This window comes from Peromyscus californicus, unplaced genomic scaffold (assembly GCF_007827085.1).
Source record: "Peromyscus californicus insignis strain IS unplaced genomic scaffold, ASM782708v3 Scaffold_21__1_contigs__length_65335640, whole genome shotgun sequence".
NCBI classification, from domain to species: domain Eukaryota; kingdom Metazoa; phylum Chordata; class Mammalia; order Rodentia; family Cricetidae; genus Peromyscus; species Peromyscus californicus.
The window spans coordinates 20,794,381-20,866,469 of record NW_026294514.1 but is presented as its reverse complement, the minus strand read 5'-3'; the positions used below and the strand labels follow the sequence as shown (position 1 = coordinate 20,866,469).

At 38.2% G+C, this 72,089-nt stretch overlaps 1 pseudogene; it reads left to right on the top strand.

Moving 5' to 3' along the window:
• The first annotated feature begins 41,325 nt into the window (after positions 1-41,325).
• On the top strand, positions 41,326-41,788 carry LOC128118018 (60S ribosomal protein L27a-like; annotated as a pseudogene).
• The last annotated feature ends 30,301 nt before the right edge of the window (positions 41,789-72,089 follow it).

Sequence of the window (72,089 nt, the reverse complement as noted above, 5' to 3'; positions counted from 1 at the left end):
AGAGAGACAATTAGGAACTGTTTTTAGCTCCATTTTAGAATCTTTTTTCTCAGTTTTTAGGTGGAAACTCTTGCCACCACGTTGGACGCCATTTGTAGATAGATTTGTCCTGACTGTGGGCCAGGCAGGAAAACTCTAGCTACATTTGAGCTCTCCAACTGGATTAACACTTACATGACTCCATCTTTCACTTGACTTGGCCCTGGAACTACTTGAGGCCACAACAGTCTACTGGAATAACCTTCTCAGACACTACACAAAGTAGGCTGTCTTAAGGAAGGGTGACAGATATCTTACTCTTTCTTCCCATTTTTTTTTCCCGTTGGGAAAATCTGTAATTAATCAGAACTTGCATGACCCTAAATGGGCTCCCTAAGCTCCCTTCCTATCAATCCCCTTTCTACACAACCACATGTCGAAACTCAGACACACAAAGCAAGTGCTTGCTTTCCTATTGTCTCTTCTCAGAGTTCTCAGTTTAAAGCAAACATCATAGCTTCTTTTTTCTCTCCAAAAACACCATTAAAATAACAGCCTCTCCTCTGCCTGTTCTGCCTTTCCCTGTTCAACGCGGCACATCACTTGTCTAGGGCAACAACGTGCATTTACTTTATGAATGTCTTTCATCTCATGGAGTCGTCCATAACTCGGCAGTGTTAACTCCGTCTGCTTTATCCAAAGATAAGACTACTGTTAGTATGTATAATGCTTCTAAATTGTTGATACTCAATAGTTGATAGAATGTTGGGAGGGAGGAAGTGAGGGGTGGATGGAGGGAGGGAGTGGGAAAGGAAAAGCAGGAAGGCAGGCAGGCATAGATGGGGCAGACTGACAAAACTGTCCAATTTTCTTAGCACTGTGAATAAGCTTGTAGCCTTATTGCTCATAAACAATGCCATAAGCCTCATGAAAACCCACCAATAGCAAATGTGCTCACCAAGTTCCAGTGTGAGTTCTATTTGTCAGGCCATTAAAAACTTTCAAAAATGGGAGATTTTTTAAGGATAACAATAAAATTCTACCCATACATTTTGAAACAGCCCTATTATGACTTCAGAATATCCTGAACCTCTTCCTAGGGCACTGAATGTTTGATGCTAAGTGGAACACAGTAAAACTTGACTTTATAGAGTTTTCTAGACTCACAGAGTTGTATCCAACTGGAACAATGCTGGTGATTAGAAATCCATTCATCACACTATATGGGGCACTGACAGGAAAATGCCCTTGATTGTAACAGAGCTTACATTTCCTCCTAGAATGCTGCAGTGTAGAAGTCTCAGGTTTCCACATCAGTAAACATTCTGTCAGGAAGACAGAAATGGAATTCCTCATTCTAGACCCAGTACTTTATGCTCTGAAAGAAAAACTATATTTTAATGGTATAACAGCTTGTGCCCAAAATAAGTCTGAAGAGGAAATGTCGGGATTGGAAGGATGTTCGGTGTTTATACAGGACTTCATTCAATATTAAACCCAACATCTATCTCCCTCTAGAGGACTAATGCAGTATTACAGAAAATGATCTGCAAACTTGGGTCTGTTTCACTATCAATGCAATTTCTAATACCCAAACGACAAAAAGAATACATTCTCTACCCATGATGTAAAATCTATGTTGTAGATTCAGTCAAACAAATAATCCCTAGTATAGAGGGAACTAATATTGAGATCTAACCACTTGGAATTTCATCTGGTTCCCAAGGTTCCCCATTATTCCAGATTTCTATCTGAGGGGTACTAATATCTTTTAGCCTGAAAAATATTTTGAAAGATTTCCATCTTAAAGGATGGTTGGGAGGTAATATTAAGCAAATGATATGTATATATCTGCATAAGTGAGCCACCCCAGTAATATCAGTGAATACTATTTATCATTTAACATCATTTCTAAATTATTTCCTAGAGCCAGAAAGATAATAAAAATAGCTTGAAACAGAGCACCTACATTCGCTATTACATTCTCAGGTCAGCATTAAAATTGTGCTTTCTCTACTGATGTTCTTTGCACCTATGGTGCACAGAGAATCATGGTCTATTCATATGATGCACGGTGAGGACAAATGCTTTGTCAAAGTACTTGTCATAATACAGTTACTCTGTGTCAGAATCTTACCAAAGCATATTTGAAAAGGTCTGCAGTACAGTTTATTATCTTTATTGCAAAAATAATTAAGTTCTACGTCATAATTTTATCTTTGACGCTTTCTCCTCTTGTTCTGGGAGGTCAGCCAGACAGTGTGAAGCTGTGACGTTCTGGTCGTCCCTTTCTCTCATTTTGCTTTGTGGTCATTAGGTAGAACAGTTGAATATATAGCATTCACAAGTGGGCATGGATAATACAGAATTCTGAGAATTCTTCTGATTTCTTTTCTTAAGTCATCTTAGAAGGTTGTTGTTTAGAGTCCTTGAAGAATAGAATAACCTTCTCATATAAGCAAAACAGACTTCAAACAACTTTCTCTTGGTGAAGCATCTTTTCTACATGTATTCTTAGAAAGGCATTTTTCTCATTTGTCATTTGCTCCTTGAAGTAGAGATGCACTCGATACAATGACAAAAATAATTTCAAATTTGAGTTCAATTCGATTTTGTATAACCCCTAAGTATAAGAGCTTTAGTTATCCTGACTTCTCTGCATGTTAACCTCAGAGCATTTTTCTGCCTTATATTAATTCATATACTTCCCTGACAGAAGAATCTGTTATCTTTGAGAACTCTACCCTGAAAATTCACAATGATAGCTTAGCCTGACTTATGTGAATGGGTGCTCATATTTATATGATCTACAGAGATACTACACATATTTTCAAAACATAGCTTAGATACATTTATGCTTTATGCTTATTTATATACCATCCAATAAAAAGTTAAATTACAACCAGTGAATAAACTACAAACTAAAGTTCAGTGCCAAATGGTCAGCCCTGAAGACATACACACAAATAACATTATACAGACTAAGCAGTCTACAATTAGAAATACATATATATGTATATATGTACGTATATGCATGCAATAACAATTATTGAACAGAGAGGCTCTGAATTTGAAGGTGAGTGGGGAAGAGTATATGGGAGCGTCTGGAGAGAGAAAAGGGAAGAGAATGTTGTAATTGTATTATAATCTTGAAAATAAAAGTGTTGCAATGAAAGTTATCAGTATAAATTGTGCAGTAGACATGATTTGACAGTTTGGAAAATGGAGTTCTTGCAAACACCTGTTAAGTACATTGTGTATAGTAGATGGAGAATTAAGGACACTATTAGTGGAACTCAAGTTTTACACACATATGGATTATATATTATATAAAAATATAATATATAAAACAAGATATATAAACATAAATGAAATCTCTCATATACACATACTTTTGCTCTCATGCCCTTACCCTCTTGTCCTCTCTCTCTCTCTCTCTGTATTTCCCTAAATCCTTGCAGTCAAGTGTGTACTGTTACTTCACCCTTTACTATTCAATGGAAATCCCAAAAGTTTTGTTGAAATATTGTTCAAAGTAAAGTTCAGTCAATCATCTACTCCCATTGCTCAATGAAACCCTCCTTGAAAGAAAAATTGTGCACTAGACATAGTTTGGCAGCTTGGAAAATGGAGTTCTTGCAAACACCTATTAGTAATATATGCCATACCTGAACAGCAAAAACTCTCATGTCGCCCAGAGTCTACAGTGAGAGAGATTGATTGCTATCTGGCTGCTTTCAAACTGAGTAACTAAGAATGGAGAGTTTCTTTTTATTCTATTCCCTAGTCAAAATTATCCATCATTCTTCTTTGTTTGATATCATCAAACATTAAGCTATGTTATGCATATTCCCTAGTTCAAGAATCTCATTGAACCCCAAAGAATGTCTGTATGCTGAAATTTTAGCTAGAATTAATTCCAATAGAAACTGATTGTCTAGGGAGTACTTTGACTTAAGGATAATTTGTTGAGATTGCAATTTCCGTTCATCTGCAGGTTTTTCTACTGTGTTAGGTCAACAGGGATTTTGTATCTAATGGAGTCATCACTGGCACTGCTTCAGTTCACAGTTAAACTAGTGATATGTTTAAAAGTTAAACAAACAAAATGAGGCTGGGATACAATTTACAACAAGATCCAAAATGTAAGATATCTATATATATATATATATATATATATATATATATATATATATATATATATATGATATCAATTTAAACTAGTATAAATTACATATTTTATTGAGAAGTATTTCTCAGTACTTTAAATACTAAATCTCTAATAGTGGATACACTGCCTAATTTGTACAGAGCTGAGAGCTGGACACTTGAATAGAATAGGAGCAGACCAAACATAAATGGAACTTATAACAGTTGTGTAACTGCAGAGAACAGAGAAAAATAATAATAAATATTATTAACGCATTTGGTTTTCCAATTAGGAATTTTAAAAGGCAAATGTGTACCTCACACAGTGTAAAAATTGATTCCAGCTACACTAAAAGCTTAAATGTGAAAGACAAATATTCAGGGTAATATTTAGAGAGACAAAATTTATAATGAAAAAGTGAGTTTGCTTACTAAAAGCTAGCATGCAAAGAGTAAAAAAAAAAAAATAAGCTGAAGGAAAATGTCCATGACACAGATAGCCTACAAACATTTGTATCTTTTGAGTAAATAATAAAAAGGCATGTTTCTAAAGTCTGGCAAAACTCGAGTATTTCACAGAAGCTCTAAGAGATAAGACCCAAAAGTTTCTCAGACCCATAACTAAGTAGAGAAATGTAAGCAAAGTGAAACTACAATGTCATGTCATTACACGGAGAAATCAAAATGTTTGACAATGCTGACTATTGAGAACATGATGGATGAGGAAAAAGACTTTGCAAGTGCAACCAGGAAAAATACAAACTGACAACCTCACATAGGCAGTTTGGTATAACCCAGAAAAACTGAGATTACACATATTCCTTGATTCTTTCTTAAATTTGCTAATTTAAGCTGCCATGTGGGTGCTAGAAACCATACCCAGGTTCTCTGTTAGAGCATCAATTGCTCTTAACCATTGAGTCATTTCCTCAACCTTTTATGTAATCTGTTCTTCCTTCTTATTAGAAATTATAATGCCATATCTGAAAGCAAATCTTTTGACTTTTGTATTTTGTTTTTGCTTGGATAAGTTATTTACTTTGTGCATCACATGAATAAAGCTTACCAAATGCCATAAGCTCTGAGAACATTGTTTTTCTTTTTAATATTATTCATTATAATCATACTTAATGATAACATGTTCTAATTCAATTTGTTTTACTCTTATTATAGTTTGCTATTGTCCTAAGTAAATCTAATAAAGAAAAGGGTGTCTGTGTTCATTTAAATCACTAAGGGATGACTTTAGATAAGCCATGTCTTTCAGAAAAGCTTGGTGGAACTACTAAAAATTGAACAATGATATACAGCTGTTATGATGACTTATCTGGAAAACAAGAGGAAAACATCTTACAGATGGGCACAGCAAAAGACAATGTTGACAAAAGATTCACCACATGTTATTTTACTCAAACTTCAAATTGCTACCATAAACTGTAATCCATAATCATTTAGGTTGTGTTAGGCTAGAGTCAGTCAATAGCAAACAGCTTGAAAGGCTACCATGACCAAATAATAGGGCAGTGCATCTTTCCCTTGAAAAATATGATTTAAAAAAGAGAAATGTTGCCAGGTGGTGGTAGCCTATACTTTCAATCCTAGCATTCAGGAGGCCGAGGTAGATGGAGCTCTGTGAGTTTTTGGCCAGCCTGGTCTACAATGCAAGTTCCAGGATAGAGCCAGGGTTACAGAGTGAAACCTTGTCAGAGAGAGGGGGACAGAGGGAGAGACGGAGGGAGGGATGGATGGAGGGAGGGAGGGAGGGTGGGAGGAAGAGAGGGAGGAAGAGACAGAGAGAGAGACAGAGAGAGCAACAGAGAGAGAGAGAGAGAGAGAGAGAGAGAGAGAGAGAGAGTTTCTAACAAAGGAACAGAGAAAGGAGTGATGTGTTTGGAGTAACCACAAATGTCAAAATCCTGAAGAATAGCAAGTCAAACTTGCTGTGATCAACAGATCTGAGCAGGACACAGACACAAAAATCTTGCCATTCTGGGTCCAAAGGATTGCTGACCCAGATGACTTTCCTGCTTAGGCAAGCAAATCCCCAACAGAGCTGCAGAGGCAGCAGGCAATTCTTTTGCAGATAGGATCATTCCAATCTGAAGTTTCTGTGTTGTTTTGCTTTTTTTTTTTTTTTCTTTTTCCTTTAAGATAAGAATGTAGACGTACAGATATGAGCAGAAAAGTGTTAAGGGCCAACAACAGATGGAGTTAGTTCAAAGTAGCAAGGATATTTATACCGGTGTGCTCGCAAGTATGTTTGCAAAGGAGCAGATTTTGAAAACTATTCCTGGGTAGCCTAGACAGAAGATACTTACGGGAATTTGCATTCATTCATTATTTGTTGTGTATTGGAGTGGGTAGATGGGCACATGCCTAAGCACATACGGGAACGGGAGAGGACCACTTGAGGAAGACGCCTCCTCTCCTTCCACCAGGTAGGTTCCAAGGCTCGAACTTGGAATCTGCAGGCCCAGTGATAAGGATCTTGACCTGCTTAGGCCTCTAGATGAAGAGGGGAGACACACATGTGCGGTGTGGGGTGTGTGTGTGTGTGTGTGTACCACACACATTTACACATTCACAGAGTATCAAAAATACTCTCAATGCCTTCTAACATAAAAATCACAAATGCATCAGAAATACTATTTCTTCTAGCACAACTCCCTTATTATGAGAACCTAGAAAGTGTATTACTCTTGTCTAGTCTCTCTGTAATCAAGTATCGATGAATTAATTGAATATTTTACCCAAACACACATGCTTAGCTTTATTTTACTAATGAACAACTCTCTCAATAACCTATGATCATAGATCAATCTAACTTTGGGCACAAGATCAACATTTACAAACTTTTCTGTCCTATTTTTTTCTAGAGATCCACAGCATCTTAGCACATATGTGAGAGAAGAGGGGGATCTTCATGCTTATACGGAAAGCAGTGACTACTTAACTCCTTTAGATCCTGAAGTTTTCAAATGCCTCTCAAGTCTGCCGCTCTATGTTGGCAGTAAGTCACCATGGTGTAAGTAGTCATTGAGAAGTTTATAATAGTAAGAATAAAAACAAGTTCTAAAAATCAAAACTGTTCAAACAAAAACACAACACAATAAGCACCGATGATACAATAACAGCATGACCAATTTAGAAACTAAGGACTCCTAGCCCTATATTAATTTTCTCTTATATCCACTTCGATTTCTCCCAACAAATGAATTGTGGCATCACTCATTTACAAGCAGATATCTGCCCTGTAAGAAATGAAACTTGTGGAGAATTAATTTGATGAAGGAGTACACTTCTATAGATGTTTCCATGTCACCCTGTAGGGATTGCGTCAATTCCTCAGTGAATGTGTATTGTTGACATGGGTATAACCATATCAAAGACTCAATGCCCCAGATTCATGGGATATTGGCAAAGCCTCCAACCCAGGTGGGGCTCAGAGGGGAGGCAAAGCTTTCCCTGGTCCAAGTGCAACTGCCCATAGTGTATTCAGAAAATGCTTTCTCCCTCACGCCCAGGTTGTAAACCTGAAGACTGGTTTCCTACAGAGACTACACCTACCAAGATTAGTGAAACCTACCTCCTTGTTCAACTGTATATAATAACTCCATTTTCTTGTTCATCTATATACAGTAACCTTGCCTCACTATTCAACTGTATATAGTAAATATGCTCACCTTCTGGGGTGTTGCAAATTTTTCATTAGCGAGCACAGTCCATCCAATCTCAGCATTCGTGTGTGTGTGTGTGTGTGTGTGTGTGTGTGTGTGTGTGTGTGTGTGAGCATACACATGTGCGTCTGTTTTCTCTGTTCCCTCATCATTCCAGTTAGGTCAAATCCTGGAGCTCTGCTGGATTTCGTATCATCCACTCTGAACAAGCATTTCAGTTTTATAACATGATTTTCATAATAATTTAAGATGCTTTTCTTTTGAAGACACCATTTCCTGTGCTAATATCTATTGAAAGAGAATATTTTGTTTATATGTGTTAACAATTCTGAATACTATGATACATATCCATGCAAAGTAAAAAAAAATCATTCTTAATTAAAGTGACTTAGATGTGATATTGCCTGAGCAAAATGAATTAGACTAGACATTACAAGATCATTTGCAGATTTATCTATTATGTGTGGCCCAAGCAGATTTCACCTTGAGATAAAGGTGATAGGTAAAAAAGAGCATGTCAGGAACTGTACACAGGAAGACCTCCATGCTCAACACTTTGCCGTTTATAAGGAGTATAAACCAAGGCCCTTATCTGTGTAGCAGATCCCAGAAAGCAAATGAAAGAATACTTAAAAGAGTCTTCATAAAAGAAGAGGACAGAAAGTACTTTGTGAACAAAACACCTCCACTAAGGCTTAGTGTAAAGAGTGACTTCCCCACACACATAGATCATTATAGATTTAGGGAGCACTACACAAATAAGCCACTCTGATACAGCAACCATTTTCCAGGTACTGATGCCAGAATCTACTGCTTTATTTTGTCACTCTGCTATCCCAATATAAAGTCTCTAGCTTGCAGGAACAAGAGAAGAGAGAACATTATAAGATAATCCTGAGACAGATTTCACTTTTCCAATAGCTCTTCACTCAGAACTAAAGACATGAACCTACCAGACTGTATGATGACTTGGAAAGAAAGGAAACAAGATGGAATTTTACACAGTACCATTGCCTTACTCAGTTGTAAGAATATCGTTATTTCTCACGTCTCAGAAGTGAGATAACATAGAGAATATTGAAGGCAGTGAGACAAAACTTCCCCTTCCTTAGATTCAGTTACATTCACGACATTTCACTTGCATTGGGAATAAGTGGCATACCTCAAAGTTAATAAGGAAGCTAAAGAGCTCTCTGACACCTGAAATAGGAAATGATTCTCTCCATAGACTTCAGAGTAGGATAGAAAAGAAAGGATTGGGAACGAGGTACCGTGGGATGTACACCACAACACTGCGCATTGCACAATGTTACTTCTGTGAGTGATCACACACCCAAGAATCTTCTGAGCTTCCTTTGCACAGATAACCTTTTCACCCACTTAGGAAGACAGAGTGACTGCAGGCCAAATATCATATTAGATAGCCATTGTTCCCCCAAATGGGAAATGGAAGATAGATTAACCAACTCCCTCAAGGAGAAGGAAACAAAAATTAAATTGAAGTACAAAGCAAACAGACAGAAAACTAAGCTGGATCATTTCAAACAAGTCAACAAGGTCATGTCTTAAAAATGGTTTATTATTGCCATGGTTATAGCTTGAGGGCTGCCAGAAAGAGAGTCAACTCTTCAAAAATCCAGTCGGAAGGTCAAAGAAGTTAGAAGCCTTTACGTTCTTGTCACATTGAAGGATCATATTCATTATTGACTCCTCAGCAATAAAACTGTAATCCTACATATGCCTGGGTTGATTCTTATAGGTTCTGGATAGCTTTAGCTAATGGCTTATAGATTGAGAGACATCAGGCCTTACTGAAAGAGCCTATTAAATCTAGCAGTAGAAACCAAAGTCGCTGTCCAGGGCCAGCTGAATAGATTTTCCTGAGCACACAGGGGAAGCATATGCTGACAAGATCCTGAAACCTATCCAGGAAGAGGCAAGCCTTAATCCTTTTCTATCGCTGGGTCACTATGAATAAGGTAGCAGTGTTATACCACTGGGGACTTGTGAGATACCTCAGTAGGTAAGAGGATCTGCTGCCAAGACTAATGACCTGAATTTGATCCCCAGGTTCCACGTGGTGGGGAAGAACACATCCTTCAAATTGTCTTCTGACCTGTGTGCAATGACAGGTGTGAGCCTACATATCACATACACACACACACACACACACACACACACACACACACACACACATACATACACACACATTACACCCTTACATGCAAACACACACATATACACACACCACAAATAAAAAATAAATGTAATTTTTTAAAGTTAGTAGTACCAAAGAATCATAGGATACTGTTTCTATTTGGGACTCAAAAAGGTCACCTGCTTTGTTGAGTCAGGGGAACCTTGTATGTGCTTACAAAACAGAGCTGACAGAATTAGCCTAATACTTAATACTTAATGTGTTTCTGTGGTCTCCTCACCACCAGCCATCAGAGGTGTGTGTTTGTGTGTGTGTGTGTGTGTGTGTGTGTGTGTGTGTGTGTGTGTGTGTGTGTGTGTTTGTGCAGGCATGTGTGTGTGGCTTTGCCCTGAATGATTACATTAAAATAAATGCACAATAGTAAGAAAAATGTAAAATTTGTCTATTTGAGCTTCTCCAACATTAACCTTCAGAATATGAAACACTATATAATTATCATTACATCAATGTGAATAATTTTGACTGCCTGTCTTTAAAAAAGAGAACATTGCTTTTTCTCAAAGACACCTTGATAATAGATATCAGAATCTCAGGTCAGTATTCTCTACATTATTCTATAAAAGAGATCCGAAACAAACCGCTCTTATTATAAGTTATGGATGGAAAAGGGTGATCTAAACACAGTGTAGAAAATGCTCCATCTCGTGCGGGTACGACTATAACTATTAAAGGCTCGAGAAAACCATAAAATGCAGTTGAGCCTCCAGGCTTTGACTGCTGCTATTGGATCTCTGTGTCTGAATTGTCTTCACAATAAAAGCTCTCAGTTTGGTTAGCTTTTACCTGTCAAAAGAAGGAAAATCTGTTGAGATCAGATAACTGCAGCCAGGAAAAGGGTCACTATATTGTGTTGGTTTTCATCCCTACAAAATTGTATGGCAAAACAACTTGGAGAAAATATTCCTGCTTTCGCTCACAGTTTCAGAGGTTCTGATCGTGGCTGGCTGGTATGTCATCACTTTGGGCCTCAGGCAAGGACTCTTAAAATTTCCACTTTCTTCTAATAATGACTTAAATATCCAGAACCCTCATGAGCCCATTTCTTCCCACAAACCCACAAGCTGGCAAGGAAGTATTTAAGGTATGAGTCTTTCGAGGGGCATTAACAGACTTATACCATAACATAAATCACTAACATTCCCGAAGGGATGAATATGTTGAGGAAAACCATGTCTTACTAATGTAAAAATAGTCTCTAAGGTGCTTACCATCGAAGTTCCCTTTCCTTCACTTGTGAGACCCTGGTTGTATTTCTTGTCACCGTCCTGGACTGAAAAGAAAAGTGTAAGCCATACCCTTGATACAAAATAAATTCACAGAAAACGTATTTCTTGCAAACTTCTGGATATTTACATAATACATAAAGGCTAAAACAACATGGAGTGTCATTTCAGACAAGTGATAACCCACTGAATTGCCTATTCATCACTTGGATGTCTTAACTATCTTATACTTTTCTTTCAGGATCTGCCAAACACTTGTAATTCTGAGCATTAATGTTGGAAATAACATAAAGATATATAAAATTTTACATTTTTAATGCTGTCTCTATTTCTTCACATTTAATCATTCAGAGCAATATCAAAATGGAAAGAAAATAATACTTTGTTGAAACCTGGGAAACACAGTATCTCCCATTGAAAAACTATTCCACAACACACAGAAGTTTACTTTTAATTCATTCTTGCTCTGTATTGAATAGAAAAGGAAGGTTGGTTTGTCTGAAGTAAAAGAGGTGTCTATCAATAAAGAAATAAATTGTATTAAATCACAAGTGTGTTTATTCTTGCACAAAACATTGGAACAGCAGAAAAATCATTGCTTAAAGAAATTAGTAGTTTGTAGAAACATTCTTAGGTTTGGTATGTAGCTTTGAATGAAACACTGAATAAACGGAGGGCCTGTATCAAGTATCAAGGAAAGGCAGTTGCAATCTTGGTAATTGGTGTGATCTCACTTACTCTGTTGAACAATGCACAGGAGTGGCTGTCCGCTATACTTTGGCACCAAATCAGAAGGTGGTGCTTCTAACAGACACCTCAAGATTTCCATCTCAATATAAAATTATTGCATTGTACAGTCGGTTTCATTCTGTCATAAAAAAGCTATAACCAGTGATATACAAGTTATATCAAAATGTTGAACAGTAGTACTAACAGTAAGTCCTTGAACTTAAAAATCTAGTTGTCATAAGCAGACAAAAGATAAAGTAGGTGAAATATATACAAATATTTTATTTTAAAAACGTTGGTTATTTACAACTTCATCCAAGAATTTAGTGAATATAAATTAACATAGGGTTTTTTTTTTAAGTCAGGCTTACTATTCATTTGCTTTAATTCTATAGTGCTGTGGGATGTCATTCTGTATGCTGTGAATATGTGTTGCTCTGACTGGTTGATAAAATGCTGATTGGCCAGTAGCCAGGCAGGAAACATAGGTGGGGCAAGCAGATGAGGAGAATTCTGGGAAGAGGAAGGGCTTACTCAGGAGTTGCCAGCCAGACACAGAGGAAGCAAGATGACAAGGAAGAACTGAGAAAAGGTACCAAGCCACATGGCTAAACATAGATAAGAATAATGGGTTAATTTAAGAGTAAGAACTAATCAGTAATATGCCTGCACTAATGGCCAAGCAGTCATAATTAATATACGCCTCTGTGTGTTTACTTGGGCGATGCGAGTGGGAAAGATTTGCCCCGACAGTCAGTTGGCCTGGACACAGAAGAACTTCCTACAATACTGTAATTAAGTGAAAACCCTCTGATACAATGAAACTTAAGAGGGAAACACGTGGGTTACAAGAATGTCTTCCTATTTTGGAACTGACAATATGACCTATATTTCTAGATTCTAAATAATTTACATACTCATGATCTTTAAGTTCATTGTACAAGCCTTTCATTTCCTCAAAATTAATCCAAGGCACTTTATTTTACTTTACGGAGGTTATTGTGAATGGAATTATTTTCCCAATTTCTTTGTGCATTTGTCACTTGTGTATAAGAAGGCTGCTGGCTTTTGGGTGTTAATTTTGTGTCCTGATACTTTTCTGAATGTGCTTATGAGTTGTAGGAAATTTCTGATAGAGTCTTTGGGGTCTCTTATGTGTAGAATCCTATCATCTGCATGAGGATATTTTGATTTCTCTGCTTCTTATGTGTATCCCATTTATTTCTTTCATTTAATCCTATTGCGCTAAGACTTCCCATATTATATGGAATAGGAGATAGAAGAGTCGATAGCTTTTTCTTGTTCCTTATGTTAGAAGAATCCTCAGCCCTAAGCAAGACATTTACATCACACATCTTCCTCTCAAAGGTTCGGGAATAACTGTAAAAGAGAAAGTGGGAAGACTGTAACATCCAGAGGCAGTGGATAGATACAAGGAAATGCTGTTTTCTGGACACAACAGGGGCACATATGAATCCACAGTAGTTGAGATAAGATGCGCAACACCTGTGCAAGCTCAAGCTAGACAAGATCCCAGTATGGAGAAGGAAGGTGGGCATGAAGTCCAATCCCTGGCTGAGACGTTCCTGGGAACTGATAACTGCTAGGAAAGTCAGTTTCATTCAAGGATATAGGTCCTGCTATGTTGAACAGCCTCCAGTGAAGGCCACATACCCAAAAGTCTACAGGCAGCACAAATAGGACTTGATGTTGTTTTTGCTGTTGTTGTTTTATCTTTTTAAAGAGGACATAATTGGGTGGATTAGGAAGGGTGGTGGATCTGGGAAGGGTGGAGAAAGTGGGCACATATGATCCATACACCTTGTAGGAAATTCTCAAAAAACTGACCAAAAACGAGGGGAAAGTAAGACAAAAATAATTTTAAATATTAAAAAATTTTCACCTATAAAACATGTTTCTCACATTTAAAGGTATTAAATACACTTAACAAGTTTGTATGTGTGTATAACCATCTCCACAAGCAAGAGAGGAGCCTGCCAACATGTAAGATATGAGACAGAGTGATGACAGTTCCAGTGAAGTGAGAGTGTCGAGGTAGACAATTCCAGCTAAGGAAGCATCATTGTGAGGAGCCAGAGTGAAGGAAGGGGAGTGGTCCTCAGCTAGGGAGACACATTTCAAATTGTTCCCTCAAAATTAAGCATAATGGACTCTCTTGCTACAAGGAAAGTATTTCACTGATAATACATTTAGAAAATTCAATACACTTGTCCCTCTTAGTTAGGATTTATTGGCATATCAAACTTCCAAGAATTCCCGCACTTACAATGTAATATTTTCCTAGTTATATGATCACACTTTTCCTACATCTAATCTCTCATTCATCTTTCAAGAAATGTTCTATGGCCCTCAGCTTGAGAAATCCAGATGGGTAGTCTAGTATTGCTAGGCTATTATAGCCCATTTATTCTTCTATACCATATTTTATATGAGTAATTTTTGGAGAGTTTTACTAATCTGTATAACTTATATACTAGGTTTAAAACTACAGAAATGTATTATAGTCCTCTAGTTATGCAAATGAATGTGCTCTGCAGAAATGATGCTGTAAGATAACAAAGTAGTGAAACCTTGTAGGCAGAATCCCAGAAATCTTGAGTGATGAGCTAAAATAAAGAGAACAGCCCAGAACAATAGCACAAGCCACTTGCAGGAGCTGAAGCAGTTACTGATGACAAATTCTTATAAACCAATTTTCATCAAATGATCCTCCTCAATACAAAATTAGGAATCAGTTCTTTCTTAGAATGTCACAGAACTGCATTAATATTCCTTATAACTTGTGCCTAAGTAGTCACTGCTCCAAGACACGAGGTTCTAAGCCAACCCTATGAGCTACTAAAGATGCCCCTAGATGTAAAGCAGTCTGAGGCCTGTTCTGAGGGAACTTGAAATCTTACTAGATAGAACCTACTTACTTTACTAGACAGGCCATAAGAGGCCCCGTGCATGTTCTTGAGTGGCATGATCTACAAAACTGTACTTAGAAAAATCAGAGGTAAAGAATTAAGGACATGGTCTTTATTATCATATAAAATGAAATAAATCTGAGGGGCTCTTCAAAACTTTATAAAGTGATCAGAGGAAAACAAATTAGAGGAGACAGAAGAGGCAGTTAAAACATATGTTACTATAGCCAGAACCTGGAAACAACCTAGATGCCCTTCAACTGAAGAATGGATAAATAAAATGTGGTACATATACACAATGAAATACTATTCAGCAGAGAAAAACAATGACATCATGAGGTTTGCAGGCAAATGGATGGATCTAGAAAAAATCAACCTGAGTGAGGTAACCCAGACTCAGAAAGACAAACATGGTATGTACTCACTCATAGGAGGATACTAGATGTGGAACAAGGATGACTGGACTGCTACTCACATCACCAGGGAGGCTACCTGGAAAACAGGACCCCAAGAAAGACACGGGGATCACCCAATGATGGAGAAATGGATGAGATCTACATGAACAATCTGGACATGAGTGGGGGTAATGAAGGGCGAGGGTCGAGGGAAAGAGAGCTTAGGGGAGCGGGAGATCCCAGCTGGATCAAGAACAGAGAGGGAGAACAAGGAATAGGAGACCATGGTAAATGAAGACCACATGAGAATAGGAAGAAGCAAAGTGCTAGAGAGGCCCACAGAAATCCACAATAGACTGCTGGCAATGGTTGAGATACAGCCCGAACTGACCTATTCTGATGATGGGATGGCCAAACACCCTAATTGTCATGCTAGAAACCCCATCCAATGACTGAGGGAACTGGATGCAGAGATCCATGGCTAGGCTCTTGGTGGAGCTCCGGGAGTCCAATTAGCGAGAAAGAGGAGGGTTTATATGAGCAAGAATTGTTGAGACCAAGGTTGGATAAAGCACAGGGACAAATAGCCAAATGAATGGAAACACATGAACTATGAACCAATGGATCAGGCCCTCTGAATGGGTGAGATAGTCGATTGGCTTGATCTGTTTGGGAGGCATCCAGGCAGTGGGGCCGGGTCCTGTGCTCATTGCATGAGTTGGCTGTTTGAAACCTGGGGCTTATACAGGGTTGCTTGGGTTGGCCTGGGAGGAGGGGACTGGACCTGCCTGGACTGAGTCTACCATGTTGATCTCAGTCCTCTGGGGAGGCTTTGCCCTGGAGGAAGTGGGAATAGGGGGTAGGCTGGGGGGAAGTGGAGGGGGGCGGGAGGGGGGAGAACAAAGGAATCCGTGGCTGATATGTAGAACTGAATTGTATTGTAAAATAAAATAAAAATTAAAAAAAAACATATGTTACTTTTGAAATCATGAAAGATATATTAGTACTTTGATTTTCTTACCAATAAATAAAGGTTGAATTTCTAAACATGGGAGAACTCAGACTTAGGTCTGTGATTACTTCCAAGAGGACAAAGAGAAATTGAATTTTAGTGTGTTAGATATTCTACCAATAGTTGCCAATTAAATCGGGGGCACTTAAATATAATTATGTAAGGAAAGAATCAGCATTTTCAGGGAAAGCTAACAGATCTATAATAATAACAGGCATTGATTTATTTTAAGCTCTTGCCCCCAAGAATGAGTCGAATATACAGTTTTGTACCTGCCTTGTTCTATTTTATTTTTTATTTTTTGATAACAGAATCAGGGGTTCTTAAATTCTTCAAACAACAACAAAATGCACAATACAACAAGCCATCCAAAGCCCCTGTTTTGAATTAGAATTCAATGTATACTTTTTGCCCAGTTGTAATTTTCTTGTCTATCATTCCCTAGATCCCAAATTAGACTTATTTGGCTCGATGCCAGAGGATGGGTCTCTAAATTACAATGACACACAACTTTTACACACAGCACTATTGAAAATAGGAGCTGCAAAGCTGGGCAGTGCTACAAGGAGACAAGAAAGAGATGTAGTTCCAATTCTGGCAGGGCAACTGCAAAACTGCACACTCAATACTAAGTGCCATTTAAAGGGATCAGATGCACACGAACCATCAGTGGGTGGAGGGAACAGGTGTGGGAAAAAGTGATTAAAATATTTGCAGGCATGAACAGACAGTCGTGCGCCTTTTATCATCCTGTAAAATAAGTTTTCAGGAGTTAAATACTCCAAACACTCTTCCAAAAGGAGCTGAAAGAGCTGACCTTATGAACGTGAACATATTTTATCTAATTGTAGGTTAGAGTTACTCCATGAGTTTAGCAATAAAACCTCACAGAATGTTCCAAAAACATAAAACAGATGTCAAGAGGAAATAAAGAAATCTTAAAGGAATAACGATGGTATAATTTTGAGTTCTCTGCAGATATGGAGAGGGAATATTGGAGGCTGGCAATGCTTTTTTTTTTTTTTAAGAAAAAAATTATTTGGTATAATGAGTGTTCGCAAAAGACTTTGTGAAAAAGAAAGTCTTCTAGAAAAATAAAGGTGCTTAGAAAACACCCTTGCTTTGGGGACTGTGGACATAAGGAGCTTGAAAACTGTTAGCCATGCCACCACAAGGGTCTGAGTTCAATCCCAGCACCCATATCAAAAAAGCTGAATGTGGTGGCATACATCCTTAATCCTTGTCCTGAGGAGGCAGAGACAGTTAGGGCTGTGTGATCATTGTCCAAACCTCCTGAACCAATATGCAAGCCCTGGGTCTCAGTGACTCAAAATTAAAAATGATAACAAAAGTGGATATCATCAGAGGAACAACCCTCGGCTGACCTCTGCCCTACACATCCATCCCCCAACCCCACCCCCAACACCAACACCACCACACACACACCTACCTTCCCTCACCACCCCCATACACAACATACCACCAACAAACAGCAACAACAAGCATACTTTTGATTAGTCTTTCTGGAATTAAGATGTTATTTGAGGTGGAAATCATATTATTGCATTTCTAGGTCATAGAGACATGAATCACTAAATTACTTAGTTTGGAAGATTTTCAGTGCTCTTATGTGCACAACAAATTTATACAGACATCTACCATGAAAATAATTATGGAGAAAGTGATGTATCCCTATAAGTCCCTCATCATACCGCCTTGTTAACAACTAAAATAAATGGGTGAAAATGCTTCTGGGGGCATCCCACAGATGTTTATAGTGAAAAAAAATGTTAGTATGATTATTTCAAAATTCACATAGGGGAATCTTCTGATTTATTTTTATCTCCCTCCAGGTGACACCATTATCAGGAGAAATGTGTGTGGAAGGAAGTGGGGACACTTTAGAAGGTGACCTGGTTGGATGAGAGAGATCACCAAAATGCCTGAAGTAGGTTACCTTTTCCCTTGACATTTATCTGTTTCTTATCTGTGTCCTAACTGCCATGAGGTGAACAGCTTGGTCACATGTCCCTTCTGCAATGATCTTCCACATAACAATGGAGCAAGATGGCCATTGACTGAAACATAATCAAATGAAATCATTCTTCTCTTATACTGTTTATAATAGGCAATTCTTCACAAATGAAAGCCAAACTAATCCAAGCATGTGTACCAGAGAAGTGGGGTAGTTGCTATGACAGCCTTACAACGTGATTCAAAGGCACATAGAACTGGCTTGTTGGAAGAATGTAGAAGAGTTTGGAGTTACAGTCAAAAGAAGGCCTAGCATGATGTAGCAAAATTTAAGAGGTGAAAGCCTAGAAGCCCAGAACCCTGATAGAAATATGAAGAGTGTATATTGAGTCTTCACAAGTGAGAACTCACTTGAAAATTGAACTAGAAGTCATTTGTTACAATCTGGAAAAAAGTTTAGATACATTTTGCTCATGACCTGAGACTTCAAAGGAAATTGAGTTTAAAGGTTTTGTTCTAATTAATCTCACAGAGGACCTGTCAAGGCAGCCCATATTCAGGCTGAGCCATGGTTATTACTAATGAGAGTTAGAGCAATCAGAAAGAAAAGTTTGGCCTGAAGATGAGTGGATTTAACATTGAGATAAATAAAGGTGACATGCTTGATAAAACTAAAAAGAAATATATTTTGTGTCTGAACATAGGAGAGATGGATTGAGGATAGCTCTAAAGATGGCTATGCCCTACTTACTTCAGGATCATATCACAGTTTTATAAATTGTGAACTCAGATCAAGATTTTTCCCTTGAGGAGAGAGTGTCTCCAGGACACCAGGTTCTCATGAAGCTATCCAGAAAGTAACTTCTCCAAGGAATTATTCTACCTTGAGGCTCAGGTACCCCAGGAACCACCCACCCATTGATCAAGATGACAAAACATTTTGGTGCCATCCACATGATGCTGGCTTCGCAAGCATGCAAAGTATGAGTTTCAGAGTCACAGAGGCTTACACCCAGATTTCAAAGGAAAACTCGAAAGCCAGGCAGTGCATGACAGGACTGGAGTTACTGAAAGCAGCTCCAGAGAGGGAGACGAGAGAAGCTGTGAGAAAGAAGCCTATTTCAATGGAGACTAAAGACAGTTGGAGATGACAGGGATGTAGAACATCTGTCAACGAACACCACGTGAAAAGCAGAGCAAACCCATGGGAAAAATGCAAGTAATAAAGAGCAAAAAAGCCATAGGAATGGGAATGCCACAACCCCTTGGAGTTCATAACACCATGTGCTCTAAGCCAGGCAAGAAGTTATAAATTTGATCTTACTTTAGTCCCACATGCTACCCTTTTGAGTGAGAATGTTTATTCTTTCCCAGTATACTTTGTTTCTGATTTTTATGGAGCTCGCCCAAAGGTTTGCCTTGAAGTCAGTAGAGAACCCCCTGAACTTGAACTTTTTTTGGTTGGTAACTTAGTGTTCTATGGTCGTAAAGAGACACCATGACCCCGGCAACTCTTAAAAAGGGCAGCATCTGATAGAGACTGGCTTACAGTTTCTGGAAGTTTAGTCCATTATAGACATGTCACAAGTATGGCTCCATGCTGGCAGACATGGTGCTGGAGAAGGAGCTATGAGTTCTACATCCAGATCTGCTGGCATCAGGAAGAGTGAGACACTGAGTCTAGTGTGGGCTGTTGAAATCTCAAAGCCCACCACAAGTAACACAGTCTTTCCAACAAGATCTCACCTCCTAATTCTTTCAAATAGTGCCACTCTCCGGTGACCAAGTATTCAGATAAATGAGCCTATGGAGGTCATTCTTATTCAAACCATCACAATTGAATTTAAACCCTGCTTTATGAGATGAAACCCATACCTGACACTATAAATGAAACCAAGAACATGAGACAAAATAAGCCATTAGCCCTAAGGGAAGACCTGTTACCATTATTTTGCTAAAAGAACATAGCAGTAAAATTAATGACATATTGTTATACTGATAAATCAGTGCTTCACCCAGCCATCATCAGAAAGCTTTCTCTTGCTGGAGATGGAAACTAACACAGATACCCACAACTGGACAATATGCAGAGAGGGAAAGATCTTGAAATACTCAGTCCTCAATGGGCTGTTTTCAGTAAATCCCTCCTTTCAGGGTTCAGGGAGTTATGTGGAAGATGGAGTAGAAGGAGATTCTAAAAAGCCAGAGGTTGTGCACGAGTTTAAGGAAAGAGAGTTTTCCAGACACAACAGGGCAGATGTGCATATGAACTAACAAGATATGTATATGCTCAAGCCAGACAAAATCCCAGTACAGAGGACAAGTAAGTACAAAGTCCTATCACTAGCCAAGAAGCTATTTGCAATTGTTGGCTACTGAGAAAGAAAAAAAAAGCAGTTTTCTTCAATGGGATGACATTGGATATCTCGACCATACTCCAGAGCAGATCTCATGCTCAGGAGTATTTAGTTGGTCAAAAAAAAAAAAAAAATGTACACCATGCTCTTTGCTGTTTTTGTTCTTTGTTTGTTTTTGCTTTTGTTTTTGTTTTAAGAGAGAGAAAGAACATGAAGTTGGATTGATAGGGAGGAGCAAGATTTAAGTACAGTTGGAGGAGGGTAAAGAATAATATCAAAATATATTGTGTGAAATTCTCAAAGGATGAATAAAAACATAAAATAAATAAATCAATGAATAATTTCTACCTGAACTTAAAAGCATTGAGAACTCTTAAGGATATTGTAAGTGCATTTTGACTTATAAGATTGAGAGCCAGAGATTTTGATTTGAATATGAAATATCTCCCACAGTCTCCCTTGCTAAAGGCCTGGCCTCCATCAAGGGGCACTATACAGGAGGTTATGGAACTCTTAGGGAGTGAGGTTGTTACCCTGAGAAGGGCCTAGGTGAGCTAGCTCAACTTCTAATCTTCCTACCCCAAACTTATTTATCTTTGAGAATAGATGCCTAACTTCAGAAACTCTTTCTGAGGTAGGCTAGAAATCTGGGATGGATTTCCATCTGTCAGAGTAACTTCCAGATAACTGCTGATTTCATTTTAATCCCATTTGCATGTCAAGTGATCCACCCTTCAGTTCCATGAAAGCTGAAAGTTGCCAGGAAGATAGCTAGAAGATTGAAAATAGGTAGCACCTGGATCCCAGGAACTTTATACATTTCCAAAAGAAGACAGAATATTCACCCCTCAGGGGATTATTGCCCCCTCATTCCTTTTACCTGTCATCAGTAATAATGTTTTAAAACTAACTAGCACTCTATTTCTGTCCTAAAGTCTACTGTGATAATTTAATCACACCAATTTCCATATATTTTAAATTTTTCTAATATATTTTCTCTATTATCTTATTCCAGTATGCTTTTACTTTTATTCTGTCCAATTAAATGACACATAACTGGTTTTGTTATTCATCCAGTTTGATAAACAGTCTTTTATTATAACCTTTTGTCTATCTAGTTTTAATGTGGTGACAAACCTAATTGGACTGAAGCTACTGGCTTGCTATTTGTTTTTCATTTATCTCCTGCTATTTGATTCTTGGCTCTCCACTCCTTTCTCCCTTAATCTGGGGAATAATTGATGAGATTAAGTATCTGTCCTTGGTAATCAATAGAACCTACTATGTCAGCTTTTCATCTGAACCCTAGTTCATTTGAAAATATCCTCGTTCTACCTTGTTAAGTACAGCATAATTAAATATGATTTCCTTTATGCTAATATGTTAGAGTTAGGTGAGATTTCCAGATCTTCTAGCAATTGTGACTAATCAAATCTAAGCTTTATTTCAGTAAATATCTTCCCAAACATTTTTTATCACTAGATTTTTCATTATCTAAACTTCTGTTTATGTGCTTATGAGACATTTTATGTTTTCACTTATATAATCGAGCCTATTCACATTTTCCTCTTCATTTTTGATACTTAATACTGATTGTCACATTAACATCCCCTAGAATGACCTAGGAGACAAATTTCCATACACCCCTGTAAGGGATCATCTTGATTTGGTTCATTGAGGTAGAAAGACCAACCCTAAGAGTGAGTGGTAACCTTCCATGAACTAGGGTCCTGGACTGAATAAAAAAGGAGAAAGCAAGCCAAGCAGTAGCATCCATTGCTCTCTTCTCCCTGACAGTCAATGCACTGCTAAGCTGCTTTAAGCTCCTGTGGCCTTGATTTTCCCATCATGGTGGTCTGTACCGTCAAACTAAGCAAAAAGTAATCCCTCATTTTTTAATTTGGGTTTTTCTGAATATTTGATCACAGAAAAGACACTATGCTGGTTTGGCTAATTTCTATTTATTAGTCATCAAGTTCATAGTTTCCTATTTTTTTGATATTAAGCTCTTTAGTTATGTTTTAAATTTCCCACACTAATTTTCTAATTGCTTACTTCCCAGCTAGTTCTTTTGAATAATCTCCACATAATTTACTAAATTCTCTCTCTCTCTCTCTCTCTCTCTCTCTCTCTCTCCTCTCTCTCTCTCTCTCTCTCTCTCTCTCTCTCTCTCCTTTTCTGGTGCATATGTGATATATGTATGCATGTATAAATATATGGGTTTGCATGTGGAGGTCGGAGGTTGATACTGGTTGTCTTCCTCTCTTGCTCCTTGCCTTGTTATCCAAGGCAGTGTCTCTTCAATGAACCTGCAGTTTGTCTTTTTCACTAGGCAAGATGGCCTTGAAAGTCCCCATTATCCTCCCATTTCTATCTTTAGTGCTGGAGTTTCAGAAGTGGTCTCCCACACTCAGAGTTTACTTGGGTGCTGAAGGGCACAGCAAACACTCAGTCACTGAGCCATCCCTTCAACCTCAACTGTCCATCTCTCAAAATACCTTCCACTGTATATTTGATTTTACATTTATCATGGTAATTTTATTTCCCTTGACTGATAATTCCAATATAAAGATAACTTGTTCTGTTTTATTAATGCATTTTTCTCCTGGATCATATTTTCTTATTTTGGTATACTAAAGTCTGGTTTCTTCCATCTTTCTCTAACAATTTCTTGAGGTTTTGTTCTGCCAGCCAATAATATTCTTGACCTTGCCAAAACCTGCTTTTAGGCTTTGGAATGAATGATCTGTTTTAATTTTTAGCTTAGTCTCAGAGTCTCTCTAATTTGATATGACCAATGCCAATTGCTCTTTCCCTACAGAGATCAGCTGCAGAATTTCTCCGCAGGACTTTTCACTGAATCATTGTTCCACCACACTACCTAGAGCATGTCCCATCCATGCACACTGCAGAGGCCTGCCAAAGGAAGGCTTCATGTGGTAGATGCAGACGTGAGAGCTCCTGGTTGTACTGCTCTCTCGTGTCTGGTGTAGCTTCTCTCAATTGCCAACTGCTTTTCAACTCTGTGATCCAGCATAGACTCCTCAGGTGATAGAGCAGCAGCTCTCTGTATGAGCTCTAATCACAGGACATCCCTCCACAGCAACTTACACTCAACATTCATTCTTTCAAGAAATGGATTTCTTCCAGTGTCTTTCCTGCTCTTGGTCACTCTCGAACACTTACATGTAGCTCTCTGTGTGCATGTACCTATACATGTGATTGCCTTTTATATTGATTTTGCTTAAAATATGCAATTGCTTTTTGTAGGAATTGCTTCAATATTTGCTTTTCTAGAAGCCAGAGCTGCTTTTGTCTTTCTGTCTTTCTGTCTTTTTTTTGCCTATTTTTGCATGTATTTTTACTTTAGTTTGTGTAACCTATCAATGTGTTTCAAAACTATATAACCCTATAATGCAATATTAATCCCTAGTTGGTCCTTGGAAATATTTTATACAAAGTATGTAATTAAAAATCTACTTTTCCAGTCACAATTGTAGAAATATCAATTTAGTTTTTTTAAATTGAGAATGTCATATATGTACACAATGAAATATAATCAATATCTACCCCTAATTTTCCCCCAGCTCCCCTAATACATCTCCTATAATTGCCATTCCCTACTTCATGTATTTTTTTGACAACCCACTAAGTCCTGTGAGTCCATAATTTTATGGATTTAGAGTCTCCCTGGAACTTGAGAAGTGTACCTGTAGCCATATCCTCAGTAAAGAGTGTTCTTCCCTCCCTCAACCCAGTCATAGCCACTTTCTTCTCAGTAGGTGGTGAGCCTGAAGATCATCTACTCCATCTCTACCAGGGTTTTGTCTGGCCTGATTTTGTGTAGGTTTTGTACAGGTAACTACAGCTGCAGTAAGTTCAGGATCAGGAAATCCATATTGTGTTCTTATGATGTTGTCACAATAGACAATCTATATGCAAGCATTTTTGATTAAAAAAATACAGCAAAAGAAAGCCTTGTACATAGCAATAAATGTAGGCATGTGTTCACCGTGCTTAGCACACACAACAGTGCAACTGTGGAGGCTGGTAAGATGATTAGATCATACCACCATTGCATATAACATTGCATCTGCTACAATGAAATGCACAATGAAGCAAACCAAATAAGACAGCAGCTAGGATGTGTGGGCATAAAAATGTATGTGCATTAGAAATGTATTGAGAAGAAAAACATACAAATCAGGAACAAAATCTACTATTTGCTTAGGGATTCAATTAATGTAGAATAATCTATTCTAATATCCAGGGTGTAATAAATCAATATCTTCTTAAAAACTCCACCTACTTTCCAAGAAACTAGACCTAAAATGAATTATACATCACACACAATATGTACACACAGACACACAGACACACACACACACACACACACACACACACACACACACACACACACACACACAGGGACACATGCAGGGACAATTGACTACTAGAATGTAGGACTTTCTGTTTATGTTAAATTACCTATAGAAGTCATAATCAAGTCTCTCCCTTGTCAAAAATATATGGATTGTGACTGTCTTTTAATCCTTTATTCTTCTACTCCTAACACAGGGACAAAACCTACGAGGCCCAGGGAAGTATCACCATGTCCCCCCAAAATGAACTGGCCTTTTATCTGTATGTTACATAAAATAAGTATTCCTTAAAACCCAGAGAAGATATTTTCTTAAAAAAAAAAAAAAAAAAAAAAAAAACTTCCTGATGACTGCTAAAACTTTCAGAGCCTGGACCACTCCAAGAACCCAAGAGGAGGGTCTATGTCTTCCTTTGATTTGGAGCAAATTTGTTTCTATGGCTTCATCAATGCTGTGTTTCATGTCCTTTCCCTACATTGCTTCCCAAGACCCCTTTCCCTCCACCCTGTTCTTGAGCAGAACCTTCCATTAGCACTTCATCCTGGCAGCTCAGGTTCTATATCTTGGCTTTATGTTTATTAATCCTGAAATGGAAATGTCTACGCATCTCATACCAATGACACAAAAAATATTAGCCTCAGTTTCTATGGAATAAATATTCTGAAAGTTCAAAGTTTTGTCCAGGAATTAAAGTCGGTTCTACGAACAGAGTGTTAGAATGTAAAAGCTAGCCTACCATTGATGAAAGGCAAAGTCAAACTAAATTATATTCTTCTCTCACCACTTAAGGGGAAAAGAGTAGAGAGTTTTGAATGGCAGGAATGGAAAGTAAGTCTATTAACTTTTAAAAGTTTATTTTTTGAGAAACCTCTTTGTTCATATCTATTATAAGCTCAGTGATGGATGCCAAATGGATATAAAACAAAATCCCCACAGACTCAATTCACATGAACTGAATACCCTGGATCTATGAGTAATTCCATTGATATTTCAAGATTCCTTTCTGAAAGGCCAACATTAATAAAACTTTCCTCAGGATACATTGTTTTTACCCCATTGTCAATTTAGATTCTAAGCATCAGTTATATCATTAACATAAATTTGCATATACGTTAGGATTACATAAATGTCACTACAAAGTTAGCACAGAGCAAATAAAGAAAAACAGAGATTTAGGTAAATTTTCTTCATTATAGCTTTTTACACAACAGCAAATTTTAACCTCGCTCAAGAGTTTCATGAATTAGAAATTTTGAACTAGATGAATCACTTCCCTAGACAAGGAATGTCTTTATCAATTTAGAGCACTTCTGAACACACTCTCAACATTTTAGAATCCCAGATGCCTTTTTCTCTATTTCCCTATCTCCACTAAGAAGAAAAAGAGGCTATATATAATTTTATGTATGGTACTGTCTTAATTTCTCAAATAACTCAAAAAATTTATAGTATTAAAAAGAGTTTTTCATGAAAGACCATTATTGTGACCTGAGATTCTGTTCTAAACTCTAAAAGACCAGACCAAATCCAAATGATATCCAATATCCCTGATGCTGAATGCCATAGAATATGTCAAACTGCCACCCCGAGGAAGCAGATACACCTAGTAAAATAGGCTTTCCTTACAAAGCATCCTATGTTAACTTATCAGACTTTGCTGCTGTTCTGCTTTTGTGTTCTCACCTGACTGCAGTTGTTCCCTGGGAACTCACATCCTGTGCTGTAGAATGGGCTTGCTGGGTTCATGAATTGCAAATGAGAGCCAACTAGATCTGGATTATTTGCTGTAATTTTGTCTTTTGACAATAGTAGCATGCTTTGTGCCTTGCTACATCAACCCCCCTGGGTTTTTGTTTATCAGTCATACCAACAATGCTAGCTATTACCTTTTCCTATCCTGACCCATTTTTTTAAGGGGAAGTTCTTGTTATTCCTTTCATTCAGATGGAGAAGCCCCAATCTAACTTGTCAAAACTGCCTCCTAAATCTGCTACTTATCATTGTTTAAACCTATTCAAAAAGATACTATCAGTCAAAAGTTAATTCTCTAGGATTTTAGGAAATGTTTTTTCTATGTGATATGGTTCTCAGGAAGTTTTCTTCATCCATGGTACAATGATATATTCAATTACAACTTTATAAATTCTGTTCCTACTTCATCCTGCTCTCCAAACAGTGTGTACCACGATCTCCTAACACATACATTGTCGCACTTACAACAGTGACCATATTCGATTGTTCTTTCCTTTGTCAAACTCTCATTTCAGCTTGTGCGTTGCTAGCTTTCAACTTTCTCAGCCCTTTCCCTGGTCAGAATCTTTATTTTGAATGCCCAAGGGCTCAGTTCTGTGCCTACTCTATGCTCTGTGACCATGTAGTATCTTCAGTGACTATGGATTTTAATATTCTATACACTTTATGATGGCTCCTAAAGCAGTGGCTGCAGCTGCAGGTGGAGCGGGGGCCATGCGAGCCCATAGATCCCAACACACGAGGCCAGAAGGTGGGACTGCAGCCCGGAGCAGCCAGGACACGCCTCTCCATCCTGAAGATCCTGCCCCGGACTTCCCTTCTGGACAAGAGCGACCATCCTGCCCCGGACTTCCCATCTGGACAAGAGATCTCTCATCTGGACAAGAGAGAGAGACTTCCTGAATCTGTCAGCTCTGTCTGGACCAAGTGCGCTGATAAAACCAAGAACGAACCACAAGGAGATGGGCAGATGTCAAGGCAGAAGTACATACAACAAAATGAAGAGCAATACAGCATCACCAGAACCTAGTCCTCCTCCAACATCTAGACCTGAACATCAAAAAATTGGAAGCAGAAGAAAACAGCCTTATGAATGACATCATGAAGAAAGAAGAGGCTTGTGTAGAGGAAAAGACAAACAAAAAATGGGAAGAACGCTCTAAAAAACCAGAGGAAAGGACAAATAAAGCAGAAGGAAACAATGATGGCTCCTGATTTATGTCAGGGGTCTTAACTACTGCCCTGAGCCCAAGAATGTGCTATCAAATGTTGCCTTTTGTCATATTTATGCTCAGGAATCCAGGTGAATATTTTGTAGGTGCCTCATGGTTCATGTGTTCAAAGCCAAATTCTAGAATCCCCTCACAAAAGTGACTTACTTTGATTCTTTGTCAATTAATTGAAGTATATCACATCACCCCCAGCTGCTGAGGCCAATATTTTAACATAAAACACAGTTTTCTTCCCTTTACTTGCCTTTATACAACAGCAAATCCTGAAAGATCAACATTAAAAAGTGTTCAAGCCGGGCGGTGGTGGCGCATGCCTTTAATCGAAGCACTCGGGAGGCAGAGCCAGGCGGATCTCTGTGAGTGTGAGGCCAGCCTGGGCTACCAAGTGAGTTCCAGGAAAGGCGCAAAGCTACACAGAGAAACCCTGTCTCGAAAAACCAAAAAAAAAAAAAAAAAAAGTATTCAAATGTATGCAATTTTCAACATGTCTACCACTACCATTCTATCCTTATGTATACTTATTTTATATTTTCTGTGATTGATAATATTTTTGTCTTCTTTTAATTATCTTAATAGATTCCTTTGTATGAGGGTTGCTTTTAATATACATAAAACACATCAGTTAAGCACACAGTTTAAATTTCTCCATTTGTTTTCTGTCGCATTTAACCGTCAAACAGCAGCGCTTCATGTTCCAGGTCTTGGGCAAGCTGAGGCTAGCTCCCTGAGCTCATTTCCATCCTCTCCCTCTCTGGTTTCATTGACCTACCACACTAGCCAAATTGGCCTTCTTTCTTCCTCTCAAACTCTTTGTCACCTCAAGACATTTGTATTTACTATATCCCTCCTAGAATGAGTCCTCCCACCTCTGCTCACGACTGTAATACGACAAGCATATTCTTTTAATGGATCCCACTGAAAATATCAGGAGAGCTTTTTGACTACTTACTAAATCTAAACTAATTAAACAAATTCTCTTTACTCAAACTACCTAAGCATTTTATATCATCATATCCCAATATAGTTTCTCCAGAGAACTTAACAAGCGTCTAAAATTATTGGTCTTATTTTATACTTGTTTCATCTTTGCCTCTCATCACTAGAAACTAACCTCTGCAAAAACAGAGATCTGGTCCCATCACTGAAGGACCTAGATCCACTGCCAATCAATGAATGTTTAATAAAAATTTATTCACTAAGTGGATGAATGAATTTTGTGATAGAGAAATCTAATAGAGATTGAATTTCTTGAGATACATATCTAATAAATACCATAACCAGGCTCATACCTATAGCGCTTGCCTGAGAATATTAACCTGACAAAAGTATGTGATTGGAATGATGACAGGTAGAGGCTCAGACATGCTATAAAAACAATTTTGATAGCAAAGAGAAAAATTCAATGATGTCTAGAAACAGAATAAAGCAGGAAAAAAAAATGCACGGAGAGCAGGAATAGGCTCAGGAGCCTTAGGAGAAATTGTCCTCAAAAGAAATGTCAATGTATTGAAATGTGACAATTTACTGAAATGCTCATTTAGTGAGCACAATAAAGAAATGAATTTCACAGATTTCCAGTATGGAGAACAATAGACAGGCCAGTTTCATTAGAACACTCATATAACCCTAGATGAAGCATGACAGGGACGTGATATGGTTTTAGTCAACTAAAAATAGTTCTCATGTACAAGACAGAGATTGTAATTCTGTCTATGGTCTTAGGACTGCTGAGATCCAATTTATATAGAAGAACATTTATTACTTTTAAATAAAGAGCTTAATGATCTTGAGCATATTTCTGTAGTGTATACATATTGATCATTATATATACATATATACATTATATCACACATATAACATATACATATATATATAATCATCTCAAAATTCCAGTTGTTAGCTCCATTCCTGATATCTCTATTTCTAACATCCACTGGATGTTTGATCCTAGGTATTTTGCTTTTTTCTAAAAGTCATATAAGTGGAAAGAAATAATAGCTAGTTTTGTATGTGTGTGTGTGTGTGTGTGTGTGTGTGTGTGTGTGTGTGTTGTGTGTGTGTGTATCAAGTTTTGCATTGCTATCAGTGGGCAACCTTGGATATTCTTTCTCTGGGACTTTCCACGTTCTTTGGAGACAGGGTCTCTCATTGGTCTGAAACTCTCCAAATACATTAGACTAGCTAGCCATAAAACCCAAGATATTTAACTATCTCTGCTTCCCTGGCCTGTTTATTTGACAAATTTAGATTCTCTTCACTTGTATTTAAATTTCAGGATAAAATTGTCAATGTCTATACAGTTAGTATGCTTGTGTTTGGATAGGTATTGAGCTGACTCTATACAGCTGTTTGGGAAGAACTGACATCTTACCAAGTCTTCAGATAAAGGATCAGAGCCAAGCTCCCCCACTGTCCCTTCCTTATTCAGCTGTTCTTGTTATTGTTTGGAACTTTCACCATAAATGCTTTTCATATTTTGACGGATTTATCCGTAAGTACTTCATTTTCTGTGTTTTTGGACATGGTAGAACTTTTTCACATTTCTATCATGTACTGAAAACAGGTCTCCAAACTTCTATGTCCTGATGGTGGTTCCAGCATATGCAACATCTCTTGATTTCTTTATCTCTTCACAGTGTTTTCCTCACTCATTGTCTTCTCTGTTCTTATTATCCTCTTCCTCTCTCTCTCTCTCTCTCTCTCTCTCTCTCTCTCTCTCTCTCTCTCTCTCCTCTATCTCTGTGTGTGTGTGTGTGTGTGTGTGGTGTGTGTGCGCGGCGCGCGTGTGTACCTGCTGATATTTAGCTAATACTATGGCTAGAACAATAGTGGAGAGTAGATAAATAAGAATTATAATGTTATCTTTTTTTATTCACATCTCTTGTCTTACTGGGACTAAAAATCCAGGTACAGACTAATATCAGACATTAACATTATATTTCTGTTATGTATTTTTAATATTATCTTGTTATTCTTTCATATATTACATCCCGACTGTCATTTCCCCTCCCTCCCCTCCTCTCAATCTTCCCCTACCTCCCTTCTCCCCCAGATCCATACCCCTGTTCCAACTCTTGTCTGAATGGCTTGAAAGATTGATCCAGTCACATAATCTGGTCTAATAATTCCTTTGAGTGGCTTTTCTTTCAGTCTCTTTAATAAAGTTTCATAAATCTTTAACTGCCAATCAGAAAGGGGTATACATGGAGAATCTCCTGACAATCTACATTTTAAAATAAATGTTCAAGTTTCATTTTTTATAAGAAAAAAGCAAAGATTGACTGTAGGAAATTTCTTAATTAGTGATTGATGGGGGAGGGCTCAGGCCAATGTGGGGAGTGCTATCCATGGGCTGGTGGTCTTGGTGGTTTAAGAAAGCAGGCTGAGCAAGCCATGATGAGTAGGCTATTAAGCTGCACCCCTCCATGGCCTCTGCATCAGCTCTTACCTTCAGGATCCTGCCCTGCTTGGGTTTCTGTCCTGACTTCCTTCAGTGATGGACTAGGATGTGCCGTGTATGTGGAAGTACAAGCCAAATAAATTCTTTCCTCTACAAAAATAAAAAATAAACAAAAATATAGCCCAGCAGTGGTGGCCTACGCCTTTAATCCCAGCACTCAGAAGACAGGTGTATCTATGAGTTTGAGGACAGCCTGGTCTACAGAATGAGTTCCAGGACAGCTAGGGCAATGAAAAGAAATCCTGTCTCAAAAAAACACACACAGAAAAGAATTACATTGCAAATATGCAGACCTATCTTTTCCTGTCACATTGTCAGGATAGATGCTTTGATAAATCTAATAAAAAGATAAGTAGAATTTATGTTTTGCTATTTTTATAGTCAACTCAGTGCTCTACAGGTTTTATTTTCTGTGTTGGAGAGCTGTTAGTTACCACCAAGATATACATGCCACTATTTCACCATTAGAGCAATTGTGCCATGATGGTTGTTGTAGTGTTTCATAAGTGCCATAGCCGGGTAGGACTACTGTTTGCTTCCCTCCCTTGGAAGCTTGCATGGTTCCTTCTGGTATCATGAAAGCTAGTCCTCAGAGAGGAAGCTGTCAGATCAGATACACTTCATGTCTTTTGGGTTGGATGTCCAAAGTCAGCAATGTGGACTTACCTTGTACCTCAGGTAGAAGGCAACAACAATATCCTAAAATATTTTGGGAGTCTCTTGGACAGTCCTGCACAAAAACTTTAAAGAGGACTTCTCATGCCTGATGTTGGAATTTCTGTTAGGTAGTATATGATTCTCAAGAAGAACACTGTCAGTCCAGATGGGAAAATTCTATCTAAACTATACATGTAAACACAGATTTATATGTATTTAGATGGACAGATGACTGATAGACAGACAGATAGATACATACATACATACATACATACATACATACATACATACATACATAGATGATAGATGGATGGATGGATGGATGGATGGATGGATGAATAGATAGGTGATAGACTGATAGATGATGGATAGATAGGTGGACAGATAGATAGATGATAGATAGATGGATAGATAGATAGATAGATAGATAGATAGATAGATAGGTGATCGTAATATGAAGACATGACTTTTTCAGACAAATTTACTGTTGTTTTACTTTCATCTCCCTTTCTTTGGTTCCCATTCCTCTCTATGGTGGCATAGGAATGGCCCACATAGGCTCTTAGACTTAACTGCTTGGTCATCAGAGAATGGTACTGTTTGAAATAGGAGGTGTGGCCTTGTTGTTGGAAGCATGTCACTGAGGGTGAGTTTTGAGATTTCAAAAGCCCACGCCAAGCCCAAGTCTCCCTCTCTTCCAGCTACCTGCAGATCTGGATGTAGAAGTCTCAGTTATTTCTCTATCACTATGTCTGCCTGTGTGCCAGAAGGCTTCCCATCATGATGGTAATGAATGAAACCTCTGAAACTGTAAGCAAGCCCCAGTCAAATGCTTTTATGTATGTGAGTTGCTGTGGTCATGGTGACTCTCTACAGCACTAGAACACTGATTGAGACACTCTCCTCTCTTTAATTAAAGCCCCTATGCTATTTTTCCCATCACCTTCTCAGTAGCTCCTGAAACTTGCTATTTCCCTCTTGACTGCTCTTCCATCCTCCTTTACTTTCCTGGTTTCTGTAGCTACTTCATGTTATTTACTCATATCTGAAAGCTAGGAATCACAGATGGGTGACAATACATGATGTTTGTCTTGGTCCATTCTTACTGTCATAAAATTCCTCAAAGTTGATGGTAAGACCCTGTTGCCAAAGACAACACTTACATACATTCCTGAATGTGGAAAAGCTGAGCTGGTGCCCAACCAGAAGCTTCGCCTTTACTAATTAGTATTCATGGTGCTGGAGGGTACTCTGCTTGTTACTTGAAGAGAAAAGTAATCCTCAGTATCAACCAGCTACAAACCCTGTAGCCCTATAACAGTGAGTGACCCACATATGAGATCTACTGGAATGATAATGACAAAAATGTTAAGGAAGTAACCAAATTTTTTATTGGATTTAATCCCCACTCTATGAGATAGAAGGCATACATGACAAGGATAAAGTGGACAAGAACCTGAGACTAAGTAGGTCATGGGTCTATAGGAAAAAAACCTATCTATCTATCTATCTATCTATCTATCTATCTATCTATCTATCTATCTATCTATCTACTGAGACAGGGTTTCTCTGTGTCGCCTGGCTGTCCTAAAACTAGCTTTGTAGACCAGGTTGGCCTCAAACTCAGAGATCTACCCGCCTCTGCCTTCCAAGTGCTAGGATTAAAAAGGCATGGGCCACCATTGCCTAGCTCATTCTTTTTCTTTCTCTTTCTTTCTTTCTTTCTTTCTTTCTTTCTTTCTTTCTTTCTTTCTTTCTTTCTTTCTTTCTTTCTTTTTTGTTGTTTTTTGAGACAGGGTTTCTCTGTAGCCCTGGCTGTCCAAGCACTCACTTTGTAGACCAGACTGGCCTTGAACTCACAGAGGTTCACCTGCCTCCCTAGTGCTGGGATTAAAGATGTGCACCACCGCTTCCCAGCTTATTAAAAAAATAAAAGGAATAATTGATAAGCCAGAGTCATTCTGTGAGTATAATTTGGTAATTTCTGTCTTTGAGATTTCAGAGGTATGGAGAACAAAATGTATTAGACAAAGAAAAAAAGGGGCCTCTTTTATGTGCTTTCTTTACTATGTATAAATGCCTCCTTCCAGCCTCACCACATGGTACTTCAAAATTCTGATAAACAACTTATTACTGTGAAGTCTCCTTGATTTTTCTTTAAGACAGAGTGTAGCTCTTAGTGGTCTGGGCCTTGCTATATAATGAGGTCAGCCTTGAATTCAGAAACTCACCTGCCTCTGCCTCCTGAGTGCTAAGATTAAATGACATGTGCAACTATGCCCCATCTAAGACATAGTTTTTAAAGGTTTATTTTTATTTTCAATTGCATATATGTATATTGCATTGCATACGGTGAGTGCAGTGCCCTCAGAGGCCAGAAGTTTTCTATCTCTCTGGAACTGGGGTCACAGGCAGTTGTCATTCATGAAGTATGGGTGCTGGGAACTGAACCTTGGTCCTCTTCAAGAGCAGTACTCACTCTTAACTGATGAGCCATCTCTCCAGCTTTCCCCCTTTATCCATGGATTTTCTGTTTACATTTAACTCATTCAATAATAATATAATGTGAACATACATGATTATATGAACATACATATCACCTAGGCAACTTTGTGACAAAATTGACTTAAGTGATGTCAATTATTTTGGCTCCACCCTAACCAAATTATATTATTTTATTTCTGATGCTACTTGATTTCCAATGGATTTCTAGGGTAAATCTAAAATGCTTTTAGTGCATTTATCCTACTAATGTCACAGATTACAAGTACAATGTACTATAGTCTCTATGGTTTGAGCAAAATGCCTTCCTCCCTCTTATGGACATCAGTGAAGATCATTGTACAGGATGTACAGAAAATGAAAATGGACATTCTTTCACTCTATACCATCACACAGTTGAACGGTGCCAAATACAGAAACATCTGTATTTTCTTAAGCATTTTTAAAATTTTGTTCTGTTTTTGTTTTGCTTTACTATGTAGTCTAGGCTTGCCACAAACATGCCTTGCCCTTCTGACTTCCGCAATTTGTAGGGATGCACCATCGTGCTGATTCTTAAGCAATGTGTGACTGAGAAGAGTGAATGTCCAAGGGGCAGGTGCAGAGGAAAGGAAGTAAGAACAGGTGAGTGAACTTTAAAACATGAAAGGGGGAAAAGTGTAAAATTAAAAGTGAGAGAAGAATAAAAATAAGATTGTGATAATGGGCAATGCAAGAGGAAAAAAGAAAGTATTGTGTAGCCCCAAGAGTATTGATGAGTTTAGGATTATTTTGGTACATGAACAGAGCCCACTAATTTGGACCTTTCTAAATTGGAAAAGCAAATATGTATGAAACTCAGGTGAAATTTCTAGATTATACCTCCCAGAGGTGGAGAATTGTATTTCAAGTAAGTATAAGCTGACATATTGGGTGTTCAGTAGAAGTGTTGATGGACAGACAGAATCTTCTTCCTTGTGTTTTTTAGAATATTTTCATCTGAATTGTGTAAGTGAAGAGATTTTAAGGAAACAAAATCAAATAAGAAAGAACAAAGACAGGATGATTCTGTCATGACTGACCCTGCTCACAATAGAAGAAGAGGATAAAACCTGTGAAGTTCCTCGAATTCAGAAAGCATCTTCCCTAGGAGTCACAGCACATATTTCACATGGTGTTTCTGTATTTCCCTTGAATAGTGTTTATTTAGCTCTGTTGAAGAACAGAGTCCTTTCAATCTCTGTTTTAAAATCCAAATTCTGACATGACTTTTTATACTCCCAAATGTTCTCATGATTCCAGAACTTTCATTTTTCTTCCATCTTATCTCAAGGCTGGAAGAAGTTTATAAGAAGTTTATCATATTATTAGACAATGGAGCAGAACAAAACAATACATCAAGCCTCAGCACTCAACATTGTTTTGCAGGGAAAACGAGGCAAGTTATTTTATTATGCAACTAGAGAATGAAGATAATGTCCCAGGTACCATATTTCAGGAATTGAAAAGTGTAGATATACTTAATCAATGACAAAAAAAAACCAAAGTAGAGCAAACAGATTGGAAAACAAGTAATTAAAACAAATGCTTAAAGACTAAATCCTGAGAGAAGAGATTCACTGAGTAAACATCAGAAACTTGTAGAATAAATAAAATTCTGATGTGCTATATGGATAGGGACCATAGTAGAATGTTCTATATGGCAATATGGAAGTCAGTCCAGTTGTCTTTGTTTTACATATAAACACTTGCATTTCCATTAACATGAAGATATACTGCAATTTAATCCCAGCCTGTTTTGATAACTGTGCCCATCAATTTATGAGACTGGGTCTTCTCTTAAATCACATATTTTTTCTTTTTTTTTATTTTTCGAAACAGGATTTCTCTGTAGCTTTGTGCCTTTCCTGGAACTCGCTTTGTAGACCAGGCTAGCCTTGAACTCACAGAGATCCACCTGCCTCTGCCTCCCGAGTGCTGGGATTAAAGGCATGTGACACCACCACACCCGGCTCAAATCACATTTCTATAATAACTATAACGTGTACTTCTTTCAAAAGTAGCAAGGAAGGTAGGAGATTCAACCTGTCATCTTAAAAGCTTTTCACAAATAAAGTAAGGCTGAAGGACTTATTTTTTTGTCACCCGAATAAACTGTAAAAAAAAAAAAAATTAGGTCGAGACTATCAAATTTTGGTTTCAGCTTTTACTTGGGAAATAAATGCATTTCAGCTATGATTCGTGAGTCTATTTTGAATTCAATTAGCCACATTGAGCATAAAATGTGTGATACAGTTTGTCCTGTGGTATTTATGGATATAAAACACAGCTGATGTGATCATTCAGCTGCGTGCTCTGGACCTTTACTGCATGCCTCGAGTGGATAATATGAGGCACAAGAGAGACCACAGGGAAAATGCTCTCATTTGCTCCACATGCAGGACCCAAAGCCCTGTTCAATTATAAAAGGAAATGGGCATATTAGGGGGAAAGCCTCGGCCTTGAGCAGGAGTTTTGCATTCAGATGAACCACTTACACTAGCCACTAACCACAGAGCTCAACTTCAGTTTTTTTTTTTTGACCGCTATACTTACATGTTTAGTCAGATAATAACATGTTTTTCAGAAAGATAATTAAAAGCTCATCATAATTCTTTAAAGCATGTTTCTTTTTGTCCTCTGGCTCAATTCTTCCTGTTCCTGACTTCCACCACCATATGCTACTGTGTAGAATGAAGCAGAAGTTCCTTCATCAGGACTATGTTAAATGTTTTTGTAAAGCAACTATACAGCTTCTGTAGACAATCTTCTTCTTCATGGAGCCCATTATTAAGTAAGAAAAGAATGAATGTTGATGTTAGCAATAAAGTCTAATTGAGACTAGCATCAAAAATATTCAGATTACTAAATCGATGACATAATCTAAAGAATTTATTCAGCACAGAACTCTAATTCTGACTAGCATTGGTGGGGAAAATTATCTTTCCTCATTCTATAGGTGTTTGGTTTGACAAATAATGATTAGGACATCATATTTGGGTCACTATCTTCTCACTTACAAATAAACACTTCTAATGTAATTAAAACATTTTTTTAAAGTATGTTCTGTTTATATTATCAATATTAAACAGTTCTCAAATTTAAACTATCCTGAGAATTTATGCCTGTTATGGTTAATCTGTACAGCTAATTACTTCACAATTGCTTCAATTTGTACACTTCTAGGTATGTTTCCAAAAGCAAGCTGCTGGAACATGGGCAACCTATCAAGGGCTATATTAAAAACAAAACAAAGCATTATTTCTTGACTCTCCCTCCCCCAATAGCCATCAATTCCCAATAGCTCTCAGACAGAGGTGAAACTTTGGGAGCCCTCCCCAACACATGCTGAATCTAATCAGAATGATCGTGTTTAAAGGTCCTGGTGGCAGGGACAGGGAGTAAGGGGCCAGCAAGATGGCTCATGGACAAAGATGCTTACCACTAAGACTGATGATCTGAGTTCCATCCACAGATCCCATCTGGCAGAAGGAGAAAACAGACACTTGCAAGTTGTCATCTGACCTCTGCATATGTCATGCCCATACCCGCCTCTACACACACACACACACACACACACACACACACACACACACGCACGCACGCACGCGCGCACACACACATACACACACGCACGCACACGCACACGCACGCGCACACACACACGCACGCACATAATAAATAAATTAAGGTTAAAAATAATAATGGCAATATTTTTAAAAAAAGGAAAAAAGTAGTGATTTGGGAATAAGAAAATGTTTCGCATTTTCTGAAACCAAAATGTTATTTTCAATCAGACATTTGTGAAGAACGTCTGCAAAAGACAGGAAGGAGGGAAGATGAGTGGAGGACCTAGCAGCCTTGTCTAATTATTACAAGGATCAAAAGTGCCTTTGTTGAGAAGACAGGAGGCTGCAGCGGCCAGAGGGCTAACCGTGCTTTGTGCGACACTCTAAATAAAACACTTTCCTCCCGTTATACAAAGTTTGTCCCAGTGTGAGCGACGCAGGCTCAGAGAGTCAAGCCAAACTGCTCGAGTCAAGAAGCAAAGCTTTGGGATGCTACGGGAAGCGACGTCCTTTAAAATCCTTGCAGCGTGCACAAAACATTTCTGATTTGCTTCCCTAGACTCAGTCAGCTTATGAATGTTAAAACTGTCCAGTCTTATTTTTCTACACCAAGGACATCAGGAAATCCTGTCCATACTCTGCACAATACTAAAGAAGAATAGACCTCCAAGTAGTCCTGCATTTTTCACATATTCTCCTGAAAGCTTAAATGGCAAAACAATTTGGAAAGTTTACATCGTCTATCACAGGATAATATCAAAGATACAAAATTCTACCTTGCTACTGTATGGTCTACACCCTTTGAACTTTTAATGGAATAGCTGCAAAGCAATAGAAGAGAGGATTATCCTTTTCTTTTCTTTTTTTTTTTTAACTTCAAGCTATTTTTTTTCTTGCATTGTCTCCAGCTAACTCCATCTGCTTCAAAGAATAAATCATACTCATTACTTATCTTACCTTCTTGATGAATCCCACACAGATATATCAGTTTTGCTGGGAAATACACTGATACTAAACTTAAAATTTTTATTACAGTTATATCAAACTTTGCCATCTGATGAGGGTTGAAGTATTGATACTCATGTTTCATTTAATCCTATCATATACTTAATTGTTACATCTGCTAAAACAGATCCAACAAGAGACACAACACAAAAGAACATATTAGTACCTCAAATGCTGAATTTAAAATGATAATTTTATAATTTTAACAATTCATATTTTCACCTCTGAAATATTTTTTGTGGGGCATATTTGAATTTAGTAGATTGGAGAAACCAGATTACATTGCTGTAACTTCCTCATATGCAAGGTTGCCATAGGGATTATGTAGGGGGGTGGAGGATCAAGGGGCTGGAAGGTGATTTCTTTTATCTGGCTTAAAAGTGGGGCTTGCTTTAGAAAGTGGTGCTAATCAAACAGGAAGTCCACACATATATGAACTCACAGAGACTGTGCCAGCATGCACAAGACCTGCATAGCTTGAAACCAGACAAAATCCCAGCACCCAAAAGGGAAGTTTAGATAGTTCCACCTCTCACTGAGGAGCTATTTGCAACTGCTACCTAATGGGAAATGGAAAACAAGTTTTCTTCAATGGAGTGTCACTGGGTATGTCAATCAGGAAAGCAAAATGACACCATTGCTGGGGGTGGGGGGGAGCAATAGAGAGCAGAATAGCAGGGTACAAGTGATCTGATTGGGGGAAATGGGAAAGGAGGGGGTGGACCTAATTAGGGGATAGGAGGGATGACAAATATAAAAGAAGAGGGGAAGAGGGTAAAATTATTACAGTAAGGATGCCTGAAAAAGACATAAGGAACTCCACTATTAATTATCTACCTAAAAATACCTATAAGACATGGAAGTTGGTACATAAACATACATGCATACATAGTTTAAATTAGAATTTCTTATCAGTACTAAAAATGCAAGAGTCAAGAACTAACAAGAACCACAAGAAGCTTTCTTTTCAGTTGTTGGTCAGGGTTGTCCCAGAGCCCCCAAAACATTCCAAGCTACTGCTATTGCTCTTGGTTGTCCATTCCCACTCCAGAGGGAGACACCATGTCTTAAATCCCTCCCTGTTGCCTGAGACACCATGCATTCAGACACAGCCCCAGAGGTGCCTGAGTTGGAACTGACCTGAATGCCTCCTTTCTGAGGACTAGCTTTCATGGTACCAGAAAGTCCTATGTAAGCTTTCAGAGGGCAACACTCAACAGTCCTACCTTGCTATGGCAAATATTGTTATGCCATGCTGGTCCTTTTTAAGGACGTTTTTAAGGACCAGTGTGGCATAATAATCCCAAGGGTTCAGTGGTGGCATCTTATCTTGGCCATAACCAATAGCTGTCTAATTGGACATAATACCTGCTCAACAGAAGGGCAATTGTGTCTGGTACCAGAAACTTAGCCAAATCCCCAGGGATAATGAAGTTATGGATCTTGAAGAAAAATCTACAACTGACACTTTACCAAACCCACATAATCCCTAACTACATTCTAAATATTTGCCCTTATAGCCACACATCAGGGTTGTCCTCACCTTTGCATCAATGAAATCTCTTTTTGCAACAGACAAAGATCATTACAAAAAAAAAAAAAAACACTAATCAAAAGGCAGGAATGTGGATCACAGTCCCAATAGATACATCTACAACATAATTCCTACACATAAGGTTCAGAGTTCCTCGGAGAAGAGAGGATAGAAAGATTATAAGAGCCAGAGGAACAGACAGTTTGCTGTAAGATTGTGTTTCCTAGCGGTCTCACAGTATTTCTATATAAAATAAAATTTAAAAAGCATATAGTAACACCCTTCTCACCCTAGAATAAACTTTTAGATCAACTTGGACTTATTTCATTAAGTATAGACTCTGAGATCTTAGTAAACAAACCATTTAGCGCCCTCGAAGTTCACCACATAGTCAATATCTCTGCTTTCAGTCATCCATTGAAAGGTACATGTCATTAGAGTCAAATCTTTCATTTGCTGAAGTAAATAAACTTACATATCAATACAACCTTAGCAGGTTACAGCTAGCTCTCTGTCTTATATAACTCATGAAGCAAAGATACAGGCTTTTGCTTTTCTTTTGACTGCCACCATGCCGTTTAGACTAAGGAAGACCTGGAAAGCCCCAGGCCACACAAGCGATGACCACTGCCACATCAGTAAGCATGACAAGCCCCCAGGTGTCGGGGGGTGGGGGATGCTGGAGGCATGCATCATCACAGGATCAACTTTGACAAATACCATCTGAGTTACTTTGGGAATGTTGGTACAAGACATTACCACTTAAAGAGGAACCACAGCTCCTGCCCAACTGCCAAGCTGGATAAATTGTGGACACTGGTCAGTGAGCAGATATTGGTTAATGCTACTAAAGAACAGAAAAAAAAAAAAAAAAGACTGTAGCCGCTCCCATCCTTGATGTAGTGCGATTGGGCTACTGCAATGTTCTGGGAAAGGGAAAGCTCCCTAAATGGCCTGTCATTGTGAGGGCCGGACTCTTCAGCAGAAAAGCTGAGATGAAGGGTGTTGGAGGCATCTAGGTCCTGGTGACTTGAAGCTGCACATGGGGATTTATTAAATTCTAACATTTTCAAAAACTAGAAAAAAAATAATAGCGCAGGGTTTCTCGGCACTTCGGTAAGCTAATCTGCCAGTTGTCTCGTGTAGGTTTGTACTTACAACTTCCACAGTAGTCAACAAGTTTCTCGCTTTACGCATCTCAAAAATTACGTACTTGTGCTGTTCAAACAGAGCATTTTCAAGTTTCTCATTTTAAAGACTAGAGAGTCCTGGGTATTTGGTTCAACTTCTTATCTTCCCTTTTCTCTCTTACACAGTTTAAATTTTAGATCAACAGTAGTGCCATCTTCTAACACAGAGATGAAATTTTCCTATTACCCTTTTTATAAATGCTAAATATTTTCTTCGTGTGTTTTAGTAAGTACTGAGCACTGTCTGTTTTTATACTTTCAGCATACCCCAGCTTCTTTCTGTAGCTACTTAAATAGGGTGGTTTGAAGGTTCTGGAAAGGTAGCCTCCATCTCTCTGAACAAAGATGTTTCTCCGGGGTTGGAGAGATGGCTCAGAGGTTAAGAGCACTGACTGCTCTTCCAGAGGTCCTAATTTCAATTCCCAGCAACCACATGGTGGCTCACAACCACTTACAATGAGATCTGGTGCCCTCTTCTGGCATCCAGGCATACATGCAGGCAGAACACTGTATACATAATAAATAAATAAATCTTAAAAAAAAAAAATAGGCTTTAAAAAAATGTAGCTCCCAAGCCGGGCGGTGGTGGCGCACGCCTTTAATCCCAGCACTTGGGAGGCAGAGCCAGGCAGATCTCTGTGAGTTCGAGGCCAGCCTGGGCTACCAAGCGAGTTCCAGGAAAGACCCAAAGCTACATAGAGTAACCCTGTCTCGAAAAACCAATAATAATAATAATAATAATAATAATATAAATAAATAAATAAATGTAGCTCCCAACTACTCCACTGAGGCAGGAGAGTAGAGTGCAAAGTGAAGCTTGTAAGACCTTACCAAAAAAAAAAGCTGCAAATTTAATGAATCAAATAAAAAAGAAAGAAAGAAAATAAAAAGATTGTCAAAGAGGAAGACTGGAAATCTTCCTCTTTTCTTCTCAAAGAGGAAGACTGGAAATCCAGCTGAGACCACTGTGTCCAGTGTGTTCCATTAGTACAGGTTCTGGGGCACTCCAGGGCATCTGAAGGTGACCTATGACATTATAATATTAAAGTACGCACCAAGATTTAAGATGTTAATGAGCATAACACATGATTTTGTGTGTAGAACTAGTTGCAACAGATGGAGCCTGTATGAGAAAACCCACATTGTGCACACGAGCCATTCGTGGTGTAGAAGTCACAACCCTTTGTACAGAGGGCCCACTGGAGCTACTGAACTCTCTTTGTTCATGTCTCTTTTCTCCCCTCAGAAGCACATCCTTTCTTCATATAGTCTGTCAAGACAGGAGAAGAAGACAAGGAAATTATGGAGACATGCTAATGAAGGAGAACTCCTTGTCCTGGAATCTCACTGAAATTTTTTACTAGCTGAGGGACGTGAATTCTATCTAGCACAATCAACATTTCTGTTAAGGTTACTAACTTAGAAATAATACTCTTTTCATATATAGCTATTTTATGTTAAACTCACAGTAAGCCAGACTTAAGGCTTAAATGTATATGGCTTCGGACAAACCTCACTGCTTTCTCCAGGCATATTAAATTTGTTAGCAGTAAGATATACTATCTTCCTACTTCCTGGAGATCTATTGACTGCAATCCTATCAGATATCCCCCAGAAGCCACCCAATCATCTCATTTAGGTTCCTTAGCAATGCCTCGATGACAGTAACATCAAAATCCACCAAAGTTCTATACCTGATTATTATAAAAACCAATGCCCTGGCACTCCCCTTTGAGGAGCCCATACTTATACGTGGATAGGGCCTACTTTCTGATACTCCTCTATAAGAGCCTTACTCCAGTGCTTCCGGGAGTGTCTGGTATTTCCTTTTAGGTGCCTCTCTTTCTCTTAATCCTCATGCTTGAGTCTATATTTAAATACATAAATTAAGCTCAAACTCTGTTTCTAGCTTTATAAGCTGATTAGTCCTTAAATTCTTTTCTATTACAAAGCTACCACACTTGGCTTGATACCATCTATGTGGCTCAGGCTGATTCAATGTTCCAGTGTAGAACAACCTAGAATGCTACCAGGTGCCCACAAACCTGCCAATGTCACCACAATAATGTCCCAAATCAGCTGTAATTATTTACAAGTTAAAAGGAGGGCAGTAAAGGGCAGCATGGCTGTATTGAATGTACCAAATGTACTGAAAGTTCTGAAAGGCAGGCTGGATAACAACCCCGGCATCTTAAATCTCGGCATGTGAAAATATTAGCATCTGAAGGTAAAGTGGACTTTGTAGGTGTGATTATATTAAGGATCTTGAAAGGAGGAAATTAGCCTGTGTTGTGTGGGTGGCTGTGAAGTATAACAACAGCTCCCTTACAAAAGGGAGAGAACGAGAGATTGGGCTGCACAAAGAGCAGAAGAGGGCGATGTGGTAATAATTAAAGCAGAACGCAACTCTGTCAACTTTGAAGAAAAGAGCCAGGAGCCAAAAAAAAAAAAAAATGCAAGAAACATGGCTCTAGTAGCTGGAGAAGTTCCTAGTTCTACTGGAGAGATAATCAAATTGTTGTTGCTTTTTAAGCCATCAAGTCTATAGACTTTTGTTATAGCAGCAATAGAACACTCATACAGTATTAACCACATGGACTGTTAAATATTTTTAATCCTAACCACTACCCAAATCTGTGCATTCAGATAAGCAACATTGTTGGAGAACAAGGGGGTGGTATGGATGGCATTAGGTCAAGTTTCATTCTGAAGTCCTAAAGATTAAGGTTAGGGTTAGGGATAGTATGTATATATGTAGTCCTCTCTCTCTCTCTCTCTCTCTCTCTCTCTCTCTCTCTCTCTCTCTCTGTCTGTGTGTGTGTGTGTGTGTGTGTGTGTGTGTATGTGTGTGTGTGTATGTGTGTGTGTATACATATATATGCAAGTAAATTTTTATTTTTGGAGTTAAAATATAGTTATAGCATTTCCCCTCTTCCTTTCCTCCCTCCAATACTTCCCATGTACAATTGCATAACCAATGTGGCAATTCTTCCCTGGGGAAAACTAATTCTCAGACTCTCAGCATTCCTTAGATGACTGCAGTTCTTTATCCAGGGTTGGAGTTCCATGAGATTTCACCCTTCCCTGTTAGTATGTCTGTTATTGCCAACTTTATTCAGGTCTTGTTTAGACAGTCTTGTTGATTATCTATCAATTAAAACAATTACCAGCATGACACAGTATCCCTAATGATGAAATAGTGGCATGCATATCTTGATAGTAAACAGTAAACCCTATGATTGGTCTTAGGGCCCACTCAACAAGAGGGAAACCACGCCTGGTGCTGAAAACCTGGCCAACTTCCTCTCTAGAAGGAGAACCTATAACCTCCACTTTATGAAAACAGCATAATTCCAAACTACATTCTAAATAAATACTCACCCTTATACACACAAAAAAGCATAGGTATCATCCCTCATCAAAGAACAGTTTCTTGGCAACAGATAGAAACCATTAGAAAGAAGATATCTAAAAGAATCTAAAAGCCTGGGTAGGAGACAACAGAAAATGCCATAATTGACAATCACAGCTTGTGAACATTGTATAGCCTGTTTAATTCTGTCAAGTACACAAATATTACGATACTAGGTTATGTGTTCTCAAGGAAGTAAGCGGCATCTGGCCTGAGAGTGGGGTGAGCCTTTCCTCCCTTTTGACTCCTGTGAAATAGAGAACAGTACCAGCAAGAGTGTAAAACAAAAACCACAAAAAAAAACAAACAACAGCAGCAACAACAACAAAAACAGAAGTTGTATCCCTTTTCCTTTTCAAAGAAAAAGGAAAAACAAAACACAGAATATCGTGATGCTTTCCTTCCCTTTTTTTGTCAGAAATGAATGCCCCCTAGTGGCCAGAGTTTGTCACTTCACGTTTGTCCGCGGATGGAAAAAATATTCGTGGGCTATATATACAAAGGAAATAAAAGAGCCCTAGCTTAATGACAGTTAATAATCTAGCAATAAAGGTGGCTGTGCCCTTATCATCTAAACATATATTATGATCCATGCTAGTTGAAGGTAAGATTATATACTTATATTTTAAAGCCCCTCTCAAATGAACATGTCAGGAATATAATTTAATACAGCATTTACAGAGGGAAGATGCTGAATGCAAGTAAGTGGATGTAATTAATCAGGAAAGGTTCTGGGGGGGGGTGAGTTTTAAGATGTGTTTTAAACAAAAGAGAGGCACGGACGGTCTGGCGAAGGGGAAAACAGGCATTTCTTCAACCACTGAATCCAGAGCTCACGGGAAAGGACTCCTGCAAGGGACCGGGTACTTTCCCACATCCAGTATGGAGTGATGATGTCAGTGACCCCTCTGTGGTGTAAGCTGGACATAGCAAGCAGAACAGAGCACGTTTAAAGCCTGTTGTGGCACTTTGTGTAAGAGCAAGGGCAAGGCACCCCCACTAAATCATTGCTGGAATAATCAATGCGGCCGCTGCCGCGTCTAACTGTGTTTTTCGACGTTTGCTGCCTTAGCACATTCCCAGAGCTATTTCTTCCTCTCCTTCATCAGCACACCACTAACATGCTCTGGTAATCATCCTGTACTGAACGCGAAGGCTGTGTCCGTCCTCTTCGCCATGGTCAGCTGTGCCGATGGCCTTCTGAGTTTAATGGCTTGTAATTACTGTTCCCTCCTTACACTGTGTTAACTTCCGCAGCTGAAAGTAAGCAGTGTGCTTTCCAAAAGCCTTCTCGCGGAGAAACAGGGAAGTGAAGCAAGGTTATTGGTACCCACGCCAAAGAGAGAGAAAGACACTGACTGCTGGTTCAGCCTCTTGACGGCAGGATTGAATTAAAGGCACAAGCCAAGGCTTTTCCTGAGCCTTGACCTGATGGGGCAGTGTGAAGTAAACTTATTCCTCCTCCGTGTCAGATGGAGCAGGGTCATCGTGAAGGCAAGGCAAATTCGGCTATTTATTTCCTTTAATACAATCCATTATTATGACAGTTCATCAAGGTTGGGGGTAAGTGAAATTCTAAGGATGTTCAGTCTATAAAAATCCTGTTACTTATGGCTCTGTAGATTCCCCTCAGCATGAGTCTATTCAAATACTCTTGACCTCACCAAGAGAAAGAAATCCAAATGTAAATATCAGTCAATATATATCATATGTCAAGTTCTCACCTATTTTTTTTTTAAAAAAACTCTAATATAGGGAGTCTATTTGCCAATAAATGAAATAATATAAAAGATTTGTAAAAAACAAACAAAAATACCAACAAACACAATTCTGGGTATTCTGGGTAGATGTTCACTTCCTCTAAAAAGTGAACATTATAAGAATATCCTCACAGCAAATATCATTAATTTTTTTAGAGAAGAGAAGGAGGGGAAAACATGATTGGGCTGGGAAAAATTAATTAGTTAATTAATGAATAAGTGTTTTTGAAGTGAGTAAAATCTGTATAAAAGATAAAAGTTCATGGAGAGAACTGTTTCGATGGGTGAACTGCTTGCTGTGTGACCATGAGGACCTGAATTCTAATCTGCAGGACTCACATAAGAAGCTGGGCAGGATGCAACTGTAATCCTAGTGTTAGGAAGATTGGAGACAGGAGGACCTCAGAGGCTTACCCATAGATTCAGCAAAAGATCATGCTTGAAAAGTATAAGATGGGATAGATTTAGTCATGTATGGATTTACGTGTATGAAATTCTCCAACAATAAAAAGTTTTTTAAAAAATTAAAGGTGGAGAGTTATTGAGGAAGACAACCGCCATGGACCTCAGAACTTGTATGCTCATGTACAAGTGCACACACACACACACCTAAAACACATACGCACAGATACATACACTCTTCCACAAACAGAAAAGGAATACAATTGTAACCAATGAGGTCTCTAAGTTAAACATCGACTTACTTGCATAATAGGAAAGAACTGTGATTATTTATAACACAGTGTACAGTTTCTGTGGCATTTTCCAGAGGACTGTATCTCATAAATGAGATACAGGGTTTTTTTCTACCTTAGATGTTAATTATTCCTACATCAACTGGGCATGTACTGGTAAAAATATTCCATAGACCATCGTTAGTTGATAAAGAAGTCTACTACTGACATCTTTACTAAGGCATGCATTAAACTATAAGACTTATGCTTTGTAAGAATTTTTGATAAAATGAAAAGATCAGAATCCTCATCATGTGTTATAAATATTTTCTCTTTATATCCTTTAATATCGTTAGTGAAATATTTGTGCACACTATTTCTCTTCATTCTAATTCATCATTTCCTTTTCCTTAAGAATGTAGCCTTATGGATAGTAATAAGATAAACCACTAGATCTTTCCTCAGATTAAATTACTATTAAACTATTTTTAGAACTTGTAATATTAAAGCATTGGGAATTAATTTTGTAATAAGAAATGAGGTTAGGATCCTGTTTAAAATATTTTCAAAAAGTTAGCTAATTATCTTAGCATGATTTAACATTGCAAATATTATTTGTTCTCACTATTTGTAATAATGGGCCTATTAGATTATAAATACTGGCAATATATAACTAATCACTTTCTTGGGACTTTCCTGTTTCCATGGCCTCCATTTGCTCACACTCTCTCTGTTCTTGAAGGTTATATGAACCCCTCTCTGAACACCATCACTCTCGGCATGCTCGATTTCCTTCGCTATTTGTTCCCACTTCACACTTACAGATGAAATTTCAGCTCACGACATGCATTAAACAACAAGCACTTACTGGTATTTTGATAAAATTCATATCACTTAGGCATACTATTGAGAAAATAATGAGTAATTATCCATTTTCTTGCTGTAGCCTTACAACAGGGGACATCTTTCATTTGTTCATCTGCCTTATTCTTCACAGGAAAAAGAAATTGCGTTTTCTTTACACATATCCAGTCCATACCTTGTTCAATTTTTTCCTGCATACCTTTTATTTTTGTAGTAATTGAGAATGTCGCATTTTCCTACTTCATTCCTTAAACAATTATTAGATATTGTCTTTGCTAGAATTTCATATGGTACATTGAAATTTATTATTGATACTTTCTTATTGGAGTCACTCTATCCTACATGCGTTCTTTTCAGAACATAACTATAACAAGCACAAAGAAGTTGCTATCTCTTTTGCTATGCTCTAAGGCCTCTCTAATGATTTGCAAATTATTTATGACTTCAAAGTTTTCAATAAACATATTCATAAGATTTAATGAAAAGTGCTTTATTAAGCTCCTTGACAGCTTTTCAACATTTTCTAGGAATATTCTTCTATATCAGTCGCATGTTTTTCTGATTTTTTTTTACTTTCTTTTTATTTATTCTTTGTGTCTCTCACATCATGCCTCCCAATGCCATCCATCTCCCTTCCCCTGCTCCCCACAATAAAACAAAACAAAATTTAAGAGAAAAAGGGAAAATCTCATCATGTAAGCTGCAGTGTGACACAGTGACTCACAAAGGAAACCCTTTTACCCATACATCTTTACATCCAGGCATTCATCACAAAGAATCATTGGTCTGATTCAAAGGCCCCTGGTCTCTGCTACAGCATCAGTGCTGGGCCCTCGCTGGGACTCTTCCTGGACATCTTTTTGCTGCCCTGTGTCATGGAGATCCTGCAGCCCTGGGTCCACAGGACTGACCACCCTTCACCTCCCCATCCCCATGATAAATGTTTTTATGTTATCTGACACAAAAATACTCATTATTACAAACACTAAATTTTACTAATTATTAGCAAACACTCCTTTTTACTTTTCTATTTTGTAACAAGAGAGGTGAAACACCCTCCCAAATAGCAGTCATCCAACACAGCTTTCTGGAGGTCCCTTTTTCCTTGGTGGAACCCATTTTAGGTCATCCTGTGAGTGATGCAAATCTATCTAGGGAAGATATTCCTGTACTTACTTTTGTGGTACACCATTGTCCCTAAAATAGTCAAGGAGCCTATGTAAATAATGTCCTTTCTGAAATGCAGAGGCATTTCTTCTTTTAAATTAATTAATTTATTTTATATCCTGGCCACACGGCAAGTTTCCCCTTCCTCCTAGTCCTTCTCCCTCCCAACCCCCTTTGTTCCCAGCCCCCAATTCACTCCTCCTCCTGTTCAAGAAAGGACAGGCTCCCATGGATATCAACAAAACATGATTATCAAGTTTTGGGGAGACTAACCACTTCACCATTTATTAAGGCTGAACAAGGTGACCCAGTATGAGGAGTAGGGTCCAGAAAGTCAGCAAAAGATTCAGAGAAAATCCCCTGTTCCCACTAATGCAGATGCACTACTTAAACTGCAAATTTGCTTAGAATAATCCTAGGAAGTCCAGAAAAATCCTGCTGAAGTCATTTTTAGATATAACTTTGGTACATGGCCGACATTAACAGTCTTTTTGTTGTTTTGTAGCTATTAAATACAACAAAGTGCTTAAAAGGAATAGGCCAAGGGGACTTGATTCTTCCAAAGAGATAACTATGGATATTGCACCCAACATAAAGTACATTTTCCGATAATTATTGTCATTATTTCTTCTACATTGCTGGTTACACTACCTCCCACGTTCTTATTTGTCTCTGCCTCTATGATTCCTTGAATGACCTGGAGATCATGCCAATCCTCTCATTTTGTGTCAAGAATCAAAACTTCTCACATATCACGTCTATTATAATTGGAGTCATTATAGTCTATGTAGATATAATTGCTAAAAAGAAATTTACTCAGTGGCTACTAGTAACAGTTAGTACATAAGTTTTTTTCAGTATATTAGTGAATAATGGTAAATGTTTTGATTTGTTGAGCGTTATTTTGTAGAAATAATATCTACTGTGGTTAGTTTTCCATGTTCCATTGAAAATACATAATCTGTTCTACAGGATTCAGTCACATCAACTTGGTCTGGAATGTTATTTGTGTCATTTTACATTCTTACTGACTTCGTCCTCACGCAACAATTTACCTATAGAAAGGTGTGTAATCCCTTAAGTTTGTAGGTTTTTCCTTCTCAGTTTAATTTTCTGAGATATTGCTTTACAAACACAGATGCTGTTATTAGGTGCCCACATTAAGGACTGTTATACATTCTTGAGGGACTGACTAGGCAATATCCTCTTTAATCCTGATAATAATCATTATGTGGGGTCTACTTCGAGTAACATTAATTGTATATACTCCAAATTCCTTTTTATTAATATTTATTTGTTTGCACACCACTTTACACATTTTCAGTCTTCTATTATCTATGTCTCTACATTCAAAGTGAGGTAAAGAGCTCCCCAGGTTTAGCCAATCACTGTGATTTGAAGACAGTCTCCACAAGACTACTCTTTACTTTTGACACCATTTTCAAATTCAAGGCTTCTGTTGAACCACCGCCAGGGGTGATGATTCACTAGAAAGACCCACAGAACTCACTGGAGGCTATTAAACTCATGGTTACAGTTCATTATGGGGTCAGAGTACAGATCTAAATCAACCAGAGAAGTAACATGGAGAGAGGCTGAAAGTGTGAAGCTTCCAGGACCTGTCCCATGAACCGCTGCTGGTGGCCTTTTAGCAAATATGAGTAAGGATCAGCACTGAGTACCTGCCATTCAGGGAAACCCACTCAAGACCCAAAGATTTTATTGAGCTCCATTACATATGCATCAAAAGATTGGGTCACTGACTGTGTCATTGAATTCAATTTCTAGGACAACTGAGTCAGCACCGTCCAAAGGCCACTGCAGTTGCTGGCTTGCTCCCTTTGTGACCATATGCCAGTGTCAACACAGACATTCATATTGGAATTAACAAGAGGTACAGTCAGGGACTGAAGAAAGGCCTGGCATCTCATGGGGAAAGGCCAAATATATCACTAAGGACCAGAATGAAGAAACATTCCTAGTGGTCTTTTATCCAGTTAAGATCTCCCCATACTGTAACTCGTAAGTTGAATTTTTATTACTAACAAGATTTGAATCTATTGCTTTGCTATTTCTTCTCTCTCAGTCCCATCTGATCTCTATTTCAAGACTTTGCTTCAGTCTGCCTTGCCTAGGGTTAACTGATCATTTCTGCATTGCACTTTATCTCCTCGGTTCTTCTATTTGAAAACTAACGGGACAGAAGTAGGACTTTTAAATGTGCATCTTAACAAATCGAACTCTCCCTGGTAATAGCATTGTACTCTTTTTTGTATGTAAGAGTCTTACAGTCTTCTGTTTTCAAATGCTCCCTCCCACCATTGTATTACTTTCAAAACACATCTGAATTTTACGTGTTATAATAACATTATACTTGTTTTTATTATTTATACATTATATTTTATATTTATACATTGTGTTTATACATTATATTTATTTAGCTGATAAATTACTATATTGAGCAATTAGAAATACAAAAAGTAAGTTTATTTACTATATCCATTCCACTTGGAGTACTCTCAATTCTTTGAATCTATCTGTACTTCTTTCTGGTAACCTGTTTCACTTTATGAAGAACTTCCTTTGATGTCTCTACTAGAGTATACCTGTGGACACTAAATCAAATCAATTTATTTGAGGGGTTTATAAAATACCAAATTGACATTTGCTTTTGGTATAGTACTTTATTTTTTTAATTATTTTAAAGTACATATGGGAGGGCATTTGCGAGTGAGTGCAAGTACCTACAGAGGTCAGAAGCGTTCATCAGACCTATTAGAACTGGAGCCACAGGCAGTTGTGAACTGACAGACATAGTGTTGGCAACTGTACATGGATTCTTTGAAAAAGAACAACACAGAATGTGTTCTTTCCAGGCCCTATGATGGCGCTTTAAAGATGTGGTACAATTATTCTGCATAAAGAGCAGTTTATTGTGATTTGCACTTTTGTTCTTCTGGGTTTATTCTCTTGTTAGGTTGAAGATTCTCCTCCTGTGTTGTTTCCAGGTGTGATCGTTTTGCTTTTACCTTCTAATGGTTTTTAACTTTTCTTATGCAGAAGGAAGGGTTTATTTTGGCTGAGGGTTCCAGAGAGAGAGAGTTTATAGTGGCTAGGGTGGCAAAGCAGCATCTGTCTAGAGCACGAAGCTAAGAGATCATATCTCCACCCACATGCAGGAAGCAGAAAGCAAGCTGGAAGCAGGGCGAGGTTATGAACTCTCAAAGCTCGCCACCAGAGATATCTGTCCTTCCTCCAGCAAGGACCCATTACCTCACGACCTTCTCCAGCAGCACCATGAATTCACCACCAGTGATATCTACCCTTCCTCCAGCAAGGACACATTACCTCACGACCTTCTCCAACAGCACCATGAATTGGAAACCAAGTTTTAGCTTTATTTTGCTACAGTACCATTCTCTTGGTGTTCTTTTTAAACAGGTGTTTATTTTTATTATGTGCTCATGAGTGCATGCCACTGTGGAGGCCAGAGGCGTTGGACCCTCCTAGACCTAGAGTTACAAGAGAGCTCAGGTCCTCGGGAAGACAAATACCTGCTTATACCAGCTGAGACCTCTCTCCAACCTCATTTTTGCCCTTCTTTTAATGTATGGTTTGCACTCTGTCCTAAATTTTTGGGGAAAAAGTCTTAACCAATAGATTAATATTTCCTCTGATGTTCTTTCTAATCACAGGCTAGAGTTGTATTTACATATAGTTTATATTTGCTGTATCAACATTTGATACATTGATGGCCTGAGGCTGATAGATGCTCTGTTGCTGGTTTCCACTCTTAACTTTCGCCCTGCTTCAGTTCATGTCATTTCTATTGATTTATCTTTTCCTCTGTTTCTTTCCTTAGCTGCTTTGGACCTAGTGGTACGATCATTAACATGGCTCCGTGTCTGCCATTTCTCATTTTTCTCTTTCTCTTCCTCCTGTGGTTCCTTCTCATTCTTCTCTTCTTTTCTTCTGCAGATCTTTTTGTGAACTTTCACCAGAATTGACTTTATAATATTAATCACAGTCAATCTGTTATTTTATATTTTATATTCCCTGTCAATATCATCCATACCTTTCATATCTGAATCTAGTTCTAATTATGGACTTTGTCATTTATATTGTGTTGTCTTGTTATTTTCATAGTCTATGCCTTGATGATTTCTATTGATAGGCATCTGTATAGAATAGTCAACATAGGCAGGTTTTTTTTTTTTTTTTTTTTTTTTTTTAGGGAAAGTGGCTCACCTTTATTTTAACTGAGTCCATATATTAGGAATTAGAATCAATTTAAATAGGAGATATGCTGTCTTGGAAGTCAGTTCTTGTTGAGTTTGTTCACAGTGTGTCCCACTTTTCACATGCCTCTTAGCATAGCCTTGCATGTAGGGTAGTGACCTTACTAAAGTATTCTTTATGAAAGGTGTGTGTTGTGTGTTTTTATATTTTTATTCCCTAAATTTTCATTTGGACTCTGTCAGTACTTGTAGCATGTTTAGTTGAAATCTATCCTTGGCACTGTAGCTCGGGGAGAGCTTGTGTGATCAAATTACTTTTTGTTTGATATTTGTTAGTCTGGCTGTGGGCAGCAGAGTATGGCATTATGTTCGGTTGGTACAACTTCAAGCAGATACTGTGTCCTGTGGCTGTTGAGGATCTACTCTTCTCTGTGTGTCTTTTCCTTTTGACCTAGTAGAGAATTTTCACCTAGAAGAGTTTTTTTTTGGTTTTGGTTTTTTTAATCTGTGCCCTTTCTACAGCTGGAAGAAACAACGCTTTAGGGAGACAAAGATCAAAGCGTTGCTGGCAGTGGGCTGTGTTCCTCTTTAAATGTCTCCATTTTTTTTCTTTGTGTGTGTGTGTGTGTGTGTGTGTGTGTGTGTGTGTGTGTGTGTGTGTGAGAGAGAGAGAGAGAGAGAGAGAGAGAGAGAGAGAGAGAGAGAGCGAGCGCCTATGATTGGATTCTGTAAGAAAAGAATTGCTAGAGGATGTGGACAATGCTTGGTCCTTCAGCTGCCATGCTAGTACACATCTGTCTGTCTGTCTTCCACCACTCTGCTCTGCAGCCTAGCTGAACACTCACTTTCAGATATGGTTGTGCCTTATGCTTGTCAAACTGAGCTCCTGTTGGATGATCAGAAGTCATGGTCTGTAAGCCAGAAGAACATCTCATTTAATTTCCTCTACAAAATCTACCAAGGAAACGTTATAACAACATATACCCGTGAGCTTTATTATAAGATTTATATCAACTTCTCGTTGAGTCTGTCAGTCTCAGTCAGTACATTTGCTTGGTGCCTATTCTGAACTCAGTTTTTTTCTCAACTAAGTGCTTGGTTAGAAATAGCTTCATATACACCCGAGATGATATGCATGAGAATATTTAAGAGCGCTAACTAAAAAGAGAATGGTGAGAGCCTCAGTATTGTTTCTATTACTAAAATAAGGATTTATATGTCATAAATGACTCATTTGATTGATGCTTGATAAACAGACATATGGGAGTTATGTATAAGTTTCAATGAGCATTCATTTATTCTAAAACATTAGTAAACAAGAATTGAGTTGTACTATTACCCAAGAAAGCACAAAACATACTCCTGGATAATGTGGGTTTCTGAAAATGATGGCTTATACTTACATTTTATATGTAGACTTGAAACTATATTCCAACTAGAGCAAAGAAGAGTTACAGCAAGTTGTTTACTTCCTAGGTCTGTTCCCACTCTAATCATCTAAGTCCTTTGATAAACCATTGCCAGTGCTACTGTACAAAGATTAAGTATCCACTGAGCCAAGATGCAAAATCAGAAGATAGAGATGACAGCAGGAGAGTGTTTAGCATGGAAGAGAACGAGGAAAATGCACCCTCCACACATCATCAGCCCAGGGAAATCATCTGAGTAAGTTGCAATTATTTACCAAATAAATAAATAAATAAATAAATATGTTCTGTAACATCTGGTTGGAAGCAAAAAGCTTCAAAGTCTTTCAGGACACTTCAAATGAAGGAAATTTTCATCAAAACTCACTGTATCCTGAGAAACAGCTGACAAGGGTAATTTTATCATGCTACTTTACCCTAAATAAATGTCTCACCTTATTGCTTTAAAGGTGACCAAATATTCTCTACCTTACAAGCAAAATCAGGCCCAGGCTCAGCCTGTAATCAACTGTTATTTGGTCAGGCCAAGAACAGAATGTGACTTTATGTCTGAGCAGAGCATTTAATTCTGACAGCCTGACTTCTTGGGGCTTCTCTCATCAAAAGCTCAGCACATAAACACACTGCCTGCAGCCTTGCATTGATTGTCAGCACAATTAATTGCCAGGAAAACTGCAGTTTTATTAAGTGTACTGCACTAACAATAAAAACATCACTATTTATAGCACAGAGCATGGCGGGATATCCATACAAATAAAATATAACAATAATAAACAAAAGGCCAGCCTGTAGTCTCGGAGAAGAACATCAATGAATTTGTTTTAATGCCAGGCCACAACAGGCTACTTGGTGTCCCTAAGCATAATACACGGCAACCTGCTAAAAGACAAGAGCCTTCTGTGATCTCTGTAGTGTCAAAAGGAGTGGATACCATCAAGTCTGTCCAAATCTATTTCTGGGTTTTTTTTGTTTTTTTTTTTTTTTTTTGGTTTTTTTGAGACAGGGTTTCTCTGTGTAGCTTTGCGCCTTTCCTGGATCTTGCTCTGTAGACCAGGCTGGCCTCGAACTCACAAAGATCCACCCGGCTCTGCCTCCCTAGTGCTGGGATTAAAGGCGTGCACCACCACTCTTTCTTACAGTTTCAAATCTCTGTTGACTCTGTGGCCAACTAGAGCTGCCCTGTGTTGGTTTTGAAGATTGGAGAAGAATATATCCCAGTACGGTCAAGTGCAATACTGAAGAATGCCCTAAAACTTAATTCATGATCATCTTAAAGTAGATACATCTTGATATATATTGAGAAATACAAACAGCATGCTTCTATCACTAATGAAAACACAATCTAACATTAGACACTGGACAATAATCCACTTAAATTTTGAAAGTCAGGCTGGGAAGACAGCTCAGGGAGTAAACTGCCTGCATGAGGACCTGGGTTTAGACCTCCAGCACTCATGTAAAAGTCAGCATGCTGGTTTATACCTATAAACCCAGCACTAGAGGAGGGAGATAGGAGGATCCTCTTGGCTTCACTCGCTGGCCAGCTAAATTTATGCAGACAGTGAGCTCTCAGTTCAATGAGAGATACTTCAAAAAAATCAAAATGAAAATAGAGAAGGATAGAAGAAAATAAATGAAAGCCAAACCATGGCACTTATGAATGCATACACAAAAAACATGCATGTGAATACACACACACACACACACACACACACACACACACACACACACACACACACATACGCATGCACTAAAAATATTTTGAAGCAAGAAGAATATTTTTTAAAAAAATAAAATATACTTTCACTTATAGTTTATATCATTTATAGTACACCGTTTTATAATTCTTACAGAGACTAATTAAAAAAAGAGTTTGAGCAAACATGTAGAGACTAATGTGTTTTAAATGTGATAAGAAATATTTGAAAGGAAATAGTTGCCTTTAATATAACATTGATGCACTCTGCTCACAAAGAAATGGGGTGATTATTGGATCAAATTATATATGAAGCAAGTATGCCTTCACAGAAGTCTTTAAAATGAGATGCAGAGTATTTAAAGGACAAAAAAAGTCAAAATAATTTCATTAAAATGATCATTATTATTATTTATGCAGTTTGTATGGAGGCACACCCACACTCCAGACACACATGCACACACTGAGATTTTGAGAATACAATTTATTTAGTATTTGTAATCTACCTAGTTTCCTGACTTAGGTAGAACAATGCAAGAAAAGTAGAATACAAGTTGGTAAAGATATATATATATATATAAGTTCTATGGTCTTATTTTTCCTTGAAAAAATGTCTAAACTGGGACAGAAGCTAAATGGAATCTATCTTTAAAAGATGAGTCACTAGCAAGATAATACACTGACCTCCTCTGATTGAACATCAGCAATGCCCTCATCAGTGGAGATGCTGATATCCGAGCATACTCTGATCAGTTAGTTAATGTCAATTTCTCAATTGTTGTAACCTGGAAATCTAGATTTGCCTGTTCCATTGCCTTGGGAGTCATAGAGAGAATCCTCAAATAATGTTTCAACTCTTGATTTTATTTTTACTTTATGTGTGTGAAATCAATACATATTTAAGAGAAACCAAACTTCACGTTTTGAATGTACATATTTTCCTGGTATAATGACATGTAGTGTGGTACTTTTTAGTGGTGCTGGAAGATAACAATGGAGGACAGCAATTCCTAGGCCACCAAGTGAACACATGAGAGAATATTCCACAGACCAGTGTGCCATGAAACTGTGATGCTCAGTAGGTATGCTAAGTTTGATTGTAATTTCCAGCATGTTATCTTTCTGGTAGGTTTACCAGAACATAACTCTGTCATTAGTCAAGCACCTACATTATGTATGTGCCCACAGCACTTATAAATTAATTGCAGGTGCATTTTTAAAATATTTATTGAATAGTACTGGACTAAAATTTGAGAAAGAGACTGTATCTTTGTATGTGTAAGACACTGAGAAAGTACTGATCAACCTTGGTTTCTCATTTGAAAAGTGTAAGTAAGAATACTGTTAAAACTTTGGTGAAAATTAAGTGTAATGCAAAGATCTAGTCACACAGAGAACCCACAAAAACTTTCAGCACTCTTTCTGGAGAGCTTCTCTTCTGCTGAAGTTAAAATTTCCAGAAGCAACCAGATCCTCAGCAAGCTGTCCACTCTAAGAGTAAAATAGGGATTCTTTTAAATGACCCCAATGATGGTAAAAATACTTTAATTAGTACCCTAACTTAGATAAAATTTCTCTCGGGAAAAATATTGTTGTGTATTTTGGGATCCCAGAAAACCCTGAAGAATAACCTGTTCCATGGCTATTTATCTGTTCTTAAGACAGAACAGAAAGTGTGTAGCATGTGTGGTGGTTAATCTTTCCAACTCATGGTACTATTAGGAAGTGGTGAAAGATAGGGTGTAGGATGAATTAGGAAAAGAGAGGTTATGGCTACTGTACCCTTGGGGTCTGTACCTTGCCTTAGATCTTCCATCTAACCCCTTTCACTTTGTCTTCTAGCCTGCCATTTGGTGAGCTGTGTTCCTTCCTCCCAAGTCTCCTGGCACTACCTTGTTCCACTCAATGGACACATGAGACCAAACGATCGTGAACTGAAACCTCTTAAGCTGGAGGCAACATAAACCTTCAGTGTGTCGGTGAATAAAGTAGCTAAAACAGGGTATGTACCCCTGGAAGCCATGTGTACTCAGAGGCCACGTTAACAAAGAGTCATCCAAGCTGAGAGGTGGTAGCGCACACCTTTAATCCCAGCACTTGGGAGGCAGAGGCAGGCGGATCTCTGTGAGTTCGAGGCCAGCCTGGTATACAGAGTGAGTCATTCAAATTCTGTATATTTCTATATCCAAAACAGGAAACATTTCTTCTCTGACTACTGTGTCATCCTTTTCTACAATTGCATTTGTATTGCTGAAGGGAACATTGTGCTGAGAAACAAGAGGCGAGCAATGAGCTGACCTTCTGTAAGGTAGCTTTTATTGCTTCCAAATCACACTCAACTAACCCTTCTTTCTGAGATCACAGCCAGCAATGAAGGCACCAAAGCAGAATAATCGGCTGACGCTACGAAATGATGTTGGGTAAAGAGTTATCATAACATAATTAAGCTATAATAGATGAATGTATGTGTCATATATGTTATTTTCTTGTTTAGAAAAAGAGGGTTGTTTTTAACTAAAAATACTCTCTCTGTAACTCTCCCACCCTTGATGAGCTAATTTATAAGATTGGTGTTCAAAATATGTGGGGCAGATGGACAACTCACTTTCCACCTCACTAATGGATGGGCAGGATTCTGGGACTGAACTGGCCTCCAGACCATGCACTGTTTCTCTCTTGATTTGATCGTCACAGTTTTTCATTTGTGGACACTACCTCCTTCCCATGTGTTCTGAAATCTCTCTTCATTTTTTGGATAGTCCCTGGGATTGTTTTGGCAGACTGGGGGAAGTACTTTCTGGAACCTGTGTTGAAAAGCACATGCTCTTAGTGCTGGAAGCTCTCCTAGACCACATCTGGTTCTCATTGATGCTGCTAAAGCAGAAGCTGCCTCAGACAAATGGCAGAGACACTGAACTGGTAAATGTTTTCGTCCTTCCCTCTTCCCATCATGCAGATTTTGACTACCAAACTTTAGGAAATATACTAGCTGTGACCACTACTGAGCTTATATCTGACTCACACTTGTCTCAATCATTAAACAATGTTGCTTTTCTACTTTTAAAAACTTTGTTCTTTGATAAACTTTTACTTTGTAAGTTTTTGTACTTATAAAAAATTTTGAAGTCAGTACAGAAGTACAGAATGATCCCATATACCTCACTCCTAGTTCCCATGTGTACAAACATAGATGAAGCTGATAGAGTTCTTGTAATTAATGAACCAATGTGGATAATAAAGATTTAGCTGAGGACCATATTTTATTCAAACTTTATTAGCTTTTACTTAAAGTTGTCTACTGTGCTAGGATTCTAACCAGAATATTACGCTGTGTTAAGTAGTGAGAAATTTAGTCCTGCCTATGAATAACTCGAACTTCCCTTGTTTTAAGATAACCTTGAAGATTTTGAGGATTTGGGATCAAGTAACATTTAGATTGTCCCTCAATATCATAATGTGTCCAATGCATTTCTTACGATTCAACAAGATAGTTCATTTATGTAAAAAGTTGTCATTTTTTATAAGCTCACATTATATCAAGAGCACATACTTGTGTATGACATTGCACAGTTGGCATTAATCTTGATTGTAATGGATCTCTACTCATCTCAGATAGTGTTGTTTTGTTTATACAGCTAAGTTATTCTTTCCTTTTGCAGACTAGCTTTAAAAGGGGGTCACTGCATACAGACCACACTCGAAAGGTGAAGGGAAACCACTTCTCTGCATAACCAGTATTCCCACTGGAATTCTTCTGTATGGGGACTTTCAAAAATTTCTGTCTTTAAAATAGTTTAATTATTTATATCAACATGGTTTCATGTAGTTGTTTTACTTCGTTGTGAAAGCAATACAAATATCAAGTACATTGCTCAAATTGATTCAAATTTGGCTGTTGGGAGCTTCCTCCATTGTGGACATTTGTTAATTTCCATTGTTCATTATCTATCTATCTATCTATCTATCTATCTATCTATCTATCTATCTATCTTTTCTTTCTTTTCTATTTTCTTTCATAGTGCACTTATATTGTCTGTCAGCACTACTGCATGCTCTGGGCTACTGTGTGTTTCCCACCCACATCTTAAGATCAGGCAGTTTTCCAAGGATCCCTTTTCTCTGTCATTGGAGAGTTTCATCAGAAAACAAGATCAACATGCTACCAGGGAGTTGTTGTCTCTAGACCCTGTCAGCTGGCAGAACAAGGAAATATCTGCTGCACATATCTGTTTCTGTATATAATCCTATTTTAAAAACTAACTGAACTCAAGGTATCTTCAATTCAGTCTATGACTATATGGATCATTCTAGCCTCCTCTCATAAGTTATCTGTAATTCACTGTGACAAGGTTATCTGCCATAATGCAAGTGCACAATCTTTTTATTTATTTGCAGTCTCAATATAAAAAAAAAAAACAACACCAGTGTTCTAATTGCTCACTGATGCTATTACAGGAACCAACTTTATGTAGTAGAATAGAGGAGTGCTTACATGAAATTTCTTTTACACATGGAATCATAGAGTATATAGAAATTCTGTATGAATTCCTTCCTCTTCAAAACACAGTTTTGTGTGGCTTGATATTTACTTTTAAAGCTATTTTAGTCTCATTTGGCTACTTAGTAAGGTACTATTGGCAGAAGGTTTATAAACCACATTAATTTATTTTTATAGTTCTACAATCAAAGAATTCAAAATCAAGACATTGGAACTTTCAGTATCATGTAAAAGCTGATTTTGGGGTCACAGGCAGCCATGACAGAAGGGACAAAGTTGCTCTCTTACACACACACACACACACACACACACACACACATTGATTCCACTCATAGGACATTTCCCTTATGACTCAGTCACTTCCCAAATACCTCATCTTTGAAGTTAAGATTGTGGCATATGAATCTGGGGAGGGGATGCACAAAATCAGACCATAACTATTGCTGTTAGGATTCTATGTGGTAGTTGGCATCACACATTATTTATCCACTCACATTTCTTAGTTACTTCCAATTTTTGGTGAAGACAAAAATTTAAGTGTTTGTGTGCAAGTTTTTAGATAAATATGATATATCTAAAGTAATTATGTATATATATATTTTCAACTTGTGTGACTAAAGGCCAAATAGCACAGATATTGGATTGTATAATAAACCATCCCTGCATTAATAAGAAACAGCAAATGATCTGTAATCCTTTGCGCATCCCCACCACCACCACCACCACCAACAGCACTGGGTGAGGGAGTCAGCACTCCTGTTACTCTGCCTCCTTCCAACATTGGGAATTGTCAGTGTTTTATAATTAGATCACTTTAAAGGGTAGAAAATAATATCTAATATTTGTTTTAATTTCCACTCCTCAGTCACATTTGATATTGGGCATTTTTCATATGTCTGTTTTCCTTTTGCATAGCTTTGGTAAAGTGTATGATCAAGTATTTTAGGAATTTTTAATTCAGTTGCATGTTTTCTTATGGTTCGGTTTCACACTGATAAATTCTTGAATGCTTAACTCGATTTGTTGATATAGAATTAACACCTTATGGTTGTAGCATGCATCTTTTGTATATATCATGGAAATTGGTTAATATTTTTGTAAGATTTTTTGCATCAGATGCTAATGAAAGATGTTGGTCTAGAGTTTTCCTTTCTCCTAATCTGTCTACTTGTTTGACTTGATATTAGGATATGACTAATTTCCCGGAATGAACATGGAAGTGGCCCATGTGCTTCTGTTTTCTGTAAGACATTGTAGAGAGTTAGTATCATAAGTACTTGCTTTCCCTTCACTGATGACATGACTCAGTCCTTGTTATCTGACATTAAAAGGCCACTGATTGTTGAGTATTGAGTTAGCAGCTTTAGTAGATGCATTTATATTGAGAATGTTTCTCCTTCTATTGTGGCTCTTTGTCTTTTATTTTACATAAGTTATTGAATAGTGGGCTCAAGCGGTTTGCAATATTCCTTCATTATCATATTGATGCCCGTGTGTTCAGTTTTAATGATGCCTTTCATTTCTTATCCTCCATCTCTCCTTCCCTCCATTAACCCTTCTAAAGGTATAGTTCAGACCATTTTAGATGTTGATTTGTCTCCACCAGTGACCCCAGATATTGAGTCAGACATTGCTGTATTTCCTCTGTAAGGTTGTGTATAGTTGAGATTTCCTTTTAAACTGATGAACTTGGAGTAAAATGATTTGCTTTCCGTAGTATGGGAGTGCCTCATCTGATCTGATGAAGGTCTGACTAGAAGAAAAGCCTGAGCCTGGAGATGTGGGAATCACCAGAAAGTTGTCTTTGGCGTTCATCTGCACCCTAGGTGCTTCCTGGTTATGGAGCAGGCGGCTTCTGGCCTCGAGCTGCAATGCTCCTCTGTGCGCTCAGTCTCAGCCCTCCCACATCAAACGTTAGTCCTCAAACTGTACCTTCATGGTTATGCACATCCCATTAAGTCTGTTTCTCTAAGAAATGCTAAGACAGAATCTTATTAATTGTACAAACATCTTCTAATAACTAGTTTTGTCTCATGGTTGTCCTCAAATTCCTACTCTAAATTATATTGATTACTGCCTTAATTTTTATTATTTCTCTCCTTGTTTCAAATTTAAATTGATTTTTTGACTATTATGCTAAAAAGGAAACTCGGCTTAGGTGACTGATGGTAGCTGTTTCTTCCTGTTCATATATATAAAACAAACTTTCCCCATGCGTTGTGTCTGCTTCATTTTTAAATTTTGATAAGTTGTATTTTCATTTTCTTTAAGGTATTTTAAAATTATCTTGAGACTTCTCTAGCTCTTGGATTGTTTATAAGTACAATGTTTCATTTCCAAATAGTTGGAAATTTTCCAGATACCTTTTTATTATTGATTCCCAGTTTATTTCTTTTGTGGTTTGAGCATATAATTTTGGAAAGAGGGATATTAAAGTCTCCAACAACAATAGTGTATTTTTATATTTCTCCTGTCTCTTTCAGCTTTTTTCCCTTACTTATGATATTTATTCTTGCTTACTAGTTGTATACGTGTTTAGGGGTGCTATGTCTCCTTGGAAAATTGAGCTTTTCATCAGTATATAATGCCTGTCCTTTTGATAATCTCTTACTTTGATGTTTACTTTAATGGGTAATCTAGCTGCTTCAGTTTTCTTATTATCAACATTGGTATGGCATACCTTTCACCTCCTTCTCTCTCTCTCCCCTCCCTTCACACTCACACCCACAAACCCACACCCACATATACATACCCTCCCACACACAGTCACATACAGAGATTTTTTTGATTAATTAACTCTGATATTTTGTCCTTTAATTAGTATATTTGGACAATCATTTTTCTTACTGTGTGTGGGTGTTTTGCCTGCATATATGTCTATATACCACATACGTGCCTAGTACCTGTGGAAACCAGAAGAGAGCATCAGATCCCCTAGAACTGTAATTACAGACCATTGTGAGCCCTGATGTGGGCTTGAACCTAGGTCCTCTGGTAGAACAGTAAGTGCGCTTAACCTCTGAATCAGCTCTCCAGCCCTCAGACCATTAATTATTTTTAAATAATTATTACACACTTGAATTATTATGTACCTACAACATTTTTGTTTTTTCCATTTGTTACATATGCAATTTGTTTGTTTTTCCTTTCTCTTTTTCTACTTTTTCTAGAGTTCTATCCCTTTTAATTGGTTTCCTATCTAAACTAATACTAATAAACTATATTTTTCTTTTAAAAAAAACCTTGTTCCCATGGTTACCTTGGAATTTCTAATATGTACTTTAAGGACCTAAATACATATACAGCCCTGCTTTCCTACTATATTCTTACATCTGTCCTCTAATTGATTATTACTAGTTCTTGCTTTTTTCCCTATTTTTAAGATTCTCATACATGACCTCATTTTCTCTCTACTCTCTATGTTTTCTTCTTTCTGCCTTTCCTACATAGATGATATAGACTTCCAATACTTCAGTGGTAATGATATAATAATGCAAATGGGTATTCGAACTTCATGGCAAAACCATGAATAGTTTAAGGTGACATATGCTATCTAGTCCCAATCAAGAATCCAACATTAAGGAGTCTGGATAGGCATAGAAGTTAACTCACAGGCCTTTAGACAACTTCAGGATATTTGCTATCTTATGGACCTTGTACTCGTGCTTAAGATACCAAATGGCTTGGCAATTCAGTACTGCTGACTCACAGTCAGCTCTTTATGTGGGACCAGACTAAGAAGCATTCTTCAGGCTCTATAGAGAAATCACACATTTTGAAGGATCTAAGAGCAAAGCAGGCATTTGGATGTGAGGGATTTGTTGGTGCAGGTGACTAACTGCTCCTGAGATGGAGATTAGGCTGAACACATCATGGTGAAAAGCACTGTCCCACAAGACACCCGGTTCATAGCCATTCACTTTCACTTTTTTTTTTTATTATTAATTTATTTTGCAATACAATTCAGTTCTACATATCAGCCACGGATTCCCTTGTTCTCCCCCCTCCCGTCCCCCTCACCTTCCCCCCAATCCCCCCCCCCCATTCCCATCTCCTCCAGGGCAAAGCCTTCCCCACAGACTGAGGTCAACCTGGTAGACTCAGTCCAGGTAGGTCTAGTCCCCTCCTCCCAGGCCGAGCCAAACAATCCTGCATAGGCCCCAGGTTTCAAACAGCCAACTCATGCAATGAGCACAAGATCTGGTCCCACTGCCTGGATGCCTCCCAAACAGATCAAGCCAATCAACTGTCTCATCCATTCAGAGGGCCTGATCCAGTGGGGACCCCTCAGCCATTGGTTCATAGTTCATGTGTTTCCATTCATTTGGCTATTTGTCCCTGTGCTATATCCAACCTTGGTCTCCATCACCAGGGAGGCTACCTGGAAAACAGGACCCCAAGAAAGACACAGGGATCACCCAATGACAGAGAAATGGAATGAGATCTACATGAACAGCCTGGACATGAGTGGCGGTAATGAAAGGCGAGGGTCGAGGGAAAGAGGGCTTGGGGGAGCGGGAGATCCCAGCTGGATCAACAACAGAGAGGGAGAACAAGGAATAGGAGACCATGGTAAATAAAGACCACATGAGAATAGGAAGAAGCAAAGTGCTAGAGAGGCCCACAGAAATCCACAAAGATACCCACACAACAGACTGCTGGCAGTGGTCGAGAGACAGCCCGAACTGACCTACTCTGGTGATGGGATGGCCAAACACCCTAATTGTTGTGCTAGAAACCTCATCCAACTACTGAGGGATCTGGATGCAGAGATCCATGACTAGGCCCCGGGTGGATCTCTGGGAGTCCAATTAGCGAGAATGAGGAGGGTTTATATGAGCGAGAATTGTTGAGATCACTTTCACTTTTAAAACGAAATCGTCCTTACAGCCGGAAGGTATGCTTGACTTTATCGTATAAGCTTACAACTGGACCCTCTCTCTTCTCTCTTTTTCCTTTCTCTCCCTTCTCAGCACTCTCTACTTGCCCCTGAATAGAATTTGGAAATATAAATGTAAGAGGGATTATGCTGTAAGCTTGCTCTTCATAAAGGAACAGCTTTTAATTAAATTAGAAAAAAAAAATACCACCACCGGCAACACTTAAACTGACAAGGGAAGGGTTCTGTTAATCTTCGAGAGAGGCGCTATACCCTGCATATAATCTAATTAGGTTGAGAAAAGGCCTATTCAGTCCTAGGGGGTTTACCAATGTCCTTTTAAATTGAGGACACAGCATTTATATAAAGTCATGTTAATATCAGCCAATACATTTCTAAACAGTAATTTAAAACATTACATGTTATTATTAAATGAAACCTCGCTGTAACTTCTTACTGGATGCGACAACTTTCATTTCACAAGAGAAATTTCATCCAAGAACAGGCCTTTAGCTCCTCTCTGGTAATTTATTGACTCTGAAAGTGTTAAATAATTAGGTCTAAGTTCCCTGGAAAACAACTTCGCTAGGGAAATACATGTCAAAGCTATATTACAAAGGATAATGTATTTGGATTATGTTTCACTTCTGGGCCCTGGTAGTGAGTGATAACGAACAACTTTCATATTAAAAATTACATTACAGTTGAGAAGTGAGGAGCAGGTTATTTTCTGAGGTCGTTCCTGGCATTCATTCCTAGCATCACAAAGACAAACCAGGATATTTTACTCTCTGTTTTTCCTAACTTCAGTTCTTTCTCTGCCACCCCAAGCAAACTGTCATTGCTCATATTCACCTTTTTTTTTTTTAAACTAAGCTAGGTAGGCTAACAGAGTGTCTATAATCCATAGATTATAATAGAAAGTCATCTATGGATCCTAGTCAACAGTCCAGTTAAAGAAAATTATAATTCAATGAGTAAGTTGGATACCAATAGACATTTAAGTTCATAAAGTATTTCTTCTCAGGTGAGGACTCTTCTTGATTTATTTCTTATTTCCACCCAGAATCTCTGTTTTGGTATTTTGAGGGACATTATAAAATAAAATGAAAGATATATTATTAATTAATTGAATTTCACCTAGCAATTCATCTTTAATAAAAAAAAGATTATGTGTGTGTGTGTGTTTGTGTGTGTGTGTGTGTGTGTGTGCGCGCGCGCGGTGTAGGTGTATGCATGCCTCGGCAAAAGGACAAATTGTGGTCATCAGTTCTCCTCTTTGTTAAGGGGATGGAACTCTGATCATCGGGGCATCGTCACTGACAGCAAGCACTTTTTCCCACGGAGCCATCTCGCTGGCTGCTTCCATCATTCATTAGTTCATTGATAGCTGGATGACTTGGGAAAGACAAGAACAACCAAGGCAACAGTGATGTCTCAGTAATCTAGTCTAGCCCAGTTCCCGATAGTACGAGGCCTGGAACCTGGCCACCCTAGGAGTGCTTTTTACTCTGCTTTAGTGCTTTCCCACAGTGATGAATGAACGAGGCATTAATTCCAGACAAGTTCCTCTCTCTCTCTCCCTCTCTCTCTCTCTCTCTCTCTGTTTTCTATCAGTACAATAAAATGTATTTTCCAGTTTCAAAGATAATGTGTTGATGAAATTAATCCACAACAAGAGGTACCAATTCATTTTATGTAATAGCTAGGGAGCATCTAATTTCTAATTCTGTGTTGGAAATCCAAGCTGATATCAGATTTAAATTACTGTTTGGGGACTTATTAAAGAGTCCATTTTTAGGCAGAATGTTTCTTGGCTTTCATTTGCATAGAGCCTTACATAAGCGGCCCAAATCCTTATCATTTATGTAAGAATTCATTAAGTGCTTAGCATATATCTAGAAAAAAAGAAGTTCCCACAAATGCTGGGGATCTTAATAACTTGGGGATACCCCATTCTAGTAAGAACCATAGGTCTTTGCTCCTAGTAGGACTTGTATTTCAATTCTTGATCAGTCTCTTTGTAACTGAATGATCTTAGCCTTCTTATTTAAGTTCTTGAGTCTCAGAAACTTTGCGTTTAAACTAATGATGATAACAAATAGCAAATTCTTGATTTAAGGATTAACTCCTCAACAATTCATCACTACATATATATATATTAGAATAAATATTAGATAATACTGTATGTACTATCAGAAAATAAGATTTCAAATTGTTTTTGCATGAAACGTTTTTGCCAGTTAAGAGACAATTCAGTTGATGTAAAAGAGAGGGAAGACGTATCCCATCACCTCAACCAAAATGAATCCACAAGCTGAATGACCCCAAAAGCAATTCCTATACAATAGCAGCCTCAGGTTCTCTCTAGACTTCTTCTGCCATGAGGTAGTTTTGTCTTTGGATTCATCCCCTAGAGATTGTAAGATGACCTCCAAATCTCTAGTCTCATATTATCACAGGACATGGTGCAGGGACCAAAGGAAGGGAAGAGGAGGACAGAACACACAAAGGGTTGGATGTATCACCACTTGTGTGCTAGCAAATTAGTCTACCTCAATTCCACAGACACCAACGTTTAACATGAACCTCCAGTGAGCCAGAGACGGCCAGTCTATGATTAAAGACCAAAGCAATAGCCACAGTGTTGTCCTAAGCTGTCTCCCTTAGCCACTGTTCCCAGAGAGAAGGATGACAAGAACCTAAGAATGTCTGCTTGTTTGGGGGATTGCTTTGAAGGAGAGAAATCCTGACTTTAAACCAGTGTAAGCTTTTTTATTTATTAGTTTTTTTTTTTTTTTTTTTTTTTTTATTAATTTATTTTGCAATACAATTCAGTTCTACATATCAGCCATGGATTCCCTTGTTCTCCCCCCTCCCGTCCCCCTCACCTTCCCCCCAATCCCCCCCCCCCCCCATTCCCATCTCCTCCAGGGCAAAGCCTTCCCCACAGACTGAGGTCAACCTGGTAGACTCAGTCCAGGTAGGTCTAGTCCCCTCCTCCCAGGCCGAGCCAAACAATCCTGCATAGGCCTCAGGTTTCAAACAGCCAACTCATGCAATGAGCACAAGATCTGGTCCCACTGCCTGGATGCCTCCCAAACAGATCAAGCCAATCAACTGTCTCATCCATTCAGAGGGCCTGATCCAGTGGGGACCCCTCAGCCATTGGTTCATAGTTCATGTGTTTCCATGAGAATAGGAAGAAGCAAAGTGCTAGAGAGGCCCACAGAAATCCACAAAGATACCCACACAACAGACTGCTGGCAGTGGTCGAGAGACAGCCTGAACTGACCTACTCTGGTGATGGGATGGCCAAACACCCTAATTGTTGTGCTAGAAACCTCATCCAACTACTGAGGGATCTGGATGCAGAGATCCATGACTAGGCCCTGGGTGGATCTCTGGGAGTCCAATTAGCGAGAATGAGGAGGGTTTATATGAGCGAGAATTGTTGAGACCAAGGTTGGATAAAGCACAGGGACAAATAGCCAAATGAATGGAAACACATGAACTATTTATTAGTTTTAAGCCAGTCTACTTGGCTCATGGTGGGTGGAGGAGATATTTGCCATTCTGAACCACAATCAAACCTACCCCGGCTACAAAACTATCTCCATCTTTAAAAACTATTCACTACATGTTACTCAAAAGATAGCTAAAAATGAAAGTATAGAACTATTAGTCCCCTTATGCAAAAGGTATATAAGGGCTTCAAGCCCCTTGTTAAACATAATAAAATCTCTTTTAAATTTCCCTACTCTGCTTCAATTCAGTAGTTTAGAATCTCATTTGTGTCCATAGTTCAAACATTATTAACAATAATAGGAAGGCGATACATGAATTATACTAATGAAAATTTCGCTCCTAGAACCAAGAAAGGACCCACAGTATGTGGTGTCCCCATGTTTTTTAGTCAGAGTTTGTGGTTGACAAATACCTAAGTGAAGTGACTTAGAAAGAAGACAGTTTTGGCTTACGGTTTGAAAATTTTCTAACCATGGCAAACTGGTTCCATTGTTCTGGAACACGATGATGCAGAACACTATGGCAGAGAAAGTGTGGAACAGAGAAGGAACAGAACTGCTCACTTCATAGTGACCAGGAAGCAGAAGAGACAGGAAGAGACCAGAGCAAGATCTAACCACATGAACCGACATCCCCCAAGCAAGACCTACAACTTAAAATTTCTTCCAGACAGAGTCAACTGGGAGATGAAACTTCAACAGACAGGCTCTTGCAGGACATTATAGATTCAAACTAAAAATAGCATATCTAAAAAAAAAAATGTGATTTTTACTTTTTTTTTATAAGTTGGAGGTTAGACCTAGTACAAAAGCAATCTATCAGAGGTATATACCTTACTCTCTTTTTATCTTAAGACAGATTCTTTGCTAAGTTACTCAGGCAAGCCTAAATTTAATCTGCATGTAGCAGATAACAGCCTTTGCATTTGGAATTCTGTTTCAGCCTTCTGAGCAGGCAGTCCATGTTAAAGGCCTGTACCATAAGGCTTAGCTTTGATTTTTGCTTTAAAAGAGAAAATAGACTAATTTTATTTAGCTGCTAACCAACCAAGGAGATATGCCATAGCTATGTGAGGATGTTTATGAGTATATCTTCACACCAGTCTTGGGAATATGTCTGTGGTAGCTTGAATGAAAATGTCCCCTATAGGATCATTTGAAAAGATTATGACATGTGGCCTTGTTAAAGGAAGTGTGTCACTGGGGGTGGGCTTAAAGCTTTCAGAAGTTCAAGCCAGGCCTAGTGTCACTCTCTCTTCCTGCTGCCTGCCAATCCAGATATAAAACTCTCAGCTCCTTCTGTGGTACCATGTCTGTGTGTGCTCTACCAAGCTTCCCACCATGACAATAATGAATTAAAACCTCTGAACTTGTAAGACAGCCCCAATTAAATGTTTTCTTTATAAGAGTTGCCGTGGTCATGGTGTCTCTTCACACCAACAGAACATTAACTAAGATAATGCCCTTTAGACAACATAAGAAAACCCTCTTATATATAAATATAGCTGTATTATGTCAAGTTCAATAGACAGAGGAATGGATCTTACTTCATTTGATGCCTTGACAAATAAATATATGAAAGAATGGTTACCTGCAAGTAATCACATTTTTTTTCTGCTGTTTTATCTAACATTTCTCCCATTCCACATTAAATATGTATTGCAAGACTGCGTTCATAGTATGTATTCCTCAACATTATTACATTGCTTAATATGTTTTAGTTTTATAAGACAGTAAATTTCTTGTGGGTACTCAATTCAGAAAGAGTAATGTCAGATAGTTGTGTCACCGTGTTATTTCTTTTGGCGTTTATCCTTTCATTTCAGATACATCATTACTAAAAGTCTGCAAAAGCCAGATGCAATAGCACTACCCTAGGTCATAAGTTATTTTATATCTTATATTTTAGTGCTTTATTCACTCTTTCAAGCATTTCTGTGGCAAATCAAAAGAGTAACTAAAAAAATAAACTAACATTAGTACATATTTCAGTTTGGGTGCCA